This window comes from Bidens hawaiensis, unplaced genomic scaffold, assembly GCF_021521415.1.
Source record: "Bidens hawaiensis isolate Kalapana, Puna unplaced genomic scaffold, B.hawaiensis_p1.1 tig00064009_1, whole genome shotgun sequence".
NCBI lineage: Eukaryota > Viridiplantae > Streptophyta > Magnoliopsida > Asterales > Asteraceae > Bidens > Bidens hawaiensis.
This window is the reverse complement of record NW_027506543.1, coordinates 9,108-71,158: the sequence shown is the minus strand read 5'-3', so window position 1 is coordinate 71,158 and position 62,051 is coordinate 9,108. Positions and strand designations below refer to the sequence as shown.

Below are 62,051 nucleotides of genomic sequence, written 5' to 3'. Positions count from 1 at the left end.
CGCCATTATGAACAATTAATACATTGAAATAAACGAAGATAATTGAAAAAAATGTGAACGAACATATATAAACAAACGTAAACAAACACAAATGAATATAAATAAGCATACCTAAATATATAAACACAAACGAATAAATATAAAACATTATGTAGATGATTTATTCAATATTTCATATAAAAATGAACATAAATTAAAATTACCAAACATAAATAGAACAAAATAAGTTTAAATTACAAACTTATTTACAATAAATTTGATTAGAATTCAAAAAAAATATTCATAGTATTTAAAACGACAAATTTAAAAGAAAAAAAGACGTAATATATAAGAGATGGTGTGTGTGTGTGTGGGGAGATAAAAGCTATTTTATATATATATATATATATATATATATATATATAGGGTTAGATTCAAATAAAAAGTTTTATTTTCGTAAGAAGGCTAGGAATGAGGGTATTTTAGTCTAACATTTAAATATCAAAACCCACTTAATTTAATTTCAAAAACTCACTTACATTAATTTCAAAAACCCACCTACATAAAACCCAATTACATATTTACCCTCTACAACCACCACCACTCCACCGCCCACCGCCACCACAACTGTCACCCACCGCCACCACCTCGCCGGAAAGTCCGAAAATACACAATGGAAAATACTATGAAAAACACTATGAAAAACACAATGTAAAAAACACAATGGAAAAAAACACTATGAAAAAAAAATACAATAATAAAAACACAATAAAAAACACAATTGTATGACACAATGTAAAAAATACAATGGAAAAAAACACAATGAAAAATATTATTGTAAAAAAAACTCCATAAGTAAATTGTTAATCCAGTTAAGTGAAATGTTAATCCAGTCAGTTTTTCATCGTCATGGATTTAGTAACTTTCCGGCATAGAAAACAAATATTATATCTTATGAAGTTAACAAATATCCCAGTCAATTGGTAGAATCATGCGTTTAATAAGGAAACAAATAACAAACAAAGAACACACGTATATGAATAAACATTGTTTCTTTAAAATGAGTACCACTTCTAACTGAGACCATTTGATTTGCAAGAGGGGGTGTATGCTCTAATGTTGTAATTGTTTGTTTGATCGGTTTTTTCTTTCTCTTCACAGATACAGGGCTGACCCAGAGCATGCAAGCCTCGGCCACCGTATAAGACCCACTATCAGCGGGGACCCGAATTTTAGAAAAAAGCTATATGAATGTGTCAAATTGTTATCAATATGATATAAATGATTAATTTTGCAACCTAAATTAGAAATTTATATTATTTAAAAGCAAGTAAATTTCCTCAAAAACGTATGTTGGACACTTTGTTCCCGTTTTGCTCCATACATCATAATTATATGCAATTAATATCGTTGAACAAAGTGTGATTTTGTCGATCACAATAGAAATTCATATTTTATTTGAATTTTAAATAAAAAAAGAATATATTAATAAAAAAATTGATGTGGCAAACTACCAACTTCTTTTGTTATGGTGAAAATGGTGTCATTGACACCAGAAACATCTTTCTTGATGTTGCCACTGTAGACTATCATTTTCCATATCGTTGCCACCAACTAATTACCCCACTTTTATTTTGATCAAATGGCAACCCATGCACGACGCCTATTTTAATATATATATAGTTTTCATTATTAAATCTTGGGAAAGCAAGTTTTAATCTATTTATATCGAAACGAGTTGATTTATTATATTTCTAAAAATAAGAAATATTACGACTACCACCTATCATATTAGTATAAGTTGTAGACGTGGCATGTACATGTTTTCCTAACTAATTGGACACGGACATTTTAAGTGCTTCGCAATGGCATAATGATAGGCATCGGAATCGGATAATATCTAGTATCTACTATACAATGACATATTGGTTATCATTCACATGTACAATTTTTGTAAGGGCGATATGAGAACTCTTATGTACCTCTCCGTAATGGAAAACAAGTCGATCCACATGCATGTTGATTGGTTAAAAATGAATGATTCCATATATTGTATCATTATCACTGCAAAGGTGCTCACTAGCGTGATATTAATTTGAACAAAACTATGGAGAGAATTTCTCATTTTAATTTCTCTAGAAATTCCTTGTTCTCTTGTTGTATATTTTTCCTTCATTGTTATATCATTTATTATTTATGAAGTAATTTATTTTTGGTTGGATATTTTTGGATTTAAGAAAAAAAGTAATATTACAAACGTAAGCATTGTTTATAGGTGTTCAAGTGGTGGAGTTCCATTGTGAACAAAATATTGTAAATTTAGAAACGTCATTTATAGGTCATGTTTAAGATAAAAAGTAATATAAGTTACAAGTGGTGGGGGATTAAGTTTCATTGTAGACAAAATGTTGTAAATTTAAAGTAAATTTAGGTGTGTGCAAGTTTTACGGGCAAAAAAATTCATAAGGTGAAAATTAAGTGAAGAACCGTATGAAAACTAAATGCATAAAAACGAAACAAACAAAACAAAGATGAAGAAATTACACTTGAGTTTTTAGTGAAGAATATTGGAATGAATTTCCTTTACAATTTATGATTAGGAAAGCAAGGGCAAATTTGCATCTATAAAAGAATTATTTGAAATGATGATATACATTGAACACTTAACTTTGAGTTTATTAAATGGGTGTTAAGACGTGTGATGACACATATTAAGAGAACCTTTAATGCATACATATGCTCGGTGAAGAAACACTAAGTGAACCCTGGACAGATTATAGATAATCTGGGGGTTAAGTAATGTTTCCCACGGATGAGATCTAGCTGAGAAGGCTGTTCTTCAGGAGACCTGCAAAACAGACACCGTAAGCTCGTCACTGAGAAGGGGGGGGTTCCTCCTTGTGACCACCCTCCGGCGTGAGAATCAGACTAGGTTGCTCTGAATATAAGAGTATATTAAGAGATTGCTAGATAAGATTGAGATATCAGATGCCCTTACCATTCCAAGATGTTGGAGTATTTATAGCCGAAGGTAGGTTTCCTAGAAGGTACAGCCGGCTGAATAGTATTCCTGTTCTACCAACAGTGGACTATGCACAGGCCATACTGGTTGGTGGATAGATTACGGCCAACAGTAACAAAGTCGGCTGCACTATTCCACCAACTGTAGATTATGCACGTCCCACCTACTGTGGATTATACGCAGGCCATGCTGGTTGGTGAATAGGTTACGGCCAACAGTAACACTATTCTACCAACTGTAGGCTGCGCATGCCCCTCAGTAAGAGTTGGTGAGTAGGCAGCGGCTAATAGTGACAAACAGTACTAGAGGGTGCTCCTCCTCGTACTGTTGTCGGTGAGCTGTCACCCTGTGATTGGCTCATGGGCTGTTCTGGTCAGATTGTCTGTCCTATCCATACCTTGGTAGGTATAGTACAAAAGATCTTTCAGAATCATACGGACTGGCTCATTTTGGCGGGATTGTTCCCGCCTTGCTCATTCCTTCATGTGACTACTGAAGTAACTATTGTCTTGTGCGTGTAGCCCTGCTGTCTGCGGGTAGCCTTCCCTGATGGCTTGTATCCGCAACTGCGGGAACAGGCGGGGTACTTCACCATTGGGAGGCTTTCCCTGCGTGTACAGCTTGCGTACTGCGCGTAAGGTTCTCTGAGCATGGTGGGTCCTGCGGGAGCAGATGGCCTTTGCGCAGACGTCCCTGTTCAAGGTGAGTCTTGCGGGACCAACTGGGCTCTGCTGGGACCTACCTCTTCAAGTCCCCCCAGTCCAATGTTCTTCTCATGAATGTTTAATAAAGTGAGGTGAACTTTTGGACTTTAAGCAAGGGGTTTTGAAAAAGGTTTTTAGTTTTAAGGTTCTCCGTGGGGATTCTTCCCGCGGGTTTCCTAATGTCACTTGCAAAAATTCCCGATTTTTTTGCTTGATCTTTGGGTATGATGCGGGTAGGTATGTAACCTCCTCGCAAGTCAGGAGCGTTGAGTCCCACTTGTGTGGATTCTCCCTGAGGTTTTGGTAGTTTTGAACATAGTGATCAATTATGTTAAAACCACCAATTCCATCGTGGAGCCTCAAACAATGTAGTTCTCGACGTTCCCGCTATGCGGGGATGTTATTTCCGTTTCCACAAGCATTGCCAGAAGATCCTTCTTGGTTTCAATTCCCTGCGGAGCGCTAGGTATGTGAAGGGTTTTGCCTTAACACTGTACCCGCGCTCGTCTTACAGTTACTTTACTTTCAAGGTACCCCTGGCGTCAATTCCCTGCGGGTGCTAGGTATGTGAAGGGTTTTGCCTTAACACTGTACCCGCACCCGTCTTATAGTTACTTTGTTGCCGGGGTATTCTTGGCTTCAATTCCCTGCGGGTGCTAGGTATGTGAAGGGTTTTGCCTTAACACTGTACCCGCATCCGTCTTACGGTTACTTGGTTGCCAAGGTAAGGGGTATTTTCCCGCTTACATTTGAATCTTTTTTGAATTTTGAATTTTGAAATTCGAAATTCGAAGAGTTGGTGGAAAGATAGGAACAGTCCAAACATCTGAAACGTCGTGCGACGGTTTCTTCTGACTGTGTCAGGACGTGCAGGAAGTTATGGTGACGTGACAGTACATGGTCATTCCAGACGCTTTTTCAGGCGCGTGGGCGCGATTTTTTCGGGCGCGTGGCCGCGAAATTAATGGTACGCGTCCTGTCAACAGCTGTTGCCAGCCTGCTTTTTGCCACGTGTCATAGTTTCATTGCACCTTCGATTTCTCTCTCCTCCGCATTAAATTCATCGCATTAATTGCGATTAGTATATAAAGGGGGAGAGGGCTCTTTGCAATCCACACCTTCACCCTTCTCTTCTTCTGCTTAGCGATTTCCGGCAAATACTCCCCTTTTCAGGCAAGCATTTTCCCGAAATCGCTTTCTTTCTGCAAAATGTCTTCTCGTGATCTTGAGTCTTCGGCCGATGATAAGAGTACTGCTGGTGAGTGCCAGTGTGCTCTGCCCGGCGATCAGTATCGGTATGTTGTTAGGAAGTTCATGCTCGATCCTTTCGAGCCTGAGTTTCCTGAACCCCATCAGACCGTGTACGATGCCCCCAGAGGCAAGATCGGGGTTTATGCAGCATTCTTTGTCTATGGGAATCTTAGGTTCCCATTGACAAAGTTTGTTTACCGTGTCCTTGAGAGGCACGGTGTTCATCTGACCGAGTTGCACCCCATGGCGATCGCCAAGATTCGCCATTTCGAGTGGGTGTGCCGGATACTGGGCATTGAGCCCTATGTAGACCGCCTGATGACCTTCTATACTTGGAGGTGCATCCAGGGGTGGTACACTGACAACCCGGATCAAGGGTTTGAAGATTTGCGCGACCGAGCGCAGTCTCCGATCGTGGAAGCGGGAGTTCTTCTACATTTCTGCCCGCGCCATCCCCATTGCCATGAAGTTTAAAAATGGCCAAGCAATTCCGAGCCACCACGCCACCAACTACCAGGAGGCGGAATGGTTTGCGAAGATATCCCGGGTCCAATCTCCGGTTTACCGGTTTGCGGAGTCCGGGATGGTGATGCTGGGGATGAGCCGGGTATGGAAGGAGGCGTCTCAGGTTCCCATCCTTCTCGAATACGGTTTGAACTCTACTCCTTATGGTATGTCTTGTCTTTCTTGCTTATATGAGTTTGTCTTCTAACTGTTTCTTTTCATTCAGAGGGGAACAATTTGGAGTCGCTCCTGTACCCGCGGGAAGCTGACGGTCCCGTGCGGGTGGGTACTCGTGCTCTTGACGAGAACGAGTTGCCCATCCTGGAGCAAACAGCGGATCGGTTTGTGGAGGTCTATCCGCTGGGCCACGAGATCCTGAGCCACCGGCGGCCAGGTAAGGCGTTATTCTCTCCTCCACCCCTCAGTGCTGTACCCGCTGCTGGAATTCCTGACATCCTGTCTTCTTCTGAGGAATCCGCAGATGGTCTTCCGTTAGTGCGGAAGAAGAGGGCTGCCGGCGGGAAAGGGAAGGAGAAGGCGGCCTCCACAGCCGATCCAGTGCTCCTATCTGACACTGAGTCAGATAGTGAAGAGGTGGCGGGGAACCCCGGTGGTGAGAAGACCACTGTTCCGGAGGCTACGACTGTTACCTCCGGAGAACCAATGACGACGACGGTGACCGGTATCAAGAGACCGGCTCCATCGGGTTCGTCCCCGCCCGTCCGTACGTTCAAGCTCAAGAAAACCCGTAAGTACAACTCTCTTGGCTTTTATCTTCGTAGTTTAATCCTCAAGTCTTTTAACACTTTTCTTCTTTACACATGTGTGGATGTTGGCGCATTCCAGGGTGAGGGGCCGAGTACTACCTCTCCGCCAATGACGGTAGGCTTGGTCAGCCTACCTGAGGCGTCGACCCAGGCGCCTGCGCCTGCTTCTGCTGGTTCAGTTGCTCATTCTGAGCCGACTGTTCCAGCCGAGATGACGTCACCCGCCGGCTGTGAGTGCGATTTTTACAGCATCCTTCACAGAGCCGGCAGTTACTTTTGCCGCGGATTCTGCGGCAGCGACCGCGGCGGCGACCACGGCGGCTGCTACCATGCCCCCGTCATCGGCAACGACGGCCGGTCCCTCAGGTACGCGTGGGGCTTCTCGCATCTTTCCGCCACCTTCCCATCTGCCTGACCTCTTGGACGGATTTCCATTGGGTTCAGGTGATGGGTTCGGCGGCTATCGGCCTGTAATTGACCCTACAGGTGCGTAGGGTTCTTTTGGCCCATTTTTCTATATATATTTTATCATCTTTTCCTAACTGCTTTTTGTTTTCTGCAGCGTCGGATTCCAATGAAGTGTATGTTCCGCGATGGAACATACGCCGAGGAACAACCCTTCGAACCCCTGTGGAGTGCGTGGAATGGGCTCGCCACGCTGCTCCCCATGGTGCGTTGGGGGAAGCCATGGCTAGCTACCAGGAGGGTAGGCTAACCAACGAGCTTCGGGTTCTCCAAGCCCGGATGCAGCCGCGCGTCGAGCTGCTTTGTCGTGAAAACGACAAGTTGAAAGCAGCTCGCGCCAAGGAAGTATCTCAAGCGCGGGCTCTTCGGGAGGAGAACCAAAAGCTGTCCGCAGCTGCTGCGGAGAAGGAGAAGGCCTTCAAGGCCCTCGAGGTTGAGGTTCAAGCGCGACTCGAGGCCCGCTCCAAGGCTGCCCAAGCTGTTAACGAACAGCTTCGGCTAGCTAAGGAGACTGCGAGGAACGCGACCGAGAGGGCCACCAAGGCTGAAGCCGTTGCTGAGCCTTTACGCATGGAGAACGAGGAGCTCAAGGCCAAATTAGAGGCTCTCCAACGTGCTCATGATGCCTTGGCGATGGAAGATGCCAAGAAGCTCCAGGAGATCTTGGACCAGAGGGGCGTGCTTGACCATACCGAGCGGAAGCTTAAGGGCGTCGAAGAGGCTGCCGCAAAGGAAGTGCTACTTGCCAACCTTAACAAAAGCGAAGCCGAACGCGCCTGCACCCAAGCTCAAGCCGCCCTTAAAGAAGCTCTGGTTGCCAAGGAATGGCTTCTTCGAGAAGCGTTGTCTCAGGTATGTCTATCTTCATGTCTTCACGCTTTTCTTTGTAGATAGGGTGCTGACACTTGTATATTTTCTTATGTAGGTTGTGCATCGGGTCTTCTCAGAGACATCTTACGACGATGCAATGAGCGCAGCCCTCAACGCTTCTCACGAGGATGGGGAACGGGTCGGCTTCCTGCTTGGTCTAGGGTTTGTTGAGAAAGGCGTCCCGCCATCCAACTTCCCTTTGTACAATGTAGATACCGAAGCCATATATGACCAAGCAGTAAATCAATACGCAGCCTTCCCGCATCCGGTGGTGGAGAAGGTGAATGAAATTGCTGCTGCTGATGACGGGCTACCTATCCTTAAGGCTTACCTTGAACAGCCACGCTCTACTGACGGCGCTGGTCCAAGTGGAAGTGGCCCTGAAGCCTGATCCTGAAGATCCCTTCCCGCTACTAGGATAGATTTAGTTTGTATAGATTTACTTTCTTGTAGGCGAGTAGTTACCCGGCCATTCTTGTAACGAATATTTATGAAATGTAAATCTTTGCGCGGCTAAGACCGCTTGATTCATTGGATTCCTTGCTTTATAAACGTTATATGACTTACATACTTAAGTTTAAATTAGCAATTTTCCAAGTGTTTAGAATAAGTTAACCTTTGAACGTGGTAGATAGGTGTGAAGTTTTGCTTCCTCTTCCGTGATTGTGCGGGTAGGACCGTCACTTGCACGTAGTAGGATGGCTAAACTTTACCATCTGACCTGCTTGTAGGTTTACCTTATTTGAGGATAAGTTAACCTTTGAACGTGGTAGATAATAGGTGTGAAGTTTTGCTTCCTCTTTCGTGATTGTGCGGGTATGACCGTCACTTGCACTTAGTAGGATGGCTAAACTTTACCCATATCTGACCTGCGTGTAGGTTTTCCTCATCTTTTTTTTTTTTTTTTTTTTTTTTTTTTTTTTTTTTTTTTAGGATAACCTTTGAACGTGGTAGATGATAGGTTAAAGTTTTGCTTCCTTGTTCTTGATTGTGCGGGTAAGACCGTCACTTGCACTTACAAGGATGGCTAAACTTTACTTACATCTGACCTGCGTGTAGGTTTCCCTTATTTTTAACGTTGTGTTTATGCGGGTTTTGCCGCCTTCCACACGTAACGACTTACTTCTTCCCGTTTATGCGGTAAATACCGGCACCAGTGGGAAGTTCATAAGTATAAAGGTAAACACATTATGAAAGGAGAATCATTTCCATTAGAAGTGGCTCTAGGCCTTTTCTTTACAAGTTTTGGAATTGATCTACATATAACATTTGCGTAATTGAGCTCCATTCCATGTTCTTGGGATGGGAGTGCCATCGAGCCTTTCGAGCCGGTATGCGCCCTTTCCCAGGATTTCTTTGATAATGTATGGCCCTTCCCAGACCGGGGCCAGCTTTCCCGGGCGCTCTTGGTTTGAAGCCTCGTTGTTACGCAGTATGTAGTCTCCTATATTGAAGTTGCAGAGTTTTACCCGCGTGTTGTAGTACTTTTGCATTTGTCGTTTGTAGTTCTCTTCACGCACTGCGGCTAAGTCTCTGCGTTCCTCGGTTAGCATAAGATCCAACCGTCTTTCCGCATCATTGTCTTCTGGCTGACTCAAGACCCTTGGTGAGGGTAGACCAATTTCGACCGGGACCATGGCTTCAGTGCCATAAGTGAGGCTGAACGGGGTTTCTCCCGTACTGGCCTTCTTCAGCGTTCTGTTTGCCCAAAGGACGTGCGGAAGCTCGTCCACCCAGCCGGATCTGTGTTCCGATAGTCTCTTCTTGATGCCTTCGACAATGCTCTTATTTGCTCTTTCCACCTCACCATTACCTTGCGGGTGTGCCACTGAGGTAAAGGTGTGGGTGATTTGAAATTCTTTTAGCCACTGTTGTAGCTTCTTGTCAGCAAAGTTGGTGCCGTTATCGCTCACCAAATTCTGTGGAAGTCCAAAACGACAAATAATAAATTCCCAAATAAATTTTTTGATATGTTTCGCGGTTGTTTGGGCTAAAGGTTTTGCTTCTATCCACTTGGTGAAGTAGTCGATGGCTACCACTAGGAACTGAACATTTCCTGCTGCTGTAGGAAATGGGCCTGTCACATCGATGGCCCACTTCTGAAATGGCCATGAAGAAGTGACTGGAACCAGTTCATTCTTCGGGCGGTGCGTGTTGGGTGCGTAAAGCTGGCAAGACCTGCATTTTCTGATGTATGCCAGTGCATCCGTATGCATCCCCGGCCAAAAGTATCCCGCGTTGTTTAGCTTGGCTACAACAGCGCGGGGACCTGCGTGTACTCCACAGATGCCTTCGTGTACTTCCCTTAGGAGGTAGTCAGCATCTTGGTTGTCCACGCATCTTAAGAGTGGGCCAAGAAAGTTACGTCTGTAAAGGATGTCATTGACGAGTTGATAATTCAGTGCTTTACAGCGTAGTTTTCTTGCCTGTGTTTTTGACTCTGGTAGTGTTCCTGCTGCAAGGTAATTTATTATTGGTGTCATCCACGTTTCTGTACCGGTTTGGATGACACAAATTTCCTTGTGCGGGACTGATGGTGCTTCGAGGAGTTCAATGCGGATGTCCTTTCCCAAGTGGGTGAAGGCTAGTGATGCAAGCTTGCTTAACGCATCCGCAGATTTGTTTTCGCTGCGCTTGACGTGTATGACTTTACAATCATTAAAATCACGCATAAGGGTTTTTGCCTGGGCGAGGTACAGGGCCATTGTGTCGTTCACAGCCGTGTACGTCCCATTTATTTGGTTGGCCACCAGCATGGAATCCACGTGGGCTTCCAAGTTTTTCACTCCCATCTTACGCGCAATTCTCAATCCGGCCAAGAATGCTTCATATTCGGCTTCGTTATTCGTACTTGGAAAATCCAACCGAATAGCGTAAGTATATTCTTGGCCTGCTGGGTTGGTTAATTTTAACCCTGCGCCTGAACCCTCGTTACTGGCTGCTCCATCAGTGTAGAGTCGCCAGACATCATTGATGTCCTGTGCTGGGGAAGGTTGAGCCTCCTCCTGGCACTCTTTCTCCCGCGAAGCGGGGACTTCTGCAATAAAATCGGCCAGGACCTGGCCTTTTATGGCTGGTCTTGGCTTGTACTTAATTGCATATTCTCCCAATTCAATTGCCCATTTGGCTAGACGTCCCGATAATTCGGGTTTGCCTAGAACGTTTGAGAGTTTGAAGTTGGTGAGAATGGTGATTGGGTGGCCCTGGAAATATCGTCTTAACCTGCGTGAAGCGTGTATAAGTGCTAAGACCAATTTTTCGAGGGTAGAGTACCGGGTTTCTACGTCTGTTAGTACACGGCTAACATAATAGATTGGCATCTGGATGCCTTTTCGTTCTATTAGCAGGACCGCCCCGGTTGCTCTATCTGTTGCGGAAAGGTATAGAATTAACTCCTCTCCCGCTTGTGGTGCTGTAAGTGTTGGGAGTTCGATCAGGCGTGACCGAATCTCCTGAAAAGCTGCTTCCGCTTCTGGTGTCCAGCGGAAGTGCGTTTTCTTTAAGCAGTTTCTCAATGTTGACACGAAAGGAAACGACTTATCCGCATGGTTTGCCAAAAAGCGATTAAGTGCGACTAGTCGTCCATTCAGTGTCTGAGCCTGTTTGATGGTGGTAGGTGATTCCATTTTAACAATGGCTTCGACCTTTTCAGGGTTCGCTCTGAAGCCATCCTTAGTTACAATGACTCCCAAGAACTTCCCTTCTTCCATCCCAAATGAACACTTGCTCGGGTTGAGCTTCATGTTTATCTTTCTGAGCGTGTTGAAAGTTTCTTCAATGTCTTTCAACATCGCTTCTGGCTCGGGGCTTTTGATGACCAAATCATCCATATAGACTTCCAAGTTTCTCCCAATTTGGGCATGAAACTCTTTGTCCATCAGTCGTTGGTACGTGGACCCTGCATTCTTAAGTCCGAATGGCATCATTTTATAACAAAATGTTCCATCGGGCGTCCGAAATGCGGTTTTGTCCTGGTCATCTACGGCCATGTGGATTTGATGGTACCCCTTATACGCATCCAAGAAGCATTTAAGGCGAAATGGTGCCAACGAATCCACCTTAAGATCAATTTCTGGTAACGGATAACAATCTTTGGGGCATGCTTTGTTCAAATCTTTGAAATCTATGCACATGCGCCATTGTTTGTCATTCTTCGGTACCATTACGGGATTTGCAACCCATGTTTGATATCTACTAACGCGTACGATGCCTGCGTCAAGGAGTTCCTTGACTTGGGTTCTACACGCGTTAGTTTGTTCAGGCCCCATTACTCTGCGCTTTTGTACGACTGGCGTAACAGCCGGATCGCACTTGAGCTTATGCTCCGCCTTACTTCGGGGTACACCAGTCATGTCAGCTGGCGCCCACGCAAAGATGTCAGCGTTTTTCTGCAGTAAGCGTTTGAGTAGGGTGCGGGTGGGATCAACGATTGTTGGTCCAATGGTAACGGCCTGGTCGGGGTATTTGCCATTGAAGGCCCATTTTTCCGGTTCGGTGATGGTTGGTTTAGCCATTTTCGGTTTGGGTTTAGATGAGACAGATGCGATGCATACCTGGGGAATGCCAGTGATCATCGCTACACCCTCAGCTGTTGGCCATCCCATCATGCCGTGGACTGAAGATACCACGGCGTTGAATCTTGCCATCCCGTCTCTTCCGAATAGGATGTCGTACGTGTGGTGTGGTTTTTTCATCACGACAAAATCCACGTCTTCTGTGCGTGAATGATTCCCATCGGTAAGAGTAACGGGGAAAGATAGGATACCCAGGGGGGTTTCTGTACTGCCGTCAAACCCTTCCATTGAAGCGTAGACCGTTTCCAAGCGTTCTTTGTCTTCATCATCCAGCTTATCAAAGAACTGCCTGTACATCACTGTCGACGAAGCGCCGTTGTCAGCAAGAGTGCGGGAAGTGATGTAATGCCCCAGCTGGCTTCTGATGACGATGGGGCCTTCTTTGCTGGGGCCTCCTGGCACTCGCGGGAAGCGCACCTCAGCTTCCTTCCCCGCGCATGGTTCTGTCACTCGTCTTTTTCTTCCTCTGACCTTGCCATGAACCATGTTGATGCTGATGTCGACGGGCTTTCGTCCGTTACCTCTGTACCGGTTGTCATTCCTTCCTCCCTTCCTGATTGATGCCACGAGATGTGCAAGTCTTCCATCCTTGACAAATTTCTCCACAATATCCTTCAAGGATGTGCACTCTTCAGTACCATGACCCTTTGTCCCGTGGAAATCACAGGATTTGCTTTGATCCGCATTAGGTTTCTGCCGGATCAATGGGGCTTTTGGCCATGGCAATTTTTCCGTGGCAAATATCTCCGTGACGCTCTTGGTGAGTGGCGTCCACCGGTGTTTTCGGTTTGAAGGGTGTGTGTTGTCCCTTCCGTCAACAAGAGGGCGAGAGCTGGATGAGGTGTCAAAGTTTACCCTTGACTGCCAAATACCTAGCCTCCTCTTTTTGTTCTGCCGGGCGATCCGGACATTGTTCTCTCTTGTCCTCTGCGTGTAGAGGTGTGTACTCTGGGGAAGATCCCTTCCCAGTTGCTTTTCCGTCTCGGCAAAGCGCTTTGCCGCCGTCATGATGGCATCCCAAGTTGATGGCATGCCATCCTTACCCGTCAATGTGCGGATAAGTTCTGGGTATTCGGCGCCTTGGATGAAGGCGGCGCGAACCAGATCCCCACTTATGTTGCCGAGACTTAGCTTTTTGGAGTTGAAGCGGGTGATGAAGTCTAGTAAAGATTCATCCTCCTCTCTCACGCAGTTGAGGATCGTCCACTGTTCTTCAGTGTACTTCCTCTGTTGGCTGAAGTGCTGGCTGAACTTGTTCTGAAAGTCCGCCCAGTCATATATGTGGTGGATCGGTAAACGATCGAACCATGCCCTGGCCGCTCCGACCAGAGTCATCTGGAACATGTAGCACCACGTGGGTTCCGTCCAGTTGCTGACGGTAGCCCCCGCAATGAACCTGTTCAAATGGTCGTCTGGGTCGGATAGACCATCATAAGTGCCAATGTTGGACATCTGTTTGGCACTTCTCGGGGCGATTGCTTCCGCAATGTCCCTTGCGAATTTTGACTTTCCTGCATTTGTAGCAGTTGGTCTAAAGGTTTTGGAGAAGTCACGCGGGTTTCTCTCCGCGATTGGTTTAAAAGCTTCCTCAAAATTCCTTTTTGGTTAGACGTCCGTTTCCTTACGCTTCCCTTTCGCCTTATGGCGAGGGTTTGCGTCGGTATCGGACTCCAACTCGTCGTCTGAGTACTCGCACTCACTGCTCATATTGAGGTGTTGGCGAGTACTGCCGAATTCGTCAGCCTGTTGAGCTGAACGCAAGCGTTCATCCAATTCGGCTTGGAATTCTCTTTGCCGTGCTTCGGCCCACGCCTTCACTTGATCTAGTGTTTGGCGAGGGGCCCTTGTTCGTTTTTCCAACTGGGTGTCAGTGAACCCCAGTGGAATATTTACTGCACTTGCCCCGGCTTGGGTAGTCGGGGTAGTGTTCGTAAGATTTATGTAACCGCCGGTGTTCCCCCCAGTTGCTGGGGTTGTGATTACCGGGGTTTCTTGGTCGGTTACTGGCCTTTGGACCGGAGTAACGTTAACCATTTCTTCAGAAATTGTGAAAAAACTAAAATAGTTCTAGCTTTTATGCACGGATGGCGCCAATGAAGAAACACTAAGTGAACCCTGGACAGATTATAGATAATCTGGGGGTTAAGCAATGTTTCCCACGGATGAGATCTAGCTGAGAAGGCTGTTCTTCAGGAGACCTGCAAAACAGACACCGTAAGCTCGTCACTGAGAGGGGGGGGGGGGTTCCTCCTTGTGACCACCCTCCGGCGTGAGAATCAGACTAGGTTGCTCTGAATATAAGAGTATATTAAGAGATTGCTAGATAAGATTGAGATATCAGATGCCCTTACCATTCCAAGATGTTGGAGTATTTATAGCCGAAGGTAGGTTTCCTAGAAGGTACAGCCGGCTGAATAGTATTCCTGTTCTACCAACAGTGGACTATGCACAGGCCATACTGGTTGGTGGATAGATTACGGCCAACAGTAACAAAGTCGGCTGCACTATTCCACCAACTGTAGATTATGCACGTCCCACCTACTGTGGATTATACGCAGGCCATGCTGGTTGGTGAATAGGTTACGGCCAACAGTAACACTATTCTACCAACTGTAGGCTGCGCATGCCCCTCAGTAAGAGTTGGTGAGTAGGCAGCGGCTAATAGTGACAAACAGTACTAGAGGGTGCTCCTCCTCGTACTGTTGTCGGTGAGCTGTCACCCTGTGATTGGCTCATGGGCTGTTCTGGTCAGATTGTCTGTCCTATCCATACCTTGGTAGGTATAGTACAAAAGATCTTTCAGAATCATACGGACTGGCTCATTTTGGCGGGATTGTTCCCGCCTTGCTCATTCCTTCATGTGACTACTGAAGTAACTATTGTCTTGTGCGTGTAGCCCTGCTGTCTGCGGGTAGCCTTCCCTGATGGCTTGTATCCGCAACTGCGGGAACAGGCGGGGTACTTCACCATTGGGAGGCTTTCCCTGCGTGTACAGCTTGCGTACTGCGCGTAAGGTTCTCTGAGCATGGTGGGTCCTGGGGGAGCAGATGGCCTTTGCGCAGACGTCCCTGTTCAAGGTGAGTCTTGCGGGACCAACTGGGCTCTGCCGGGACCTACCTCTTCACTCGGGCTTCGCAGTAAGTTCATAAGAGTTAAATCTAACTCGATCTCTATTCTGACTTGTCTTAAACACTGATTATATTTGAGCATTATTATTATTATTATTTCAATAATAATAATAGTTATTATTATTATTATTATGTACTTAATGTAGTGATATGTATTAATAAATAATAAAGGGAAAGTAAATATGAGGCTGTTAGAGCATTCTCATCCCACCCCTATCTTTAAATCAAAAATTACACTAAAACTCTTTACATTTTCTCTCTTCATTTCAATTAAAAAAATCTTTTTTATACCTTTTATTATTATCTTTTCTCTTTTATTTACTCACAACCACTTTCAAAATATATTAAAAAGTTATAGGGGATGAACAGTAGCTTTTCAAATATGCAAAAAATCACTACTTTTTTTAAAATATAAGAACTCTTCACTTACAACACCCTGAATCACTCTCTAAATTATAAAAGCACCAATTACATAAAATAAGGGGTTGAATGAGAATGCCTTACGCATACAAGTTAGATGTGAAACCCATCAAAACGACGTATTTTTGATTATATATATCTAACAATAAATTAAATATGCTAATTTCCTATTCCATCTCCACTAATTTTGCATCCATGATTAAATCCCCATTGAAGATCATTACCACATTTTTCTCCAATTATAAAATCCATCATACCATCACAGATCAATGAACAAATAAAATTTACTATTGTAAACTAGTTAGCCAATCGTACATCACTTAAATAATTCTTCTTTCATTTCCTGTTTGTTATTACTTAGAACAATTAATCTAAACAAATCTAAACAAAAAAGATTTGTGTTAGATCGGTTTACAACAAAAAAAAATTATTATGATAAATTAAAAGATGTATAACTTAATGCCTACGTACCATGAATAAACAGTTCGACGCCCCACCAATTGTACGAACAAAAATACCAGGAGAAAGAATAAAAGTAAACAAGTATATAATATTTTAAGTGGTTTTGGTTTTTGTATAGTTTCATTATTGATGGTAATTTTTTTATTTTTTAACTATTTGTCCTTGATTTCACTAAACGAAGGGATTTCAAATATTTTATGTTTAAGCTGATTTATGAAGATGAAATAATAGGGATGCTAAATTAATGGAGATGAAATAGGGAATTTTTTTTTGGAACGACCAACTAAGTAACGCCGGGTACTTCGTATGCGGCTTCCATTAGCTAAAGGTAGCCCGAGCCGGCCACGAGTCCTGATGGACGGAGCCCCGAGCGGTCTACCTATTGAGGGATCCCCCGGATAAAACCCGACCCCCGCGTCTGCCAAACGGCACGACAGCGAGGAGCGGGTAAAACCAGGTGAGGTCAGGACTCGGACCCTAGCGAGCTAGGGTCATCCCTCATATCTCCTATATAAATTGGTGATATTGAGGTTTGAACCCTTTACCTCTCACTAGTAAAGTGAGCGTTCTACCATTGAGTCACATGCTTAATCTTTTTTTTTAATAAAGTTAAAATCAAAACTACGTCGTTTTGTGAGTTTTGCATCTAACTTGTATGCGTAACAGCCTCATATTCAATATCCCCAATAACAATGTGTACTAATTATTAGTAGTTATAAGAGACATTTTTAGCACTCAAAAAAGTTTTCATTACTTAAAAGTGAATTTATCAAATGTGCTACCATATATTCCAAATTTTGTAAAAGTCTTAAATTAAAAGTTCTTAACATACCCCTCTAAAATACCTTATATATAGTTAAAATAATTATCATTTGTATTATATGTTGTTGGTTGCATCTACGAAAAAAAATATATAAAAACTACTTTTATTTTTTACATGAATTGACTTTTAAAATGGGAGTAACAAGCATTTACACCTATGTGTGTGCTCATAGTTGTGAAAACCCTAACTAGGAATATGGTGATAATATGTGATGTTTAGAGAAATCAAATTCTAGCATAATTTGACACATTTTGTTGTTTTTATGTAATGCATTGTTTTTAATCTAAGCTTTGTTAGTTTTATATTACTAGTAGTTTTAAGACTCTTTCGATAGGCTTGTAAATCTTTGTAGACGTGTTCATCATGTCGTCATCATCACCACCAAACAAGCACGCCACCACCGAAGCACCACCATGTACTACTTAGTCTCATTGTTCAAATATACACCCATCGCCGCTGAATGATCTGTCTCCACCATTGCTCAACCCCAGCCGAAAACCTTTGTTGCCGGATTGGAACCCCACTATCTACACCGTGCAGCATTGATCACCACAAATTTGTTTCCACCTACGACCTACAAATATGTTTCCTATTCTTTACACCATGATTGCGACATTTTTGTTTTCGACAGAAACAACCATCATTGTCGCTTAATCTAATGATGGTCGCCAAAAGTGGTGGTAATGAAACCACTTATGAAACCTTAGCAAGAAAAATATTACTTTTGCTTACAAAAAAAGGACATACCGTTTTTGTGGTGGGTAAGGGGCCATAGGGTACAACTAAAATACATAATAGGGCATGGGGTATAACTTTTGTTTCATAGTGTGCAACCCATAATGCAACATAAAGTTGCAGTTTAATATATATATTAACTAATTTTAGAATCTGTGTGATGCACGGGAAGTTCAAAAAAAATACATATAAACTATAGAAACCAAATGATTATATTTAAAAAAATCTATATTTTATCAAATTAAATAGTTTAATAAGTTCAAATTAGATTTTCTAATGGAATATTCATACAAATATATTGTACGTTCCCACATAATTTCTTCATAATCATAAAAAAGATGCACCTAGTAATTTTTAAGTTGTAATTATATTTTTAATAGAATTGTTTTCTAATGGAATATTCATACAAATATATTGTACGTTCCCACGTAATTTCTTCATAATCATAAAAAAGATGCACCTAGTAATTTTTAAGTTGTAATTATATTTTTAATAGAATTGTGAATTCTAGCAAAAGATGATAAGATGTTTTATTATAAATGACATAAAAAAACAAGAAAATCATATATAATATTATCATAACTAAAACACGCTTTTGTATTACAATTTTGAAAGAGATGGATGAGAATTCCGTTGATATGTGGAGGCTAAATGAATATGTGAGAATAAATTGTTATTTATTCGTAATTTCTTCTTGTTTTTCTTCTTAGATCTAAAAATATCGTTTATTAATTTTTACTACATTCATCTCCTACATTGAAAAACGTTTATAAATTGATTTAATAAAAAAAAGGTAGATATAATTTCGTTAAAGATATAAATATTTTTACTATACTGGAATAAATACCCCCCATATTTTTAATCTCTATAATTTAGGCAATTAGTTATTTGATTATACGATCTAGTGATATATTTTGATTACACTGATATAAATAAGTTTTCATTAAAAATAGAAAAATAACTTGAGCGGGAAATTTTGGCTAAAAATAAATCTTTAAATGATATGTGTCCCTAGCTAATTTATTTTATTAGAATACTTAGATGAGATTAGATTAGATAGTAATTGTGATGTTTCTACCATTTTTGAAAAAGTTATATTGTCGTAGAGCATTTACATCATTTTCCATATCTTCAAATATAAAATACATTAAAAATTACTATATTTTTTTCTCATTTTTTAATAAAATAATATTTTTTATATCTTTATTATTACATTTTCGCTTTTCTTCACTCACAGTCACTTTAAAAAAATATTAAAAAATAATAGTGTGATCAGTAACTTTTCAAACATAGGGAAACATGATTATATTTTCTTCCCTCCTCCACTCAATACTCACACATCCTAAACTACCTCTACACTATAAAAATATCACTCATAAAATATGGGGGGGGGGGATAGAATGTGAATGCTCTTACCATTTATAATTATGTTGGGTTACCATTATAACTATGTTGGTATCATTATAATGGTAAACATAGTGTTCACTATAAGAGTAAAACAACACAATATTTGCTATAATGGTATACAAAATACATCTTATGAGGTATATCCTATAGTTTATAGTAAAAAATATAAAAACTAGATAAAATGAGATGGATGATGAAAAGGAGAGTTGACAAAGCAATAGTCTTACATAAGAAACTTGAAGGAGTGTCCAAGACATATATAGGGCCGGTTAGGAATTAGGATAGGGTGGTTAAGAAATTGCTTAACTTATCACTTACAAGCAATTTGAAACCTAAACAACTACGTGTTTCTTTATTCACTCAAGCCTCCTTTGAAATTAAACAATTAACACTTTGACCTTTTTTTAATGTTTTTAACTTTTGTCACCGTATCTTCATACATTTTCTAAATCTTGCCCAAAACGTTACAATGGGAAACTAACACTCCCGATCAAAGCTAACACAATATTGAATCTTCTAGATATAATCAATCTATATGTTTATATTATTTAATTCAATTGTATAACTAAGTTAAGGCTTGTTTTTCCTTCATTTATTTTTACTATTTATGTTTGATCCAAAAAAGTTAATAAAACTCTTAACATGTCTTTTAAGGTTGAAAACATCCACACTGAATGGCACCAAAACAGAGTATACACCACAACGTTGAAGCAACTCTTGAGATTTTTGTTCCTTTGTAATGAAGTTCCGTATCTTGGTATATATCACAAAGTCGCCGGTTACTCAGTTAGTAATAACGCAACTAATCCCTCTTTTGTCAAGATTAATGGGGTCGGAAGACCTTTAAATTCAATGGGCAACAAGTTTCTTTAATTTAACAACTTTTTACTAGACGTGTGACCGCTGTACCATGTCTAAGTTCGAATTTAGATGTTTCTTTTTGATAAAATGTCAATCCATGTCTAGTTCGGAATACAAACCCGATTATTCTTGTGGTATGAAAAGAAGACCTCGTCCTGGTAAAGAACTAAGCTCCTCGAGTTATAGTGTTAAAGGTAACAAAAATAAAGCGAGACAATTTGTACATACATTTATATAAAATAAAACTTGCTTTACTTATAAGCATTTGTTAATTGAATGAGAAAAGGAAGTTTCTTTAACAAAAAGAGCCGTACAAAGTTAATCTTATAGTCAATGATTTAAATATTTGTCAAAGATATAAACAAGCAACTATTATGTCTTCTAGTTCTCAACAAGCTTCTTGCCATGATCATATATGAATTTCTACCTGAAATCACATATCACATGCATATACTATGTGAAATTGTGAATACTATAATAATAGCTCTTATGTATCAAACATGTATCACATATTATGGTTAGTATACAATTTGATAAACAAAAAACTAACCCTTCTAATATTACCTTTGGCTATGTGATTAGAAAATATATAGTCGTGTATTTAATAGCCATTACTCAGATTTCTACTTCTAATAAATAACATCGCTATGTGAGTATAAGCTATAAAGTTGTGTATTCTTCAACATGAAAAACTAAGCGATCGGCCGAAGCTGTGGACGTAAAAATACATCGGTAGGGAAGAGTTCCACTTTAGAGTGAAGCACGTGCTTGACCGGTAGTGGATGAAGCGGAAGCGAGAATGTCGGCTTGAGTAACGCAAACATTGGTGAGAATCCAATGCTTCGAAAACCCAAGGGTTCCTCCGCAAGGTTGGAGGCCTAAGATCAAGCCGAAAGACGTAGTCGATGTTATAACATATGAATATTAAAACAAAAAATAAAAATAAAAATAAAAATAAAAATAAAAATAAAAATGGGAGAGGGTTTGTTTGTTTTGGGTGGGGGTGGGGGGGGGGGGGGGGTGGTTAACCTTGTAGGCTCGATCCTTGGATTAATGGTTGTTTTTTATTTTCTTGTGTTTTTTTTTGGGTTTACTTTTTAATCCATTTTATTTTAGTTTTGTGTTGTTCAGTGTAATTTTTTTCTAGCCTATAATGTTTTTTTTTATTTCCAACAACATTTTATATTTCTCCCATTTTATACATTACCAATCTAATATCACGTTGTATCAACGTTTCATAATGTGCAACTATCACGCCCGCTGAGCACGGGTATCGTAACTAGTTATAATATATGAGCAAGTTTTATCATTAAGTTTTTTTAAAACTATAAACTATTGATTTTGGAAGAAATTTAAAAGTATCGGTTCAAACTGTCAAACTCAACTGTTATACCAATAAACCAGTAAAACTAATTGATGCATACATCCTTGCCTATTTGGTTTGCTTCTTCTTGATACCGTACTTAACGGTTCAGCATATAATTTTTATCGACTAAACCAATTGAATTGGACCATAAACTCTCAATTTGCACACTAAACAATTATACCTATTTATAAATATTCATCAACTTTATTTTAAATATTATGATTGTTTTTAGTTATGTCATATTATATGAATAACATGACCTAGTATTTACTAAACAAGAGTCAATTTCTTGTTGGAATATACCATCATGTCTAACAACTACTCACCTCTTTATTATGTCTTTTGACTAAATTCGTATCTCTATTGCGTGTTCAAATTAATTAATCTTATTATACAACGTAATACGTTTTCTACTTACAATTATTATTGTTTTCTCTAGTGCCAAAAGAAAATTAGTAAATGAACAAGTAAAACGGGTTTAGGCCGGAATGCACGCTGATGGGTAGTCGGCCCCAATCAGCCCAATTTGTGATAGTAAATATTAGGCCCATGCCAAATTCTAAGTTACTTTTTCTGGTAGGCCCTATAATTGGCAATGGCTAAACATATAAATCACTAATCTCGACTTTGGTCATCATCTCACGTTTTCTAGGAGGCCCTATAATTGGCAATGGCTAAACGCCTAAACATATAAATCAAAAATCTGACTTTGGTCATCATCTCACGTTCTAGGTAATATTAAGGGTCAAACTTATTCTACAAATAATATCTTGTATTTTGGCTTAAGGTTCACTAAGGGCTGTAGCATAGCAAAGTGTCATTTGTAGTTATTTTCTATTTATGTCTTTTATGTGACTTTGTATTAGGTTTTGTTCATCTCCAGTTTCCTGCTAGAGTTTATTTTCTATGTTATAAAAAGTTTTTGACTGTTCAAAAAAAAAAACGTGTCATTTGATGTGGTTGGAATGATATTATTTTCGTACAAAAGTAGATGCGCCAACAAGTTCCCCTTTATGTAAACAAACTACTATCTTTACCCGGCGCACCAAATCGGATCTCTTTATATACCAGTTGTGTTATGACAGTGCACTTATGTGGGTTTGGTGGTATGGGATAAGTTTGTTTAGATACCGACACTAAATAAAAATAATAATCTGTCAACGCAGAAAATAGTAGCAACGCTCGTATAACTTATAATAAAATAATTAACATATTAAAAGGGTCGTGACAATAACAAAACTGATTTTCCTCAATGAGCTGCACGGAGAACTCAATCAGTAAAAATCAGGCGTTGCAGTGGCGAGTCAACGCGAATTCGATCGGTAGTGGCTACGTTTGTTACGATACCGGAAATAAACTTAAAAATAAATTTGTCAAACTAACATATTCAAAATAAAAAACACAAGAGAGAAGCGATAGTCATATAACGTATTATAAAAAAAGATATTAACATATATAAAACCATGTTTATCAGGTCACTAAAACTTGGGTGTTGGTAAAACACTTAAACCCGAGCATTGCAGCGACGAGTTAACACATACTAGGTCGGTATCGGTTACATTCTTAACGGTACCATATTTAACCCAAAAAATAACTTCGTCCAGTTAACATATAACAAATAAAATATCTGTCCCTTTGGGGACATCTGATAAAATTGGAACGATACAGAGAAGATTAGCATGGCCCTGCGCAGCGCAGGGATGACACGCACAAATTGAGAAATGGTCCCAAAAAAAATATATCTAAAGTGACGCTTGTTCAGTCGGTAAAACCAAAGTGTTTTGTTAAAACTCGAGAATTGAAACCCACATAATGTTAAAGGCCTGGCAGGTAAAGATTAAGCATTTCGACGGTGAGTCGACGTGAATTCGACCAATATCAATTATATTCGTTATAACATAAGCCTATAAAAAATTCTTCAAATTAACTTATAAACAAAAGAAATATTTAAAATGGTGTTTATTCGGTCGGAAAAACCCAACGTTGGTAAAACCAGAGCATTGTTCGTGCCGAGCGTTGTGGTGGTGAGTTGGTAGTTGGTGAAATCCGAGTGTCGTCGGTCATGGGCGTTGCAGCGGTGAATCGAAGCGAATTTGGTCGATTTTAATTACTTCATTACGGTATTTGAATTAAAAAATGTCGGTACAACCCTGGCGTTGCAGCGGTGAGTTAGTAAAACCTGAGCGTTGTTAATCCCGGATGATGAGACAACGCGATAACCATTAATTTATCAAATAAAAAAAGTTAAAGAAATAAAATAAATTAATTGGCCTGATCAAATGCAGCTAAGTGGACCAATACCGGTTCAACGGCACCAAACGTCTTCTTAGTTATATATACCTAGTTTTTTTACCGGGGCAATGTGCTAGGGCAGCTTACGACTCACCAGCGTTGAAATCCGAGTGTCGGTCTAACCCTAGCATTACTAAGGTGAGTCGACACGTATTTGGTCGGTATCCGATACGTTCGTTATGGTATACACACCACTGGTAAAATTTAAGCATTAAAACCCAAAAAGTTAATTCGTCAAATTAACGTATAAAAAACAAAATATTTAAAACGATATTTATTTGGTCAGCAAGCCCGACGGTTCCCAAGTGTTGTCGATCTCGGGCATTGAGATAACTCGATAACGATTTAGTCGGTTTTGATTACGTGCGTTACGGCACCAGAGCTAAAAACGAAAAAAATATATATATAAATTGAGATGGACCAGTGGCCAATTTAGGGAGGTGGGGGTGTCGGTCACTAAACTTGCACTTTTGGTAAAACCCAAGCTTTGTCAATCACGGGCATTGAGACTCGAGTCTGCGTGAATTTGGTTGGTTTCTGTGAGGTTTATTTTTCGTTCGGTCAGTTTCTTTTTCGTTCGTTATGGTTAGGGATTGACCCAAACCATTTCAAATGGGTCAATTTGGGTTGTTTTAAAAATCACATGGGTTGGTTTGGGTCATAGATTTTAATAAGATGGGTCAAAATGGGTCAATTGAAATTCCACCTTATTTTCGGGTCAAAATGGGTCGACAAATTTAAAGAAATGAGTCGATGTGGGTTAGTGTCTTAAGGAAAAGTGGCAAGCTCGGGTTGAAACGGATTTTGGATTGGAACGAGTTCGGTTTAGTTTTCGAGACGACACGAGTTTTCGCACTGGAAGGGTTAGGTTTCGGTTTCCTTTCTTTTTTTTGGTCGGTTTCGGAGCACTAGACGAGTTGGGTTTCGGTTTCTTTTGTTTGTTTTTGGTCGGCTTCGAATTCGTTTTTGGCCCTTTGTTTCGTTGTGGTCGGTTTTTCAGTTTCATTTATGTTCTCCTTTAGTTTTTTAGTTCCGTTTTGATTGATTATTTCGGTTTCGATCAATTCGGTTCAGTTTTGGTTTATGTATCGTTTTCGTCGACTTTCAGTTTCAGTTCATATCTCGGGTTTTTTTTAAGAGCGAGGACAACAGAGGAAACGTTTTAGTGTTTTTTTTACATTTTTTGTTTTTGACTTATATTTTGAGTTATGATTTTTTTATTAATTTTTTGAATTTTTTTGGAGGGGGTTTTATTAACAACGTTTCCGCCTTTGCCCTCGTTCTACAAAAAAAAAGAAAAAAAAAAGCCTTGATCCGAAACCCATTTTGACCCATACCTTTTGACCCTAACCCGTTATGACTTGAACCAAAAACAACCTTTTTTTTAGTTGACCAATTCCAACCCTAACCCGTTCTGACCCATGACCCGTTTCGACCCAACCTAACCCATTTGCCACCCCTAGTTATGGTAATCGAACTAAAAAACAAAAAAAAGAAAAAAAAACGTGGACCCATATGGTGCCGCCAAGCGGTCCAATAAGGCACTTGCGACACCAAAGTTTATAATTATATATAGTAGTAATAATAATAAGTTTTTTAACCCGTGCGTTGCGGTGCAGGAAGCGTCTGTCTACAGTTAGTCATTAATCAAAAGCAATTTCAACAATAGAAGATAATGAAGTAATACATGTGTGGCTGATAATCATACTATATATTGTGTGCTATTACCAAAAGTTGAAAGAATAGAGAAATTAGTGAAAGGAAGATGTGGCTATTATTAAAAGTTGATGAATAGTGAAACTAATGTGAGGAAGAAATATTGGTTTTTAATGTATATATAATAATAATTATAAGGTGTTGGAAACCACACTTTTGAATCCGCACGTCTTAATCAGGGCCGGCTCCGAGAAAGTAAAAAACATTTGGGCCGAAGGCGAATTTTTTTTGGCTTTAAGTAAAAGAAGTATTTTGTTGGGTTTAAACAGATTAATTTTTATATGGGCTTACTTGGTTATAATTTGGGTTGTGTAAAAAACTTTTGTATAAAAAAGAATTAAACATATCTCAAATGAGACTAGAACTGGTTGTGAGTAATACCCAAGACCAAGCTAGTAGTTATGTAATTGTGTATAAACATTAAATATACATATTGTGCTAAATAAAAATACATATAAATTTTTTCAAAAAAAAAAAATTTCAGGCCTAGCAGGGTGTCGGGCCTGTGGCCATCGACCACCCCGCCACCCCCAAGGGCTGGCCCTGGTCTTAATGCAATTGGCGGCGAATCTTTGGTATCATGCCCATGATGCTTGTTTCAAACTTTGCAAACATAGTTTGGGTGGCCCGAGTGTTTAAACTCAGGGTGTTTTGGAACATGTACACTGCTTCTTATAAATGCTTGACATCCAAATGATGGATCGGCCAAGAACGTGATGTTGCAAAACTAAGAACAATGCGAATTGTGGTCGGATTTAAGTTTTCTTCACAGTCAATCTCAACCAATTGATATTTTACCGTTAACGATTAGGCGAGCTTTCTAACGTTATAAGATAGCATTAGAGTTAAACTTGTGAGTTGTGACGCAAAAGCCAGATGTAGCGTACGACATGGGTAGCCAGTGGCCTCAAATGCAAGTCCCAAGTCGCATTATTCATAAAAGTGTTAATCCTCATCAATCATGACTGCTTTCCGGTTTGGATCGAATAGTTCTGTCATGTGTGACTTAGGAATAGGTGTGATGGAGGTAGTGTGTAGGTTGGTTTAGATATGCCTACTTTAGATCGAGTAGTCATAGGATGGGTAGATTGGGGTCGTTCTTTCAAATTTACCATTTTGTTACGAGGTTTGGGGACGAGAGAAACAGAATTGTAAACCTATGGATTTAGCAAAGGTTTATGTGAATATAGCTTTAATCAAAATCTTAAGTTTTCTTTTGTAAAAAAGTTAAAACCATTGGTTGTGAAATCCCATTACATGGGTTTGATGTTGGAAATAAAAAACAATCTATATATCTAATATGAATAAGTCCAGCGTGAACTAGGGGAGATAAAACCGATTAATCGACAAAACCACACTGAAATAACCAAACCATGCTAAAAATTGATAGCTCAGTCTTGTTTCTTTCCTCGCTTTTCTTAACCAAAAAACTACGGTTCTTTTTCAGTCATACCTTGTTCCAAAACCAAACCGCAGTAGCTAACTTTGTTTGGATGCCAGCTATTAGATTCATGTCCCAAATTCATTATGATCATTGTAATATAGAAAACTTATAATAGCGGGCAAGAACAAAAAGCACGATTCCTAACTTTTGTCTTTGAGAAAGAGACGCACATGGGCAAGGAAGAAACCGTTGAACATCAATGTACATAAAATTCTAAAACTGTTTTAACAGAAGAAAAACTAAGTCAGAATCTGCTTATAAGAAGCATAATTACCAGAAGTCACAATGATCCATAAAAAGCAGCCTATCTTTGAAGCATAATTACCTACCACATATCTCGAACTTTTGTCAACCTGTAAAGTTTACGTAAAACAAAATCATATCAAAACAGATCAAGAATGTAACACATAATAATTAAAAAAAAATTCAAAAGATTTCTAGGCGTTACCTTATCATATTCTCGGGAAAATAATGGCCAACTAAAATCAAAGATAGGTAGTGCCACGCCATCCTACAACAAGTTGGCATGCCCAGACATCCCTGCACTGCAAGACGGGCACAAAGGTGCAATTCCATTTTGTGCTTGAAAATGAGGGTGGAGATGAAAATCATTTCTACACAAGGCACAGACAGCTGTCATCTGATTTCTGCCAGTTGGATTTGGCATCATAGTGTTCTTTCCAAGCCAAAAGTTGTTAAACTGTTGATCCATTCCTGAATTGTATGGAAAGACCCTTGAGTCCCCTTGAAGCTGATGTGGATTATGTTGAGAGCTACCTCCTGTTAAGAAACTGAACTCCACAGGCTCGGGCCTACTAGATCTCAGCCCAGTTACACCATAACCTTCACTGTACCTTTCATCAAGTCTAAATTGTCCGCCTCCAGCCTGCCAATAAAGCAATAATCAATCATTTTTTTAAAAGCATATTTAATAGAAAAATACACGAATGATCCATGTGGTATTTTTGGATTTCACTTGTGGTCCTCGAGTATGAGTACACCACCGGTTCAAACTTATGTATAAATGTATACAGATGGTGGAGGTTTGACTCTTTTTTTGTGTAATGCATGGCAAATGACTAAACACCTTTGTGACTTTTCCATTAACAACTAAAATAAAAAGGACAAATCATTGCAGCTTATTATAATAGAAGTAAGCCTGCATCCATGTCATGGACTATTCATGTTATGTTTATACAAGTTTGGACCATGGTGTGCACTTTCTCATACATAAGGATCAAAAGTGAAATCTAAACATACTACAGGGACCATTCGATAATTTTATGCTTTTTAATACACAAATCATCATAATTTATTCTATTCACAAAATTAGATTATTGTTTGGCACACTAATTATTTATTGAAAAATTTACACAATTGGTCCCTGTGGTATTTCATGTCTCACTTTTGGTCCTTAAATATGGGAAAGTACACCACTGGTCCAAACTTATGCATAAACGTAACACAAATGGTCCTTGACATGGATGGTGTTTAACTTTTTCGGTTATGTAGTGTGAAATGACCCCTTACTATTAAAAATAGAAAAGAGCCACCTTCCTCATAAAGTTATATAGGATAACTCGCCGACCCGTCAATATTGCCACCACTAATTCTCTGGGTACAGTCCAAAAAGAGCTGCCATCCTCATAAAGTTATATAGAATACTACATTGTGCACTTGCTTTACCCTATCAATTAGAGGTGGCAAATGGATGGGTCATGTCAACAATCCAACACATTTGTTTATCTTCTTAGCCTTTTATAAAGTAATTACTGCAGTAAATATGATTACAGAAACCATCTGCCATCCAAATTAAAACAATCTACACTTTCTAATAAAACGATTCATGAATTTAGTTAACAGGACAAAACTGCCACATTTGCAGAGTATGTATTACCTTTCCTGGCATTATATTGAAGGAGTGATAAGAGCTGGGAGACGGGATGTGTGGATGTGATGGGATGGTCAAACCACTTTGCAGTTGACTTCCGTCACCCGTTCTCCACATCCCATTAGGCACAACTTCTTCATGACTCCGCCCAGGATTGCTTCCAAAAGCAGTATTAAACTTACTTCCAGAACTTTTAAACTTAAATTCATCTGATTTGATCCCTTCCCATGAACTCTGAAAACTACTAGTTTTAACATTTCCAGAAAGATTAAACAATCCACCCACTGAACCACTTCCTGATTTTAAACCCTCAACCATACTACTATTAACCATACTCAAATTAGTATGAACATCAACATTAGAGTTCCCAAAAGCAAGACTTAGCTCGTTGCTGTTAAGATCTCTGTCTTCATCAAATTTCAGACCATCTAACGGAGTAGAATACATCTTGTTCTCAAATATATCATCTGAAAAATGATTAAGTAGTCCTCTTTCAGAGCTTTCTTCTTTGCGTTCTTCCATTGTGTCATCATACAGACAATCTTGGAACCCGAATTCTTGTTCATTTTCAGATGGAACGAGTGAACAAAATTCAAGATTGGTTTTTGTGTTGAAGTCCAAAACATTCGCCTCCGTACGTTTTGGTTCGTTGTTTCTGAAGATGCTGAAGTCGTCTAGTTTGACTTCTTCTGACTTATTTGAATCTATATGCATCATGTCTAATTCGAGATTATTATTTAATTCATTTTCTTCATAACTGCCAAATGCATCTGTCCCAACATCAAATAGTTCATCAAGTCTGGAACTTGTTAAGCCAGCATTATTGTTATTATAGGTGCCATCAGACTCTTGTTCTTGAAATGATGTTAGAGTTTCAGTATTGGCAGCTTTGACTGAGCCAATACCTTCGACCACAGTTGCACCATCTTTATCCAAGCCAAAGCGATCAAGAAAGATCCCAGATGATGACTCAGCATCAACTTTCTCCGTTTCAGATATCAACTCATTGGTTTTATTATTAATATCCATATCCATGTTTGCATCAAAACCCTTTTCTTCACAGATGTTTGCTTTTTCAACAATGGTGTCCGGAACTGGCGGATCTACCATCCTGGCACTAGTGGCGGTACCAATATCTTCACCGCCATCACAGCCGCCACTGTCTCTCTGCCACCCTGTTCCAGAAACATTATCCTGATCAAGATTGAAGTCTGGCTTATTGTCAACAGAATTAACATGAATTTTACCAGATGTTTCAGGCTGTATGTTGCTTTTGTCATTCATGGTCAACACGACATCATCACCTAAGAGTTCAGACGGAGAGACAGTATCATCAACAGGTTGTTCTGTAGCTTCTGTTCTAGAAGCTTCATTGTCCATAATAATGTTTCTATCTACATCAGTATGTTCATCTTGTTTACTATTAGACAGAACATTAAGGTCATGAACAAGCTCATCAGTGTTGGATTCTTTACACTCATTTATTTTGTCACCAGAATGTGGATCATCAGTTTCAACTAAAGTAGTGTCTCCAGGCGAAACTAAAACAGAATTATCCAATTCTGGAGGTAATGGGTCGGTTTTCTCTGTTTCCTTTTCCACGTGAGGCTCCTTATGGTCACTTTTCACATTGGTTTCTACCTGTACCTCCATTGCATCCAAACCGACTTGTACCTCACAGTTTGCAGGTAAAGTTTGTGGGTGGGACCCAATATGGTCATTTTTCACTTGTACCTCACAGTTAGCAGATACAGGTGGCACTCGTGGTGATGGTGGTGGATTGTCAACAGGGTTGTCTCTTTTGTCGTCTTCTTGTTGAATAAGATTCGCAGTCTGTAAAAATCAGCAAAAACAAAAGATGTAATTGAAAAAAAAAGGAAAACGAATGAGTACTAAACACTTGTAAACACAAACTTACACTCACAGAAGCTTCTTTCAAAGCCGAGCCATCAGAACCATTTGTGTGCACAATGGTTGGTTTATTCAAGTTTTCTTCTCCAATAACAGAGATTAAGTATGTTGATATTTCCTTGAATGACTCGAACTGCCGACCACTAGGACTGGTTAAAATAAAGGTAATATACATTGTGTAAGAATCATGAAGACATTAAATTCATAAAGTTGACAACAAATATTGTGGATGGATTAAACTTTGAGTACATATAACACTTGGTGGCAGAATATAACCTGCAAAGATGTATTCGTAGGTATAAATATGTATACAAGTTGTATCCTTCCACAAAAGGTGTAACTTTAAAGTACTTAACGTAAAATTTTATAACCTGATTCAAATCTGCAAGAATATTTAAAATTAGCACACACCCTAATGAAATAATTTGGAGAAGAACAATGAAACGTCTGTAGTAATAATTTTATTCAAACTACAGAAAAGCACATATCCTAACAATTTGATCCTGGTTGGAGATGCATGTGTATACCACTACACCCTATGAGTACAATTAGTAAAACGAATGTCTATGCGCCAAAGAGAGATATAAATTGGAAGCTTAGAAAATAAAATAAACCCAAGCTTCCTGCTTTTACTTCTTTTACCATTTTCATAATTTCCTTTTGCCCTCATTTCTAGCTGCATCTTCTTGTTTGCTAGATTCAGTTCACCCTTTTTTCATTATATTATCTCACACCATATATTTTACTCATAAAAAAGATCAGCCACCTTTTGACTAAGGCACTAAGCAACTACAAGAATCCTGATTCAATATGTAATTTTCTAACCCTGGGTACACCAAGAACACTACTTTTGTTTCTTCAGATTACTTTAGTCTAAGTTTGATTGCACCCTAATTTTCAGATGGTTTGGCATTCGTTTATCATGCATAGAGGTCAATTTTAGCACAGAGGTGGGTTTGGGAGGTGTGTGTAACTATGTTCAAATATGCATGCTTCATAGAAGGGTCTAGAGTGTTTAGAGGTTGGCAAGAAATGGCAACAAAACGTTATTGATATGATTCTGGTCCATCAAACTGTGTTTGTAGAAAGAAATGGCAACATTGTGTCAAAGAGTAGCCCTTTACATCATGTAAAAAGAACCTAATACTGGAAGAACCAAATGACGTTCTAACATAAGTATATTCACATATAAGATTTCTACAAAGACAAAAACTACACGTCTACATTCTAAAACTGAACACCACAAGCATTACTAGTATCATTCTGTATGCTCAACTAAATCTATATCTCACCCTCATGCAGTCTGCCAGTAACAAACCTCACTATTCTTATATAATGCCACCCTATCATATGCAAAAAAGACACGTGCATGTCGCCATTTCAGTACCTAATGAAAATTTTCTGAACTAACAACATAAACATCCAAAAGCGAAATACACATATATCATTAACCCTATGATAAAGATAATACTATAGTTCAACATTCATTACACAAAAGAAAGAACAAAAGGCAAACCTTAGGTACCGACGACAAAACAACCAAACCCGACCTTCTTTCTTCTTAATACAAAGACTCATCTTCCATCCTTTCGGCAACACATCCCCAAACTCCGAAGCAGCCACAACCCTCCTCTTCCTCCTCTTACTCCCCCAATGCCCATTCAACCCTCTCAAAAACCCTAACAACTCATCCTCCGTCGTCATCCCGACCGTCCGCCTCCTAATCTCCTCCCCATAAGGATCCTCCAATCCACCTAACCCAACCAAATCGACCGCCTCGCCTCTCTCATTCACAATCTCCCTATCCTTCTCATCATCATACACAACCTCCTTCTTAATAATATTATTATTGTCCCGAATCCGCTTTCCAGTCGGCGGCCGAATAAACACGACATTCTCATGCTTCCTCGGCCTCCCTCGCTTCCGCTTTAAACCTAGGGTTTCATTATTCAAAAACTCAGCCGCAACGGGAATGATATTGCTATTGTCATTATCATCATCAATTAGATCAATATCCTGGAAATTAGGATCCGATTTGCAAAGCTGCTTCAACATACGGATAATAACCGTGTTCTCCGCTTGCTCGGGGTCGTTGATATTATTATTGGCAGGGGTGTGTAACAGGTGCACGGAGGTGAGGTGTGCGGCGGTGGAGAGTGGTGGTCTTGGTGACGTCATCGGAAGCGAGACGGAGGCGAGAGTAGGTCTGTTTACGGCTGCCGGCGGACTCGTTGAAAACGGCGCGGTTGATTTTGGGGATAACGAGGTTGTGGTTGAGATCGTAGGAGTCGGAGGATAAGGAGAGTGTGTAGAGTTCTGTCTGGGAGAAGAGGCTGAGATCGATGACTGGGACTGACGGTGGCCGGTCGGTGTCGTCGGTGGCGACGGTGGTGGAGGTCATATCGGAAGATGTTATAGCGATTGATTGTGAAGCGAAACTGGGGTCTTATTTATACCCGGTGAAATTGTTGGGTCGGTTCAGGTCAGGTTGGGACCGGGTAACATCTGAATCCATCAAGCGTTACTTAACCAGGCTAGGTCATGCACACCCTTTAGCACGGCCATGCCGCTCCAAGCATTGACCGCACTAGTCAGAGCGGGTGTGAGGAATGAAGATGCAAGCACAAATTGGTCAAAACGATTCATAGAAATCATGGCCATGCTAAACAAAAGCATGGTTGGTTTGACACGATTTCAGTGAATGCACAATCGTGCCTTTGCATGTAAGCTCCCTGCCCGGGTGCCCTACTTTCTTGCTGGTTGGATTTACTCATTCACATAATTCGTAAAATCATAGTTAATTAAAACATTAAATAAAAGTCATTCATTTATTCATAACATAACCATCTTGTCTTAAACATCATAACATAAATCCATAAAACATTAAACGATACGGTGTCTTCTTTATAGCGATGCCAGTTTTCCTCTTATTGTCACGTGTCCTCATCAAGCAACTTGTCTCATTCTACTTGCCTACGTGCATACTAAAAGTCAGCTACGCTAAGTGAGTTCTAGTTAATTAACGTACATTACATCCACTTACTTACCAATACCGTCCGAAGATACGTATTGATACTTACTCATTCGTCTATCATTCAATCATACATACGTACATACATACATTCATACTTGATACTAACAACATACCTCGGATACTATAAAGATCCGGTCCTCACTTACCTTGGATATTATAAGGGTCCAGTGCCCTACATACCTCGGAATTATAAGGATCCGGTGTCCTTCATACCTTGGATCTCCTCAGAGTCCAGTCCCTACTTACCTTGGATATTATAAGAGTCCAGTGCCCTACATTCCTCGGTTATTATTAGGGCCCGGTGCCCTCTAACATACCATACCATTCTACCTTCATTACATTTCCTTTCTATTTCCTTCAATCATAACTAATATAACATCACATGCATATTAGTTAAACAATCCACATCATTCACATTCATACGCAAACATATATCTAATATACACTTACCATTTAAGTTAAGTGTATAAATCTAAACACATCGTAGTATGCACACAGCCCCGAAAACATAACACATAAAAGGGGCTAGAACTCACTTGGATCCTGTTACGTTCACCGTTTATAGTAATGTCATTCCTGAGTTATGTGCGGCTAACTGTTTAACACATATATGCATAAATTAACCACGTACTAACATAATTAATTAGATTCGTATTTATTAGTCTAGCGTACTTGATAGGCTAGGCTCGTTTATTTGGGCTAACAAATCTAACGAAATAACTTTATTTAACGACGGTCTTTATTTTGCGTTCATATCCTCCCATTATTATATATATATATTTCTCTTCTTCATTAATATATGTTCCTTTCATTTAATATATTATTGTGTATGTATATATATATGTGTACTTTTCTTTTAATTATATATAAATATACAAATATATTCATTTTCTTTAATTGATTATTTATCTTAAAATATATCGGGTTATACGGAGATAACGAAGTTGATTGGTTTGGTTTATTTTGTTGGATTATCTTGGATTAACTAAGAATGGCCCAGTTCACATCGCATGAACCCCTTAGTTCGCTTCGTTTGGACTCGTTTCGCTTGGACTCAGTTTGCTTCGCTTGGATTCAGTTCGCTTCGCTTGGACTTGCTTCGCTTGAACTTTTTCGCTTCGCATGAGCTGGTTCGCTTCGCATGAACTTTTTTTCGCTTTGCATGAGCTAGTTCGCTTCGCATGAACTTTTTTGCATGACCCATTTCGCATCAAAAATGTATTTCGCGCGAGATCTGGGATTTGATCCTATGACCTCTCGCTTCCCATATTGTGTCTCAACCACTCCACCAACATGGTCTTTTGTTTAATTTTTATCTTCCCAAGCTTTTATACACACATTGGCTACTCATCATGAGCTCCTTTTCCTTTCCTTTTCCCTTTTTCTTTTCTTTCTCTTTTCCTTTCTTTTTTCTTCTTTGTTTACGAGAATTATTATTATTATTATATTATTATTAGTATTATTATTAATACTTTTATTAATTTATTTCTATTAATATTAACAACTAAAATATAAACTTGGTTAGATTCAAGCTTCAAATATTATATTCTAGGCTTGCAAAGAGCCAAACTCGCGTTAGATCTACAAGTCATGAACGAGCCGAACTTAACTAACGGGTTAAACGAATCTGACCCTCAAAGTTCACATTTTTACGTCAAGTTTATATTTTTATTAACCTTTAGGCCCCGATCTATTGTTCTACCAATTTTCATGGAGAACCGACACCAAATGAACCACCTTTACACTACAAACGTACCTCTAGCGAAATTCGTTTTAGAGCTTAATCTTGACACGAGCTAGATCTTGATTCTTCTTGTTGTTTGGATGAGAAAATCACTAAAACAACTTGGATCTTGTTCTCGGGTTTCAAGGTAGGGAGAGTGTGTGTTGGTAAAAATGGAAAGGTATGGAATTATGAGATCTAGGGTTTTAGGGAAGGTTTAAGGGGTACTTATACCTTTAGCTCATGGACCTTAGGCCCATTAATCCACTAAGTCCATGTTTTATTTTTAAGTCCATATCCATTTAAGCCTACCATCTCTCATTTTAATTTATGACTTATTATTATACGACGATTAAATAACAAACTTTATTTAAATATTACTTTATTTATTATTTCTAAAAGTCGGACGTTACATTGCAATTACATGGTTGGATCGACACAATTTAAGGATGTCACGACCATGCCTCTAGATCATTATGGTTAGGCTGATAAGATTTTAAGGGTCACGGTTATGCTACAGAAAGTACACGCCCATGCAAATAGAAACCAACATATCGTACAATAATTAACCTACCAATAAATAGAGGGGAGTGTTTTGCACAGATCCATCCATACACTTCACATCCCACTTTTAGAGAGAAACAGTCGGTTCTAATCGTTCGACGCTAAGTTTTTTGTATCATTTTGGTAAGATGAACTTTGATGTATTTGCACTTTGATTAATGTTGTCAAGTTTGCATTTTATTGTTTGGATTAGATTGAAATGCAGAATATTTCGTGTAACCTAATTCTATATATCTGGGCACATTGGTTCTCCCTTAAACAAGTGGTAACTTTGGATCAAATCGACATGTAGAAGATTTTTTCTTTTAAAGGAGATTAGCCAACTCAATATTTTCCTAATCTTCATATTCTCAAGCGACATATAGAGGGGATTTTATTGGAGAGAGGTTAACTAAATATATGGATATGGAACATGAAGTTGATAATACAATCCAAATCGAGGAATGTTCGGGGTTCAAGTTAGATGAGCATTGGGTATCATGATCAAGTAAGATCGCCATTCGTTTGTATTGGCGCAAACATTCATTTTTAAGTGAATTGCATAGGTATGAGTGAGGTGAGAAAACTGGGCAGGAATTTGAAGAGGGATGTTCGGGTATTTTGTATATATATATATATTAGTGTGTTAATTATGTAATTTTGTTAGTATATTGTTAGAACTTTGGTACTTCATACGTGCTTTTGTATTTTAGGTCATTGATCGTTAAATATGCTAAATTGGAGACTTATACGAGCATGGAATGATAGCTCGGGATGACCGAAGCATAACTTGAAGTCTTAGGAAGTGTTAGAAGGATTCGGGAAGAGTTTGGATGAGGAACCTAAACCCGATGCTAAAACTGAACAAGATGGGTTCACAAAAAGCGACCAGGAAGTAAAACGAGCATATCTTGGGCTAGAAAATGAGTTACGGGACCCATAATATATGAATTTTGGGTCTCTCAACGAGAGGAATCCAAATATGAGGTTATCTTCCATCGCGCTACGCGATGTTCTCCATAGTCGGGAAAGTTAGGGTTTGATGTTTTATTTCGTTTTGACGACCCTAGACGCCATTATTCACTATCCAGACGATTTTTAGAGCAGCAAGGAGAAGAACCATTGATCCCAATCATCTCAAGGCCCTGTACATGATCTTATCCATCATAACCGAAGTACGAGAGATGCCGAGACGCGGCTAGATCCTTCGAGTCATACCCGGGATGTATAGTTTGTAATCTTTCAGTTTATTTCACATGTACTAGAACAACTAATTGTAATTGTTTTGATGTTAATCTATGAGTATTGATATTTAGTATGTTCGTATAATCTGTCGGTTTAGGTTTATTTTGATCTGAACAATTAGGTTGTCGATTGCTATAATAATTGCTTGTAGGATTGTCTTAACCTGTTAATTGCAAGAAAGCATACGTTTGCCCTTAGTTGAGTCACACTGGCAGGGACCGTTTGATAACCAGTTCCGTGTGTTAGCGAGCGTGGATGCCTAAGGTTTGACCGGTTAGTCAGTCTGTAGTTGACACAAGATAGTTTATATGTTAAGTGCATGAGTTTGCTGTTAGGTTGCTTACTTGGATTCCCGGGTGTGATTTGCTTTGTCTGATTGATTGAATACTTGATTACTTGTTTGATTATTATAAAACTCAAATTCATTTGCTAGTGTGATCAGCACTTTGATATAATTCACTTCATAATGTTAGGAATTGAATTCACTGCACACTGACCACATACTCCTCGTGGTTCGACACCCTACTTACACTAACTAGTTTAAGGTGATTAGGACACTGATTTAATAGTTTTTGACTAGATAGCGACAGTCTAGCATCAAAATGGAGCCGTTTCCGGGGAGTTAGTGCGCTTAGTGTTTTTGTGATTAATTGATTTCTTAGTTAATTTAGTTTAATTTAGTTGTTATTTTTATTTTTATTTTTAGTTTAGTTTTATTTACCCATTTTACGCGGGGTGTGTTATTTGTGCAGGTAACAGGTTTATGCACACCCGCCGTTCAGGAAGAAATTCTTCACTGATTTACGAGCAAGAAATCGAACGGTTAGCTCGGCAGAACTGAGCTCAGATCATACAGTCAAACATGGAAGGTCAGAACCAGAACCAGAATCAAAACCAAAACCCACCACCCGAGATCGATGTTTTCCAACCCGAGCCTAACCCACCAAATAACCAAAACCCACCTAATTATGACCTACCACCACCAATAAACACCAATCCACAACCACAAATTTCAGCCCGACAATCTAGAAACCGAAATCGAAACCTTGACAGACCTGGGCCATCAGCCCCGAACAACACCCCTCGTCACCGACAGCCAATTATACGGGATTTCGATCATGTCAGTATTCACACCGAAGACGAAGAAGAGGGAGATGAGGAGGAACAAGAACCGAGAAATGATGGTAGTAACGGGGATGAATGGCGAGTTAGAGGAAATGACGGGTTTGAGTAGAGAAATGCAGATGAGGGTATACAGGTTGAGGAAGTTAAGGAACCGGTTAGGGTAAGAGGTAACAGGTGGAGGAACATAAATCCAGATCGAGGTGGTATATGAAGATATCGGGAGGAACAAAGATAACTGACTCAGGTTAATTGGGGAGGTTTTGAGGAACTGAGGGTGATGTTCGGTTTATTTGTACATATTTATTTGGGTTAACGTATTTGTTTTACTCGTTTATTTTAGGAACTTTGGTACTTCATACATGTTTATTGTGTTTCAGGTCACAGGTACTTAACGCGCTTAATTTGGACCTGTATGAGCATGGAATGAAGACCTGGGATGTCCAGCACGCTTACCGAGGCAGTTAAACGAAGTTGCTGAGAAAAGAGGCCCATCGCGTAGCGCGATGGGTGTTGAAGGTGGGGCATTGCGCTACGCGATGCCCTGTAATTTAGACTGCGTTGACTTTTGGTCTATTGCGTAGCGCGATGGACCAGGAAAGGAGGCCATCGCGCTACGTGATGGTCCCCAGAATCGTGAAAGTTAGGGTTTTATTATATAACACATTTGGACGACCCTACACGGGATTCTTCACCTTCCACGTGATTTCCAGAGCAGAAGATCAAGTCCCGACCATCCCCAATCATCTCTAAGTGTCCTACATGGCCTACCAGATCATAACCGAGGCCCGAGAGATGCCGATGCGCGGCTAGTTTCTTCAAGTCATACCCGGGATGTAGAGTATTGTATCTTTCAGTTTTTCTCATGTATTTAGAATGAATTGATTGTAATGATCTTTGATTAATCGATGAGTATTGATGTCTAGTATTATTGTGCACTCAGTCGGTTTAGGTTTATTTCGATCAGAACGATTATTGTGCCAGTTGCTATGATAATTGCTTATAGGATTGTTTTGACTAGTTGAATGTGATGAAGCATAAGCTTTCCCTTAGTTGAGTCACACTGGCAGGGACTGTTTGATAACCAGTGCCGTGTGTTAGTAAGCGTTGATGCCTAAGGTTTGTCTAGTTAGTTAATCGGTGTTAATCAGTGATTGTTAATCTGTTAAGTTGCATGAGTTTGCTGTTAGGTTAATTACTTGGATTCCCGGGTGTAATTTGTCTTTGTTAATTGATTGAACACGTGATTACTTATTGCTTGTTACAACATATAAACCAATTGCTAGTGTGATCAGCACTTTAATTGAATTACTTCATAAGTTTAGAAATTGATTTCACTTCACACTGACCACATACTCCTGATGGATACGATACCTGACTTACCCTAGCTGCTTAGGTTAATTAGGTTTTTGCATGACTCAAACGACGGTCATCAAAATGGCGCTGTTGCCGGGGAGTTAGTGCGCTTAGTGTTTTTGTGTTAATTGATTTCTTAGTTTAATTTAGTTGTTATTTTTATTTTTATTTTTAGTTTGGTTTTATTTTCCCATTTTACGCGGGGTGTGTTATTTGTGCAGGTAACAAGTTTATGCACACCCGCCATTCAGGAAGAAAGTCTCCACTGATTTACGAGACAGAAATCGAACGGTTAGCTCGGCAGAACCGAGCTTAGATCAGACAGCCAGATATGGAAGGGCAAAACCAAAACCAAAACTGTAACATCCTAGAAAAATCCATATTTATTTTGGACTAAAAACGTCAACTTTGAAAGTTGGAGGATTAAAATAACCTCAAAATCAAGTAATGGGAAAAATAGAGATAAGGAAAAATTAAGCATCTTATGTTTAAGGAAGTAGGAAAATCCATCCCATATGGATAGATGAAAGAAAAAAGGGAAGCATTCCATGGGTATAAATAAGGAATGGAATGTTCATCCCACATGGAAACAAACAAAGAAATGGAAGCTCTTTATAAGGAAGCAAGTTTCCATAAAAATGTTTTAAAGTGGCTAGCCACTCTCCATAGTCCTAGCAGAGGGTGCAAAGCACCCGACGCGCACGCGCACGGACACGGACTCGGACACGGACTCGGACTCGGACTCGGACTCGAGCGATGGGCGTAATGTGGCGTTTTGATGGTGCATTTTGCACTTCGCACGCTCGCATCGCCACGAGCCGCATAAGGGCCGCTTTAGTATTTTTGGAAATGGAAGTATGATCAAGAAATGACAAGTTATCAAAGACGAGGGACCAAAAGTTGAAAATCGGATTTCAGGACCCATCGCGCTACGCGATGAGCCCAGAAAGATCACCATCGCGCTACGCGATGGGGTTGCATGAGTCACCTGACACGTGTCGCAATGGGGGACACGTGGCATACGCTAGGGCTGAGTCAGCATGCCACGCGTCAAAATCTGACATCGTTCTACGCGATGCCTCAGTAGAAAGGACCATCGCGCTACGCGATGGTTCCCAAAATTGGCTATAAAAGGGGAGGCTTATGGCACTTCCATTATCACACCAAAACACCACCACTCACACACACTTAGCATCGAGAAGCGTGCCAACCTCGTAGTGCGTTCCAAGCCGTGAAGTTCTGACGATTTGAGCCTCGATACGCGATAGAAAGTAGAATTGCTGCCCGTACAAACTTAGGCATATAAACTCCAAATACCGTGAAGTTCTGACGATTTGAGCCTCGATACGCGATAGAAAGTAGAATTGCTGCCCATACAAGCTTTTACATACAAGCAGATATAGTAGTTTCTTCACAACTAAGAAATGTAAGATTTTACATGCCAGGGTTATAGTCAATTCAATGTTTCTTCTTGACGAAGAAACCTATTAATTGATGATTCTTCATGAAAAAGAAACTTAACTCATGATTTGTAAACAAATAAAAAGACTACATGAAATATTTTATTCAAACAAATGATCAGTCAAGGTTTATAGCTATCAAAACCAGACTAAAGGTCTGTAGCTGGATCAAGAGACGATCCGAGTATTTATATAAACTTATGTTATTACATAGATCAATCATTCATTCACAATGGTTTTCAAACGAGATCACCACATCATTCAGAAAAGACAATCACAATCACAGGTGAATACGTTCAACCTTTTTATAACGTGAATATGTTAAACCTTTTACATTCAGATAAACGGGTTGTTTATCTTAAACAGTCAGTCAAGTATGAGATTACGTGATCTCTACATTTTAAGGGATTACGTGATCCCTAAGTTACAAGGTAAATAATAAAAGCAATTCAGACCGAGTACACATGTGTCTGGATCCAAACATATCTGTTAACCTATCAATCAAGACTATGTGGTCGCAGGCTAACAGACATAACGAAAGTTCTCCAATGAGCATCAGTTATTGGAGAACCATAATTGTGGGTGTATGGAAGTGGCACAAGTTCCCAGAAATAAGAGACGTTTCTGCTGAGTTTGTTCCAAAACTATCTTGTCAGTCAAATATTTTCAGAGTCAACGATTCACCAGCATATCGCTGACGTATTTTTCCCCTCATTATAGGAAAGCAAGAATAGCATAGGTAGCATGGCATTTGAGTCACTTTTGGAGATAGATGCTCGCAGACAGAGATGACTCAGTTTTTAATAAATAAAATATTGTAAACGAGAGTAAACAAAGGTTTGTAAAACAAATACTTGAATATTTATTATTCAAGAGGTTTTCAAAATAAATTAATATTTTATTATAACCAAAGACTTCCGTTAATAACCTGCAACTCTAATATATTTTCAAAATAGGTACCAACTACGGGTGTCACGCCTAGGCCCTAAGTCGGGGTGTGACAAAAACCCACCACCCGAAATTAATGTTTTCCAACCCGAATTGAATCCACCAAACAATGATCCACCACCACCAATAAACACCAATCAACAACCCCAAAATTCAGCCCGACACTCCAGAAACCGAAACCGAAACCATGAAAGACCCGGGCCATCAGCCCCGAACAATACCCCTCGTCATCGACAGACGATTATTCAAGAGTTCGACCATGTCAGTATTCACACTGAAGATGAAGAAGAGGGAGATGAGGAGGAATTTGGCCCGAGAAATGAAAATGCGGGTTTGCGTGTTGAAGAGGTTGATGAGGTTGAGGAACTGGTTAGGGTGAGAGGTAACAGGTGGAGGAATAGAAATCTTGATCATGGTGGTATAGGCAGGTATCGGGTGGAACAGAGACAACCGATTCAGGTTAATCGGGGAGGTTTTGAGGAAGCGAGGGCTAGACAAAGGAATTACAGGCCTCCGGTTCAGGGTGTTAACAGTCGGTTCAGACCGGCTATTTCAGATGGTGCATCACCGATTGTCCCACAAGTGCGTGTTTAGGGACAACCGATATTTAAATCCCGTCCGTCCTACATCAACATAGTTCCTCATTTTCACGGACTGGGATCAGAAGACTCGTATTCACACTTGTCAGATTTTTCAGCTATTTGCGGGTCTATTGGTGATGGTACTTATGATCAAGATGAGGTTCGGTTGCAGTTGTTCCAGTTTTCATTAAAAGACAAAGCAAAACACTGGTTCAACTCGCTACCGATGCACAATATTGAGAGCTGGGCCGAGATGCAACAGGTTTTCCTTAACAAGTACTATTCACAGTCGAAGACTATCGAGGTCTGAATGGAGATTAGACATTTTTCACAGTTACCGGGTGAGTTGTTTCACGAGGATTTTATTCATTACAAGGAAACGATTCGGAAGTGCCCGCACCATCATATTGAGTTGTGGGAGTTGGTTAAGTGTTTCGTTGATGGGTTGACGTATGAAGACAGAAAGCATTTGAAGGCTTCATGTAATAATCAGTTGTTGAATCAACCCGAGGAAGATGATTGAGAATTTTTGGAATTTATGTATGAATATTCCAAGGCAGAGGTAGCAACAGATTGAAGACGAAAGTCGGGGTCACCCGAACAGTTAAATCAGCCTCGAGGGAGTCAGTCAGAATTGCAGAGTTGGAATGGGAACTCGCGGGTTATCGGAAAGAGAAAAAGAAGGAGGTTGGTAAAGTCGGGGTGAAATTCCCGGTTTGTTCAGATTGTGGTGGATTGGGGCATAAGGTTGAAGATTGCCTTATGATGACGAGTATACCGACGAGGAGGAAGTCAGTTACGCGTACGGGGAGTCCAAGGGCCAAGGGTTCAATTCGAACACTTATCACCTGGGCCTAAGGAATCACCCGAATTTCAAATACGGGAACGCGTCGAACCAGTCGAACCCGAACTTTCAGGGGTCCAGTTAGAACCGACAGCAGAGCAACTACCAACAGGGTGGTTCGAACAGTCAGTATAACAGTCAGGGATATAACAGAGATGGTTACCGGGGTAACAGTTCATCAGGTAATCAGAATCAGGACCAGCACAAGGGTAGTTCGGGAAATTCAGACGAGTCGATACATTCAAAGTTAGATGCGTTGTTGAAGCTTGTGACTGATAATCAGAAGGAAACGCAGAGACAATTCGAGTTGAGAGACAAGTCAGCAGAAGCGATGTCAAAGCAGATTGGTCAGCTCGCAGCAGATGTGGCGAGATTTCAGAAGAACGCGGGTCAGCTACCAAGCGATACCACAGTAAACCCGCAACATGCTAGCTCAAGCTCTAAGAAAGGAAATAATGTGCACATCAACCGGTAAGTCTTTTACCTCATTTTGAAATTACTTGGGTTGAAGTTGAGTCGCCACCGCAGTTTGTTGAAGCAGTGGTGAATGATGTTAGTGATGAGAATGAAGGTGTTGGTTAAAAGGAAACAATTTCTCAAAATGAATTGAAATCGAACTCTAATGAATCAACTTTTTGTGAAAATTGCATTTGTGAAAAATGTTTAAATGCCAAATTGACCAACACGAATGATGAGGAGGTGGAGGATAATACCACCTCAAGTAAACTCCAAGACTCGGGAGTGCCACTTTTATCAATTCAAATTGGAGATTTCAAAACTGATCGGGCACTTCTAGATCTTGGAGCATGTGTTAGTGTCATGCCCGGCAGTTTATATGATCAGTATGAGTTTGGCCCGTTAGAGAGTGTAAACACCACCTTGGTGTTGGCGAATCAAACTCATACACACCCCCGGGCATGGTCACTAATGTAATGGTTCAAGTGGACGATTTTAGCTACCTAGTTGACTTCCTGGTACTTGATTATGCTAAGTGTAACATTAAAAAATCTGAAGTCGTACTGGGTAGGCCGTTCCTTGCCACAGCACATGCGGTAATTGATTGCGCTGAGGGATTTTTGGGCATTAAGTGTGGGAACCGTGTTAAGCGGTTATTATTGTTTGAAAATGCTACTAACCCTCTTGTTGACAAGTGCGTACCATCGTGCACAAATCATACAAGAGAGGGATGTTTTGTAACTGACAGGAACGACCTGAAGGGTAGCAATTAGAGGAAAGGAAAGAGAGGAAAGAAATCGGTGAGTTCTATGGTGACCTCACCGGTTTATGAAGCTACTTGAAGCATTCGAGGCATTGTCGAGCTGTAGACACACAATTCAGCGCTGACCGGGAGGCAACCCGGGGTTTGTAAGTGTGTTCCATTTTATTTTCTTTTCGTTGTGTCGTTGTTTGACTTTGGTCTCGAGTTCTGTGCAGCATATCTCAAGTGTGGGGAGGCTTTTGATGCAGTGTGCGTTTTGGAGGTTCGGTAAGTAATTGGTTAATTTCACGGCTTTGTAGGTAAGTATTGCAAATTCCGACTTCAGAAGCATGTTCAGGGTGTTGTCGGGATGTCGAAAAGTGACTGGGTCGGAAAATGCCCGACCCCAATTCGACAAAAACTTTCTGTTCACTGGGGACCATCGCGCTACGCGATGGCCCTGGACAGCTCACCATCGTGCTACGCGATGGTGGCTGGGGACTTCCCAGACATCTGACGTCATCGCGTAGCGCGATGACGCCATGACCAACCCCATCGCGCTACGCGATGGGATCCAAACCCTAATTTGAATTAAATGGGTCGCGTAGCGCGACGTGTGCTTGCCTGACCCATCGCGCTACGCGATGGGTCCTCGGATCTCTAAATATATATATATATATATAAAATAAATAAGTAATAATAATATAATAATAATTATATATAACAGCCCTCCCACTTTGTCTGCTGTATTTGATTTGTATATTTGTATATATTTGTATTTTTGTTTGTGTTACTTTGGAACTTTGTGGGTGTGTTCACTATAAACCCTCACGAGACCTCAGTCGTCCACCCGGGCTACCGGGGGGATTAAAGGGCTTGTTGCATACGCAAAATGCAATCGTGATTCCTACGAAAGTGAGTTAGGTCTTTTATTATTTTTAAATAATTAACAAAATTTTTTATGAAATTGACTAACTTGGCTCGGTAATGATTTTATAATATAATAATAATTTTAACTCTCGAAAGACCTAAGTCTTATACTTGTGAGTGGTTGCTTATACATGTCTCGAGAGTTGTGCAGATTTGGTTAGACAGAATTGGTCAGTGATGGAGACATGTGTCACGAGTGTGTTGAGAGTTGTGGGCCGAGTTTCGCATTGCATTGTCTTTATTATCAGGTGATTTCGGTTTCATAAACTATATTGTTATTTTTATTTTAGTTTTTAGAATTGTAATTGTATATTTGCATTAGTTCACCACATTTGTTCCCCGGGTTTTTAAGTAGTCAAACTGTCAGTTCAACCCCGTTCCCCAAATAATTATTAATTGTTTTATTATTATTTTTACATTGAGGACAATGTCAACCTCAAGTGTGGGGATGGGGGACAATTGAAAATTTTTAGCCCGATAGTACCTCAGTATTTAAAAACTTAAGTTATTAACTGTCACTTATTGCTATTAATGCCAAGTTAGAGTTTTTTGGTCATGGTTGGTTTTTTAGCTTCTCGATAGTTTTCCCAACAAATGTTTTTAAAAATGAGAAGTTTGAAAATGGAATCGTTTAGGCCGGGATAACGAGTCAAGGGGACGGGTATACATGTTTCATATCGGCAGCCCATATTTCTAGAAATATTGTGAGATTAGCCCCTATACTTAATACACATATTATATAATAGATATAAAATATGTCATGACATTTATTGAGGGAAACCGGTATGTTTTACAGAATTAGAACTTGCTTGTCACATGCTTTTCGGGATCTTAATACCACCACCTGTATGGAGATTAGGACTTTAGAAAACCCATTCCGTACATATTTTCCTCACTAAATAAATTCCTTACCCGACATTATCCCCTAGGAGCCCATTTGGACCATATTCCTTTTTTGTTTGTTAAACTGAACATTACATACCATTTTAGCCTTGGCCTTTATTTTATTTTTACCCGTGTGATGAAATCCAGTTCGTTATCGAGTTGTGTATATATCGAGTTGTACTTAGTCAGATGAGTTGTAAAATTATTAATTTCTGAGTTGTAATTATCAGTCATTTCAGTTAGTATTAAAAAAATAAAAAAAAATAAAAAAAAATAAAAATAATAAAATTTGAAAAATCAGGAAAAAGACAAAAATAAGTCTCAGTTAGTATTTCAGTTGTAAATAGCAGTTGATTATGTAATTAGTTCGTTTGTATTCGTGAGTCTGTATATTGGTTTGTTTAACTGGGTTTCATCCACATGAGTCACTAAATAAGCCTAATCCGCACCCAAACCTAAGCCTCAGCAAAACCCTAGTCTGAGTCTTTATGCAACCGGTGGTTAATGGGTGGAGATAAGACTGACCTGCAAGCATATTAAGTTGTAACTCATATTTGGTATATTGAGGGCAGAGACATATACTGGCACATCTTTTGCTAGTCCAGATATTGAACCGAGTGGAGTGTTGATAGTGTGAGGGGTATGAACATGTATGCCCTAACCGGAAACAAAGTACACTTGTCTGGGCGATTCTATAGTTTTATGGTGGCATTAACTTTATTTGTGGGTTGTCAATCTAGAAAGTGTCAGTCTGGAAAACTAGGTATGACCTTAAACCTTGCTAGTATTAATGGTGATAATTGGTTGACCTATGATGACGGTTTATGTTTACTTTAGAGTTTGCTTGAGGGCAAGCAAAAGATAAGTGTGGGGATGTGATGTTCGGTTTATTTGTACATATTTATTTGGGTTAACGTATTTTTTTTACTCGTTTATTTTAGGAACTTTGGTACTTCATACATGTTTATTGTGTTTCAGGTCACAGGTACTTAACGCGCTTAATTTGGACCTGTATGAGCATGGAATGAAGACCTGGGATGTCCAGCACGCTTACCGAGGCAGTTAAACGAAGTTGCTGAGAAAAGAGGCCCATCGCGTAGCGCGATGGGTGTTGAAGGTGGGGCATCGCGCTACGCGATGCCCTATAATTTAGACTGCGTTGACTTTTGGTCCATCGCGTAGCGCGATGGACCAGGAGAGGAGGTCATTGCGCTACGCGATGGTCCCCAGAATCGTGAAAGTTAGGGTTTTATTATATAACACATTTGGACGACCCTAGACGGGATTCTTCACCTTCCAGCGATTTCCAGAGCAGAAGAGCAAGTCTCGACCATCCCCAATCATCTCTAAGTGTCCTACATGGCCTACCAGATCATAACCGAGGCACAAGAGATGCCGATGCGCGGGATTTGAAGACAAAGTTCCCCATTTTCACGGACTGGGATCTGAAGACCCGTATTCACATCTGTCAGACTTTTCAGCTATTTGCGGGTCTATTGGTGACGATACGTATGATCAGGATGAGGTTCGGTTGCGGTTGTTCTAGTTTTCACTAAAAGACAAAGCCAAACATTGGTTCAACTCACTACCGATGCATAGTATTAACAACTGGGGTGAGATGCAGCAAGTGTTCCTTAATGAGTATTATTCACAGTCGAAGACCATCGAGGCACGCATGGAGATTAGACACTTTTCACAGTTACCGGGTGAGTTGTTTCATGAAGCCTTTAATCGTTACAAGGAAATGATTCGGAAGTGCCCGCACCATCAGATTGTGTGGGAGTTGATTAAGTGTTTCGTTGACGGGTTGACATATGAAGACAGAAAACATTTGAAAGCTTCGTGTAATAGTCAATTGTTGAATCCACCAGAGGAAGATGATTGGGAACTTTTGGAATTTATGTGTGAAGATTCCAAGGCAGAGGCAGCTGCAGATCGAAGACGAAAAGTCGGGGTCACCTGAACAGTTAAATCAGCCTCGAGCGAGTCAGACAGAATTGCTGAGTTAGAACAAGAACTCGCGGGTTATTGAAAAGAGAAGAAGAAAGAGGCTGGTAAAGTCGGGGTGAAATTCTCGGTTTGTGCAGATAGTGGAGAGTTGGGGCATAAGGTTGAAGATTGCCCCGGGTTTGATGATGATGACAAGTACCCCGACGAGGAGGAAATCAGTTACGCGTACGGGGATTCTAAGGGCCAAGGGTTCAATTCAAATACATATCACCTGGGCCTAAGGAATCACCCGAATTTAAGATACGGGAACGTGTCGAGTCAGTCGAATCCGAATTTTCAGGGGTCCAGTCAGAACCAACAGCAGAACAGCTACAGTCAGGGTGGTTCGAACAGTCAAAGTAACAGTCGGGGTTATAACAGAGACGGTTACTAGGGTAACAGTTCATCAGTTAATCAGAATCAGGACCAGCAGAAGGGTAATTCAGGTAATTCAGAAAAAAGTGGGTCAGTTAACGAGCGATACCACAGTAAACCCGCAACACTTCAGTTCAAGTTCAAAGAAAGGAAACAATATGCACATCAATGCGGTAAGTCTTTTACCTCATTTTGAAATTACTAGTGTTGAAGTTGATTCACCACCACAGTTTGTTGAGGGGGTGGTGAAAGAGTTTAGTGATGAGAATAATTATGTTGGTCAAAAGAAAACAATTTTCCAAAATGAATCGAAACTAAAAACGAATGAAATGTCTTTTTGTGAAAATTGTACTTGTGAAAAATGTTTAAATGGTAAATTGACCAACAACAGAGATGAGGAGGTGGAGGATAATACCATCTCAAGTAAACTCCAAGACCCGGGAGTGCCATTTTTATCAATTCAAATTGGGAAATTTAAAACTGATTGGGCACTTCTAGATCTTGGAGCATGTGTTAGTATCATGCCCGGTAGTTTATATGATCAGTATGAATTTGGCCCGCTAGAAAGGGTAAACACTATCGTGGTGTTGGCGGATCAAACTCATACACTTCCTCGGGGCATGGTTACTAATGTAATGGTTCAAGTGGATGAATTTTGCTACCCAGTTGACTTTCTTGTACTTGATTATGCTAAAGGAAATAATACAAAATCTGCAGTCATACTGGGTAGGCCATTCCTTGCCACAGCACATGCGGTAATTGATTGTGCTAAGGGCGTTTTGGGAATTAAGTGTGGGAATCGTGATAAACAGTTATCATTGTTTGGAAATGATACTAACCCTTTTGTTGACAAGTGTGAATCCTTGAGAAAGGATCATACAAAAGAGAAATGTTTTGTGACTGACAAGAATGAGCTAAATGGTAGCATGAAGGTGAAAGGACGGAATGAGATACTGCACTGGAGTTAGAGATGATAAGGAAGTAGCAACAAGAAAGGGAAAGAAGATGAAAAGGAAAGAGGTAAAGAAACCACCTGAATGTGATTTAGAATGGAGGTTGGAAATGTTTGGGCCGGATTCTGGTGTGTTAAAAGGTTGGGAGCAACCTCTTGAGGATGAGCTTTTATGTAATGAGAAGGCTGCATGGAAACGGGCCAGCCGCCCACCTTAAATGTCATAAAATTTTCAAAAGGGTGGTAATTGTACATTTTGTATATTTTTAGTTTGCATTTTTTTATATTACTAATTGTATTTCAAGCGTACCATCATAGAAAAAGCTAAGTGTGGGGATACCGCAAGAAAAAAGTTGGAATTTTGATGTGTGCGGTAAAGTTATGTCAGAAAACGAGGTTTCAGTTAAGCTACCCAAAGTGCTTTTGTGTTCTTTTTTGCTGTGGTTAATCCAGGTACGTGTATATTTTGTTGTATTGGAACTTTGTGGGTGTAGTTCACAATAAACCCTCACGAGACCTCACTCGTCCACTCGGGCTACCGGGGGGTTTAAAGAGCTTGTTGCATACGCTAAATGCAACCGTGATTCCTACGAAAGTGAGTTAGGTCTTTTAACATTTTAACTAACAAAATTTATTATGAAACTTAACTAATTTGGCTCGGTAATAATTTTTAATAAAATGAACTAACACTTCATTTTTTTGCAAAATTCTTAAAAGACCTATGTCTTACACACGGTGAGAAGCTTGCTTTTACACGTTTTGAGATTTTGCAGATCAGTTTTAATCTTTGGAGAAGACGAGTTTTCACGAGGTTTTGCGAGCCATTTTTTAGTATTGTCTTATCAGTCATATCAGGTGATTTCAGTTTCATAATCTATTTTGTTATTTTAGTTTACGTGTTGAGAGTGTAATTGTATATTTTTTTATGTTAGAACTATCACATTAGAGCCCGATTTTTAAATTGTTAAACATTCAATTTCAACCCCGTCCCTTAAATGTTCGTTAATTGTTTTAAAATTTTAACATTGAGGACAATGTTAACCTCAAGTGTGGGGATGGGGGAAATTGAAAATTTTTAGCCCGATAGTACCTCGAAGAGTATTTAGAAACCTAAGTTATTAACTGTCACTTATTGCTATTAATGCCAAGTTAGAGGTTTTTGGTCATGGTTGGTTTTTCTGCTTCTCGATAGTTTTCCCGACAAATGTTTTTAAAATGAGAAGTTGAAAATGGAATCATTTAGGCGGAGATAATGAGTCAAGGGGACAGGTATACATGTTTCATATCGGCAGCCTTTATTTCCAGACATATTGTGAGATTAACCCCTATACTTAATACACGTATTATATAATAGATATAAAACATGTCTTGGCATTGATTGAGGGAAACCGGTATGTATACAGAATTAGAACTTGCTTGTCACATGCTTATCGAGATCTTAATACCACCACCTGTATGGAGATTAGGACTTTAGATAACCCGTTCCATATATATTTCCCCACTAAATAAATTCCTTACCCGACATTATCCCCTAGGAGCCCGTTTGGACCATATTCCTTTTTCAATTGCTAAACTGAACATTACGTACCATTTCAGCCTTGGCCTTTATTTTATTTTAACCCGTGTGATGAAATCCAGTTCGTTATCGAGTTGTACTTAGTCAGACGAGTTGTAAAGTTGTAAAGTTCTGAGTTGTAATTATCAGTTATTGATGTCAAAAAAAAATCAGCAAAAAGACAAAAAGAAATTATCAGTTTAGTATTTCATTTGTAATCAGCAGTTGAGTATGTAAATAGCAGTTGATTGTGCAATTAGTTCGTTTGTATTCGTGAGTCTGTATATTGGTTTATTTAATTGAGTTTCATCTACCTGAGTAACTAAATAAGCCTAATCCGCACCCGAACCTAAGCCTTAGCAAAACCTTAGTTCGAGTCTTTATGCAACCGGTGGTTAATGGGTTGAGATAAGACTGACCTGCAAGCGTATTAAGTTGTAACTCATATTAGGTATTTTGAGGGCAGAGACATATATTAGCACATCTTTTGTTAGTCCAGATATTAAACCGAGTGGAGTGTTGATAGTGTGAGGGGTATGAACATGTATGCCTTAACCGAAAACAAAGTACACTTGTCTGGACGATTCTAGAGTTTTATTGTAGCATTAACTTTATTTGTGGGTTGTCAATCTAGAAAGTGTCAGTCTGAGAAACTGGGTATGACCTTAAACCTTGCTAGTATTAATGGTGATAATTGATATACCTATGATGGAGGTTGATGTTTGCTTTAGAGTTTTGCTTGAGGGCAAGCAAAAGATAAGTGTGGGGATGTGATGTTCGGGTATTTTGTATATATATTAGTGTGTTTATTATGTAGTTTTTTTAGTATATTGTTATAACTTTGGAGAGTACGATATACTCTCCAATATCGAGTTCCATCCACAATGTGACATGGACCCACCAATCGCCTTGAGTGCCAGCACATTCACCTGAGACACCCACCCGCACACAAACCCTCTATCTGCCGTCCGATCAACAAACCCATCTGAAAACAAATCCTCTTCGAGCTTCTCATAGTCGTTAGAAAGCTCTAGACTTGTCTTAGCCGGTTCACGTAAAGACCACAAAAACCGGTACCCGGCTCCCTCCAAACTTGTTGCTATTTCTCTCACCTGGCCGGTCCCTGCTCAAACTCCCCATACTCCCAAAACAAAAAACACAACCGAACAATCCGGCCGCTGGTTTAGCCACTGGATCGCCTTCTCATGCATGGAACGGTTAGAGTGCCACCTAGCCGGTGAAGAATAATCCTGAATTATCAATAAAGTTGAGGGTTTGTTTTGTAAGTTTATTTTAATATGGATTATTCTAGAATAAGTTTGTATTGGTTCCCAAGTTAGGTTTGTCTTGAAAAGCAAGTTTAGTAGGTCTATAAATAGAGTCCAGATTATTAGTTTTATGTGTGAGTGAGACAAGAAGTCTCTTCTCCATGTAAGTTTGTTATGTTCGTGAAGTTCGTTTGATAAGTTCGTTTGGTTATATGAAAAGAGCCAAGGGTTGTTACCCCAATATCTCGTGTTTGTTTGTTTGTTTGATCTGTCTGGTCAATAATTGGTATCAGATCTTTGGCTCGTTCGCGTAAGGGGAGTTTGATTTTCGTTCGTTCGCTGGGTTCGTTCCGTTGCTGTTTGCTATTTGCGAGAGAAACGATTTTAGTAAGGTTTGTGAAATCGATAAAGGTTAGGTTATGTTATTGTGTGTAGTTTGATTGAAGCTAAAATTAAAGAAAGTTGGTTTTTTTTGTGGCCCCCATCGAATTAAAGGGAATTAATTGCAATTATGAATTACTTTGTGTTGCAAAAACAGAATTAGAGCCGCCACCCATAATCTTGGTAACCACAATCACAAATTGAATTAATATAAAGTCAATGTTAACTTTGCTAAAATAATCGTTTTTGGTTTGTACGAGATCAGAAAGGATATGCCTATTTTATTCATTTATTTATTTTTTTTGAGTTTGATCATCGAGTCATGGCCGGTGATAAAGAAGCAGGAAGCCCAGGAATAATGAAAGAATCAATAGGTGGTTTCGTTTTGCAAGCACCGAAGTTAACTTCGACCAACTACGCATCATGGTCAGTTATGGTGAAAATTTTTTTGGGTGCGAACGGTTTGCATGATTCGATTGATAAAGAAAAGGGTGTAGGAATTGAAGAAAGAAAGAAGTTTATGGTGTTAGGTGTTATCTTCCAAACCCTACCTGAAGACGTGATGCTTCAGATGGCCAAGTATTCAGAACCGAAAGATATTTGGGAAGCGTCGTTATCTTGGTGCAGAAAGAACTCAGAAAGCTTGTGTTCAAATGCTTAGAGCCGAGTTAGATGGATTGAAGATGGAGGAGACATAAAGTATTGATGATTATGCAGCGAAGTTGGGTGGAGTACAGTCAAAGTACAAGAGCTTGGGAGCAGTACTTGTAGAAGAGTTTTGGTAAGAAAATTCTTAAACTCTATGCCAGATAAATATTTACCTGTTGTTTATTCGATGGAGCTACTCGCAGACATCGAAACAATGGCATTTGAAGATGTGGTTGGGCGTTTGAAGGCATCTGAAGAAAGAAACAAGTTTAAGAATGTGAATGGAAGTTCATCCCAAAGTCAGCTCATGTTCACCCAAACTGAAAAGAAAGTTGAAAATTACCGAGGACGTGGTAGAGGCCATGGAAGATATAACGGACGAGGAAGAGGGAATCCAAGATGGAATGATGAACGGGTTGAATACCGGAAAAGGAACCCGGGAGAATGGCAAGATAGGAAGAAGTATGTAACGTGCTACAACTATGATAAGATTGGGCACTACTCGAATGAATGTAAAGAACCAAGCAAAGGGAAAGAAGAAGCGAATTTAACAAAGAAAGAAGATGATGTTGATCCTTCTTTGTTCATGGCAATTTGTTCAATAAAGAGAGTAAGTTTGAATGAAGAGAGGGTTATCCCTTGTGTATTTGAAAAGGATGAAGGAACGTGGTACTTAGACAATGGTACATGTCATCATATGTCAGGAAAGAAAGAGTTTTTTACAACCTTGGATGAACGAGTTTCGGGCCAAGTAAAGTTTGGTGATGGATCCGAGATCGAAATCAAAGGTAAAGGTAATGTGACTGTGGTAAGTAAGACTGGTGAAAAGAAAACGTTTTGTGATGTTTTCTATATGCCTAAGTTGAAGACCAATCTTCTTAACTTGGGTCAGTTGGATGAAGAAGGATGTAAGATTGAAATAGCCAATGAGATATTGAAGCTATATGATCAGAAAGAGAGATTGTTGATGAAGATTCAAAGAAATCTAAATAGGACGTACAACATCAAGCTTCAGGTGTGTTGTAGTCCTAACTGCGTTGAAGTTGAAAAGAAAGAAAGTTATGATGTGAAACCGATTATGAAAGTGAAGGATATTCAGTTTGGAACGATTCCAAATGATTTGTTTGGAATTCATGAAAGTATTGGTCAAGAACGAATTGATGAGAAGAATCAAGTTGAGAAAGAAAATAGCAATGTGGCTTTAAAGTTAAGCACGAAAGGGACTAATGCTAAGTTTGAGGAATCGGTGAAGCAAGTATGTTATGGTCAGCTGAAAAGAAGGAATAAAAGCAAGAAGAGGAACAATTCAAGATTAAGGGGGTGAATGAAGAATAATCTTGAATTATCAATAAAGTTGAGGGTTTGTTTTGTAAGTTTATTTTAATATGGATTATTCTAGAATAAGTTTGTCTTGGTTTCCAAGTTAGGTTTGTCTTGGAGAGCAAGTTTAGTAGGTCTATAAATAGTATTATTAGTTTTATGTGTGAGTGAGTCAAGAAGTCTCTTCTCCATGTAAGTTTGTTATGTTCGTGAAGTTCGTTTGATAAGTTCGTCTGGTTATATGAAAAGAGTCGAGGGTTGTTACCCCAATATCTCGTGTTTGTTTGTTTGTTTGATCTGATTGTTTGATCTGTCTGGGCCAACAGCCGGTCCAGCATGATCAATAACCGGTCCAACAGCGTAAACCGACGGCAAAAGTAAATGATTATATTTAGAACATAAAGAGTCAAGCACGTAGGGTTCAAGCTCTTGGAACGTATTTACAACTATACCCTTGGTCTCTTTATACCTAGCTGCATGGCTTACAAAGCACAAGTATCCAAGTTCGTGTTTGTTGATGCAAAATATTGGAAGTGCGGTTGAAGGAACCGGGTTCGCGAAACTCGGTACTATTGATTCGGTTTCTGAGTCGACTGACTCGGTTGTGAGGTGGAGTACAAAGCCAAGATAAGCGGCCGGAGAAGCAAAGTAGAGGTAACAAGGGATGGCTAGATCATTAGCCACGTCAATCATTGAAGTGCAAAACATGCCAACGAATAACCCGACAAGTGGGGCTTGTTTAGTTAAGGTTTCGAGGGTTTGTCGGACTATGGTTTTGTGGTTTTGTATGTATAATGAAATGAACTCGATGAGTGAGTTGTATTGGTTTGGTTCGGGTGTATCGGCTGTTGGGAGGTGGATGAAGCGTATGTGTTGGGTGGATGTGTGAGACTGGATGTAGTCGTGGATTAGTGGCCACTGAGGCATGGAGATGGTGAGTATTGTGACGGAGATACGGTGGAGATGGTGGTTGGTTAAGTGGGTTGCGAACTCTACGGCGGGAAGAAGGTTGCCCATGGTGGGTGTGGCGATTATTGCTACCTCTGCTCGGTTCATGGCTTGTGGAGTTTGAAGGTTCAAACAAAGGATGAGGGGTTAAGTTTGTTTGTTTGTTTGCTTTAGATAAGATTAATCTCATCATGACATGTTATAGCTTCGGATATATTATTCTTTATGGTTCCATCATTGACACATTGGCCTGCAAACCATCTCTCTCTGTCGTTTACTGGGTCGTATGCTGACTTACACTAAAAGATCTAAACAAGAAACAATTTAAAATTTTGAAGATTAAATATCTTGTTTTGGATCATTTAAACGAGTATCTTTACATAAGAAGTGAAGAAAAATGGGTAACAAACTATGTCACTAGCCCTTTTTAAATAACAAAAGTTTACATTCATAGAGTTAGGAGGTTCAAGTTCAAGTATCGACACGAGTTTATTAGGGATGTTTTTTTTAACATATTCTGACGCGCCATGAGCCCATGAATTGCCTTTTGGTGTTAATTTTTGGGAGGTTTTTAAGTGAATTTGCATTGGTGTCTTCGGCGACTACACCTTATGACCTAGTCTTGAGTATATACAAAGAATTGGCCATAAGGCATGCCTTTGTTGCCTTATAAATATATAGTGTAAAAACACGATTGCGCGACGTGTGTTAATAGGTATCAAATCATCGCGTTTATGTAATAACATAGACTATCAAACAAAACGAACCTAGTCTTTAAACTTCGGATACAAGAACATTAACCAAACTCTCCAAAGCTTGAAAAGACGATCCGTTTTCCACCAAGGCCAGTTTGCTCTTTTCACTCATTTCTTTAACCTTTTTTGTCAACTCACCATCACCACCGTCCATCAACTCCCTCACACATCTCTCCACCTCATCCGCCAGCACTAGATCACTTCCCTTAATTTTGATCTCCACACCAAATCCAAGCTCTTTCACTATCTCAAATGCATTCATATGTTGTTCGGCATATAAAGGCCACGTGGCAACTGGTACTCCGTAAAATATACTCTCCAATATCGAGTTCCACCCACAATGTGACACAAACCCACCAACAGCCTTGTGTGCCAACACACTCACCTGAGATACCCACCCGCACACAAACCCTCTGTCAGCCGTCCGATCAATAAACCCATCTGAAAACAAATTTTCGAGGTTCTCATAGTCGTTAGGAAGCTCTAGATTCCTCTTCGGCGGTTCACGTAAAGACCACAAAAACCGGTACCCAGCTCGCTCCAAACCGGTTGCTATTTCCCTCACCTGGTTCCTATTCAAACTCCCCATACTCCCAAAACACAAAAACACAACCGAGCAATCAGGCTGACGGTTTAACCACTGGACCGCCTTTTCATGCATCGACTGGTTAGAGTGCCACTTAACCGGTCCAGCATGATCAATAATCGGTCCTACAGGGTAAACCGACGGCAAAAGTAAATGATTATATTTAGAACACAAAGAGTCAAGCGCGTAGGGTTCGAGCTCTTGGAACGTATTCACAACTATACCCTTGGTCTCTTTGTACCGAGCTGCATGATTTACAAAACACGAGTATCCACGTTTGTTTTTGTTGGTGCAGAAATAGGGGAGCGCGGTTGATGGAACAGGGTTTGTGAAACTGGGTATGATTGATTCGGTTGACTCGGGTTCCGAGTCAACTGACTCGGTTGTGAGGTGGAGTAGAAAGCCAAGATAAGCAGCCGGAGATGCGAAGTAGAGGTAACAAGGGATAGTTAGATCGTTAGCCACGTTGATCATTAAAGTGCAAAACATGTCAACGAAGAACCCGACAAGTGGAGCCTGTTGAGTTAAGGCTTCGAGTGTTTTTCGGACTATGTGTTTGTGGTTTTGTATGTATAATGAAGTGAACTCGATGCGTGCTATGTATTGGTTTGGTTCGGGTGTATAAGCCGCAGGGAGGTGGATAAAGCGGATGTGTTGGGTGGATGTGTGAGATTGGAGGTAATCGTGGACTAGTGGCCACTGAGGCATGGAGATAGTGAGTATTGTGACGGAGATACGGTGGAGATGGTGGTTGGTTAGGTGGTTTGCGAACTCTACTGCAGGAAGGAGGTTGCCCATGGCGGGTGCGGCGATTATTGCTACCTCTACTCGTTTCATGCCTTCTGGAGTTTGAAGGTTCAAAGGGATGAGTGATTAAGTTTGTTTGTTTTAGATATGATTCATCAATAACATGTTAATATACACACAATTACATATGCTGATATACATGTGACTTTTTTAAAATTAGGTTTCATCATGAATCTAAATCTAATTAAGTCTAAGGTCAAATATTGTGTTTTAATTTATGCATTGTTGATAGTTCAGCAATCCTTATAAAATAATTAAACATGATGCGTTAATGAGTCAAATGTAAATAAATACAAAACGATAAGTATTACACTTAAACAAGTGCCCAATTGCGCTATAAACTACAACAAAATACGAAGGCCAGCTGAAGAAACACTAACCGGACCCCGGACAGATTACTGGTAACCTAGGGGTTGGAGAGATGTTTCCCACGAGGGGTTAGACCCTTGGAAAATGGTTCTTCTGATAACCTGCAAAACAGACACCGTGAGCTCGTCACTGAGAAGGGGGGGGGGGGTTCCTCCTTGTGACCACCCTCCGGCGTGAGAATCAGACTAGATTGCTCTTTAAGTATAAAAGTATATTAAGAGATTGCTAGAGCAGATATCAGGTATAATATGATGATAATGTAGTAAGGTATGATAAGATGAGATGGTCATACCATTTGTGGTATTTATAGCCGAAGGTAGGTTTCCAAGGAGGTATGGCCGGCTGCAACAGTGTTCCTGTTCCACCAACAGTAGCCTACGCACGTGCCCTGCTGGTAGTTGGTGGGTAGGTAGCGGCTGATAGCGACCAGGCCTGCTGTATACTATTCCTGTTCCACCAACTGACGGCTACGCACGTGGTATGGCAGTAGTTGGTGAGTAGGCAGCGGCTAATAGTGATACAGTACAGGAGCATGCTGCTCGCCATACTGTATCAGTGAGCTGTCGTATCTCTGATCAGATCTTTCGCCCATACCTCGTCAGGTACAGTAAAAGATCCTTCAGTATACGGACTGGCTTATTTGGGCGGGAGTATTCCCCCTCCCGCCTCTGTGCGGGATTGCTCCCGGCTTGGCTCATTCCTTCAGGTGACACTGAATGATGGAGAGCTAAGTGCCTTGTGCGTGTAGCCATGCTGCGCGGGTGGCCTTCCCTAATGGCTTGTATCCGAGGCTGCGGGGAAAGGCGGAGTCCTTCACCATTGGGAGGCATTTCCTGCGGGACCAGCTTGCGTACTGCGCGTAAGGACGTCACGTCTCTGAGCATGGTTGGTCCTGCGGATCCAGTTGGTCTCTGCGCAGACGTCCCTGTTTAAGGTGAGTCTTGCGGGTCCAACTGGGCTCTGCTGGGACCTACCTCTTCAAGTCCCCCCAGTCCAATGTTCTTCTCATGAGTGTTTAATAAAGTGAGGTGAACTTTTGGACTTGAGCAAAGGGTTTTGAAAAGGGTTTTGTAAGGTTTTCCATGGGGATTCTTTCCGCGGAAGTCCTTGTCACTTGCAGAAATGCCCGAGTTTCCTGCTTGGTCTTTGGGTATGATGCGGGTAGGTCTGTAACCTCCTCGCAAGTCAGGAGCATTGAGTCCCAGTTGTATGTATTTTCCATGAGGTTTTGGTAGTTTTGAACATAGTGATCAATTATGTTAAGACCACCAATTCCGTCTTGGAGCTTCAAACAACGTAGTTCTCGACGTTCCCGCTATGCGGGGATGTTATTTCCGTTTCCGCAAGCATTGCCCAGAAGATCCTTCTTGGTTTCAATTCCCAGCGGAGCGCTAGGTATGTGAAGGGTTTTGCCTTAACACTGTACCTGCGCTCGTCTTACGGTTACTTTACTTCCAAGGTATTCCTGGCGTCAATTCCCTGCGGGTGCTAGGTATGTGAAGGGTTTTGCCTTTACACTGTACCCGCACCCGTCTTATAGTTACTTGGTTGCCGAGGTACTTGGCTTCAATTCCCTGCGGGTGCTAGGTATGTGAAGGGTTTTGCCTTAACACTGTACCCGCATCCGTCTTACGGTTACTTGTTCACCAAGGTTTTCTTGGCTTCAATTCCCTGCGGGTGCTAGGTATGTGAAGGGTTTTGCCTTAAAACTGTACCCGCAGCCGTCTTACGGTTACTTGTTTGCCAAGGTTTATTTGGCTTCAATTCCCTGCGGGTGCTAGGTATGTGAAGGGTTTTGCCTTTACACTGTACCCGCATCCGTCTTACGGTTACTTGCTTGCCAAGGGGTAAGGGGTATTTTCCCGCCTACTTTTTAATATTTTCGAATTTTGAATTTTGAAATTCGAAGAGTTGGTGAAAAGATAACAGTCCAAACCTCTGAAACGTCGTGCGACGGTTTCTTCTGACTGTGTCAGGACGTGCAGGAAGTTATGTTGACGTGACAGAACATGGTCATTCCAGACGCCTTTTCAGGCGCGTGGGCGTGATTTTTCGGGCGCGTGGCCGCGAAATTACTGGCACACGTCCTTTCCACAGCTGTTGCCAGCTTGCTTTTTGCCACGTGTCATAGTTTCATTGCACCGTCGATTTCTCTCTCCTCCGCATTAAATTCACCGCATTAAATGCGATTAGTATATAAAGGGGGAGAGGCCTCTTTGTAATCCACACTTTCACCTCTCTTCTTCTTCTTCTTAGTGATTTCCGGCAAATACTCCCCTTTTTCAGGCAAGCATTTTCCCGAAATCACTCTTCTTTCTGCAAAAATGTCTTCTCATGATGCTGAAGCTATAGCCGACGATAGGAGTACTGCTGGCGAATGCCAGTGTGCTCTACCTGTCGATCAGTACCAGTACATCGTCAGGAAGTTCATGCTCGAGTCTCTCGAGCCTGAGTTTCCTGAATCCCACCAGACTGTGTACGATGCCCCCAGTGGCAAGATCGGGGTATATGCTGCATTCTTTGTTTATGGGAACCTTAGGTTCCCATTGACAAAGTTTGTGTACCGTGCCCTGGAGAGGCACGGGGTGCACCTGACCGAGGTGCATCCGATGGCGATTGCCAAGGTCCGGCACTTCGAGTGGGTGTGTCGGATTCTGGGTATTGAGCCCTACGTGGACCGCCTGATGACCTTCTATACTTGGAGGTGCGTCCAGGGGTGGTACACCCTGACAACCCGTATCAAGGGTTTGAAGATCTGCGTGACCGAGCGCAGTCTCCGATCGTGGAAGCGGGAGTTCTTCTACATCTCTGCCCGCGCCATCCCCATTGCTATGAAGTTCAAGAAGGGTCAAGCGCTTCCGAGCCTTCACGCTTCCAGCTACCAGGAGGCGGAATGGTTCGCGAAGATATCCCGGGTCCAATCTCCGGTTTACCGGTTTGCGGAGTCCGGGATGGTGCTGCTGGGGATGAGCCGGGTATGGAAGGATGCTTCCCGGTTTCCCATCCTTCTTGAATACGGTTTGAACTCTATTCCTTATGGTATGTCTTGTCTTTCTTGCTGATATTAGTTAATTTTCTAACTGTTTCTTTTTCATTCAGAGGGGAATAATTTGGAGTCGCTCCTGTTCCCGCGGGAAGCTGACAGTCCCGTGCGGGTGGGCACTCGTGCTCTGGACGACAATGAGTTGCCCATCCTGGAGCAAACGGCGGATAGGTTTGTGGAGGTCTATCCGCCGGGCCAAGAGATCCTGAGCCACCGGCGGCCAGGTAAGGAGATATTCTATCCTGAACCCCTCAATGCTGTACCCGTTGCTGGAAATCCTTACATCCTATCTTCTTCTGAGGAATCCGCAGATGGTCCTCCCCTTGTGCGGAAGAAGAAGGCTGCTGCCGGCGTGAAGGGGAAGGAGAAGGCCTCCACAGCTGATCCAGTTGTTCTATCTGACTCGGAGTCAGATAGTGAAGAGGTGGCGGGGGAGCCCGGTGGTGAGAAGACCACTGCTCCGGAGGCTACGACCGTTACCTCCGGAGAACCAACGAAGACGACGGTGACCGGTACTAAGAGGCCGGCTCCATCGGGTTCCTCCCCGCCCGTCCGTACGTTCAGGGTCAAGAAAACCCGTAAGTACAATCATAG

The 62,051-nt window shown here is 40.5% G+C and overlaps 3 protein-coding genes and 3 pseudogenes across 3 annotated transcripts; 2 read left to right on the top strand and 4 right to left on the bottom strand.

Moving 5' to 3' along the window:
• The first annotated feature begins 22,967 nt into the window (after positions 1-22,967).
• LOC143618139 (U6 spliceosomal RNA) lies at positions 22,968-23,080 on the top strand (annotated as a pseudogene).
• A 3,724-nt stretch (positions 23,081-26,804) lies between these two features.
• On the bottom strand, positions 26,805-30,395 carry LOC143618135 (uncharacterized). The gene is made up of 3 exons (XM_077090452.1): positions 28,688-30,395; positions 27,239-27,676; positions 26,805-27,143 (listed from the first exon to the last, which is right to left on the bottom strand). Exons 1-2 carry the CDS (start codon positions 30,332-30,334, stop codon positions 27,302-27,304), a joined length of 2,022 nt encoding a protein of 673 aa, XP_076946567.1. The 5' UTR covers positions 30,335-30,395; the 3' UTR covers positions 26,805-27,143; positions 27,239-27,301.
• LOC143618137 (uncharacterized) lies at positions 30,389-32,857 on the bottom strand (the record flags this gene model as incomplete). Its single annotated transcript, XM_077090454.1, has 3 exons — positions 32,109-32,857; positions 30,600-30,741; positions 30,389-30,514 (listed from the first exon to the last, which is right to left on the bottom strand). Coding segments are annotated over exons 1-3 (930 nt in total), but the record flags the coding sequence as incomplete, so codon positions are not given.
• Positions 32,858-53,816: 20,959 nt separating this feature from the next.
• On the top strand, positions 53,817-54,953 carry LOC143618136 (uncharacterized). Its single transcript, XM_077090453.1, has 2 exons — positions 53,817-53,896; positions 53,987-54,953. Exons 1-2 carry the CDS (start codon positions 53,817-53,819, stop codon positions 54,951-54,953), a joined length of 1,047 nt encoding a protein of 348 aa, XP_076946568.1.
• A 123-nt stretch (positions 54,954-55,076) lies between these two features.
• On the bottom strand, positions 55,077-56,058 carry LOC143618134 (UDP-glycosyltransferase 43 pseudogene; annotated as a pseudogene).
• A 468-nt stretch (positions 56,059-56,526) lies between these two features.
• Positions 56,527-58,147, bottom strand: LOC143618138 (UDP-glycosyltransferase 43 pseudogene; annotated as a pseudogene).
• Positions 58,148-62,051: the final 3,904 nt, after the last annotated feature.

Bases quoted from the DNA above. Each gene is read 5' to 3' on its own strand.
- LOC143618135 (XM_077090452.1), bottom strand. From the start codon at position 30,334: ATGGAGGTACAGGTAGAAACCAATGTGAAAAGTGACCATAAGGAGCCT. The intron at 27,677-28,687 runs GTAATACATACT...CTTTATTGGCAG, and splicing joins TCAATATAATGCCAGGAAAG to GCTGGAGGCGGACAATTTAG.
- LOC143618136 (XM_077090453.1), top strand. From the start codon at position 53,817: ATGGAGCTACTCGCAGACATCGAAACAATGGCATTTGAAGATGTGGTT. The intron at 53,897-53,986 runs GTTTAAGAATGT...AGGACGTGGTAG, and splicing joins GCATCTGAAGAAAGAAACAA to AGGCCATGGAAGATATAACG.